The 68,879-nt window shown below is 55.0% G+C and overlaps 1 protein-coding gene across 6 annotated transcripts; it reads left to right on the top strand.

The window, feature by feature from the left end:
- The first annotated feature begins 10,736 nt into the window (after window positions 1–10,736).
- On the top strand, window positions 10,737–62,803 carry IGSF9B (immunoglobulin superfamily member 9B). Of its 6 annotated transcripts, XR_010135616.1 has the most exons (21): window positions 10,737–11,069; window positions 21,357–21,554; window positions 23,327–23,473; window positions 28,717–28,868; window positions 29,185–29,302; window positions 30,484–30,625; window positions 30,916–31,061; window positions 33,686–33,828; window positions 34,099–34,239; window positions 34,325–34,441; window positions 34,731–34,881; window positions 36,084–36,207; window positions 38,730–38,905; window positions 39,870–40,096; window positions 40,932–41,016; window positions 43,083–43,244; window positions 43,591–43,636; window positions 44,412–46,067; window positions 46,701–46,782; window positions 47,497–47,542; window positions 53,828–53,850. XR_010135616.1 is itself a non-coding variant. In XM_063711493.1 (20 exons), exons 1-19 carry the CDS (start codon window positions 11,006–11,008, stop codon window positions 47,540–47,542), a joined length of 4,041 nt encoding a protein of 1,346 aa, XP_063567563.1. In that variant the 5' UTR covers window positions 10,738–11,005; the 3' UTR covers window positions 53,457–53,943. The 6 variants fall into 6 exon arrangements, 5 of the variants coding, with proteins under 5 accessions (XP_063567561.1, XP_063567563.1, XP_063567562.1 ...); XM_063711493.1 differs by lacking the exon at window positions 46,701–46,782 and having other exon boundaries at window positions 10,738–11,069; window positions 53,457–53,943; XM_063711492.1 differs by lacking the exon at window positions 46,701–46,782 and having other exon boundaries at window positions 10,738–11,069; window positions 53,828–53,939.
- The last annotated feature ends 6,076 nt before the right edge of the window (window positions 62,804–68,879 follow it).

Genomic DNA, 68,879 nt, shown 5'->3' with positions numbered 1-68,879 from the left:
TGACACACGGGTAGCGCCCTGCATTGGAGCACAGCGCTCACATGTGCATGCAGACACTGAGCCAGGTGCACACGGAACACGAGCACACACACCCGGGCCCCTGGCTGACCCCGCAGAAGAGGCTCGTTGCTCCCCTCCACTTTCCTGTCCCTGATCTTCCGCCTCCTGTGTCCTCCCAGGGGCAGGATCTTGTCCTTTGTTTCTTCTCTCTTGGGAGTGGCTTTCTTCGGCCTGGTGGACTTGGTAGATCATTCCGGGGCTCGGTCTCAGCACAGTAAGGAGGGTTAGGCACTCGCCGGCGTGGCCGCATTTCCGCGCGGAAACCGGATTTGTCCTCCTGCCAGTCTTGGTTCCGCGAGGGTCCCGCCGGCGCCACCTGCTGGCGGTCGTTCCCCAGCGCCTGCAGCCCGGGCGGGTGGGAGCCGGGTGCCCCAGAGGCCAGGCCTGCGTGAAGCATCGGCAGCCTGGACGCTGGGCCCGGAGCAGGGGTGGAGAAGGTGGATATCAGGCGGACAAGTCTCCTTGGGACCTGATTTAGGCAAGACCAGAAGGGTGTTCTGGGGACGTCTATGCCAGGAGTTCTGATGTGGGAGAGCATGAGGCCCACCTGCACATGAACACATGTGTTCACGTGTCCTACCTGCACACAGCCCACGTTAGCCTCGTGATGCGTGAGGATGTGGCACACACTTGCACATACGAGCAGCTCCAGAGGGAGCAGATGGTGTAGATAACATATGTGTGGTTATCTGAAGAGATCCCGCGTGTGAGTGTGTGCGCAGGAGGGCCCACATTGGTGTGTGGACCTCTGTACGTGTGATTTTGCATACGTGTGTGTGTTCCTACAATGGCTGTGTGTGCAGCATGTTGCTTGTGTGTGTGTTTGTGGAAACACGTGGGTTTTAGTTATGTTAACACACCATATGGTAAAAGCCTGGGCATTTCTGATTATGCCAAACCCTTCAACCTAGACACAGGTCTCTGAAAAATTGTCAACATTTTCTTCTACACTGCCAACTCATGATCCCCCCAAGGGCACTGCCTGTCCTTCAGCTGATACTCAGCCTCCTCCCCTTCTCTTCCTTCATACCCTTCCCTAAATGCCCATAATTCACGTTAGAGTCAGACTCGGTGGAATTCCGTGTACGAGATTTCCCAGCTACCATCATCTCAGGGCTGAGGGCGGCTGAACCAGCCACTGACCCCTTGTTCTCTGCCAAGAGCAGCCCGTTGGCCTGGATGATGAATGGTGAACCATCCACCCTGGCCCCCCTCAGTCCCTGCTTTTTCACAGGGCTCATGCCTCAAAGAACCTCCACAAAGGGACGGCAGCCCAGGGCAAAGAAAGGCCCCTTCTCCCCACAGCAAATGCTCTTTTCAAACCAGCCTCCCTCTTGTTGGAATGTTGCAGAGGCTGCTCGGTGCCCCTCAATTAACCTTGGGAAGCTGCCAGGAGAGCAGCCCTCGCAGAGCCAGCCCCTCTGTCCCCTTCTCCCCATATTCCCTCTTCCATCAGCTCATTGTCCCGGATTCCCCATGAGACTCTCTTTTCAGTGCCTCCACTGGCCTCCTCCCACATGCGCCCCCGCCCCCGCCACTGCCCCAGGCTCCCCTGGCAGCTGTGCTCACCACCAAGACCCAGGCTCCGCTTTTCCAAGTTGCTTTCCTAGAAAGGGAGTGGGGAGGGAGTCCAGCTTCTGAGCCCTCCCCAGTCAGGGCTCTGGATCAACTCTCCTTTACCAAACAGGTCCCATTATTATGTTTATTCCTCTCACCCTGCCCCCAGGAACACACCCTTCTCATTCATACACACCCAAATATCCTTGACAGCTGGGCCTCCCCGGGTTGGGCAATCCTCTCTATCCTCTATCTCATGTTTTCCCCTTGTCTTTAACCACCTAGAACAGAAACTGGGCTGCAGACAAGGTCAGAGGTTAAGCACCACCCTCTAATTCTAGCCAGGGCCATTGCAACCACATTCCACAGGGTAGATGGAGGTCCAGCTGCGCTCTCCTCACTGGGCTTCTGGTAGACCTCCTGTGCACAGCACCTCTTGAGCACTTGCTGTGGACTGGCTGCCATACTAACCTCTTAGCTCACTAATTCTTCTGAGCAACGCTGTTGTCTCTTAGCTGTACGTTCTGTGAGGGCAAGAACCATGTTTGTGTTACTTGTCTTGCACCTAGTAAAGTGCTCAGCTCCCAGTAGGTGCTTGGCACATGTTGGTTTGTTCAGACAGCTGATTGAATGGTGGGACATTTGCAAAAATACGAGGCTTGGGGAGGTCCCGCAACTTGCTTAAGGATGCACTGGTGGTGAGGAGAGGCAGGGACAGGACCCAGGTCTTCTGACTCGGAGTCCAGGAATCTCTCCTCTGTGCCATATTTGCCTTGTGTCCAAGTACCATGGAAACTTGTTGCTGTGGTACCCCCTGCCATGGACGTGTTTTCCAAGAATAAATCCGGATCTGTCTCTAGGCTGTCCATACCACTCTGAAGCCCAGCAAGGGGAGGGACAGAAAGGAGGAGAGGAGAGAAACAGAGAAGGGAGGGGTTAGGACAGAAGGCTGTGAAAGAGGCCGGGCAGAGGGGTAGCAGCGGAGGGAGGCAGGCTGATGTTTCCATCTGACCTCCGGCCCCTGTCTGGTCCCCAGCCCCTCTCTTCCTGTCCCCTGCACCTGCATGGCTCCCGGGAAGGTGGGGGCAGTGAGATAAAGCTGCATTGGGCATCTCCAGTAATACCACACAAGGCCCTTTTGTGTGGGTGTTGAGAGCTCAGTGTGGAGAGGTCTGGGAATGAGAGGTCTGGGGGTCGAATGGGTACAAGAATAGACCCCCTAGAGCCCTCCAGCTGTGGCTCCAGGGCCCAGTCTCCTCCCCCACCCCCAGCCTATCCATCTGCAGGCCCAAAGCAGAAGCGCAGGCCCCCCACACCCCTGCGAGGGCCTCTTTCCTCTCCCCAGCCCCCACTTCTGTGCCCTCGGCTTCAGTTTTGTTTTGGCCAAGAGAGGTGCTTTCTCCTTCTCAGCCTTTCCTTCCACCCAGACCTGTTTCTCACCGCCTCCCTCCAAATTAACCTACAACTCTCCCCATTTGCCTATGCCTCCTTTCCACCTTTCTGAGTGGACCTATTTCCTCATTCTCCCCCAACACAGTTCTGTTCTAAACATGGAAGCCTGTTCCTTGTGCCACACACTGACCAGCCGGGCCACCTCCTTGCCACTTCTGCACGTTTGGTTGCCACGCATTTTTAGGGAATACCCACTTGGGGCTAGGTGCTGCACAGGCCAGCCCCTTGACCTCAGCAAGTTTCAGAGCAGCAGCTTTCCTGGCTGGCAGTCTCTTATTCTTCCATCCCGTCTCTCCCTCTCCTTTCTTGAAGACTGAGTTCAGACCTCACTTCCTTCACTCAGCCCTCACCATCTGCACCATCTCCATTTTTTTTCTTTCTTTTCTTTTTTTTCTTTGAGATGGAGTTTCCATCTTGTTGCCCAGGCTGGAGTACAATGGTACAATCTCGGCTAACTGCCACCTCCACCTCCCGGGTTCAAGTGATTCTCCTGCCTCAACTTCCTGAGTAGCTGGGATTACAGGCACCTGCCACCATGCCAGGCTAATTTTTTGTATTTTTTGTAGAGATGGGGTTGGCCAGGGTGGTCTCGAACTCCTGACCTCAGGTGATCCACCTGCCTCGGCCTCCCGAAGTGCTGGGATTACAGGCATGAGCCACTGCGCCATTGTCCTGTTCTATTGCAATTCAAGTCTGGGCCATCATCACTCTTGAGATGGTGTAGACAGAGTTAATAAGTGCCGTTCACATGGTCAGCCTTGTTTTTCCATCCAGGTGCCAAGGTCCTGAGCAGCTGAGACTGTGGCTGGTCACTCTGGTGTTCTCCATAGGGCCTAGCACAGTGCTGACTGCAGGCTGGTGTCCAGGTGCTACTCATTCATTGTGGAATCCCTTCTGCAGGCGCTTCTTGAGCGTAGGCCCTGGGCCTGTCTGTTTCTGGCATTCTAGCATGGCTTGCTCCTTGGCTGACTCCTCACAGCTTCTTGAGCCACTGCTCGAGTCCACCTTTTGGCAGTTTCAAGGTTGCCATTTGCCTGAGTCCAGGACTACATGTGCCTCTGTGGAAGCTTCTGTGCTGTACTAGAATCTGGCTATTCAAGCCTTGGGGAGAAAGCCAGGTCTCATTTTCTTCCTGTATCATATCACAGGGTCATGACATTGAGCTGCTGGAGAGTCTGTGACAAAGAAACTGCCCATCAGAGTCTTCAGATCCTTCTCTCCTGGGCCTTAGTTCCCACTACCTTCTACAGTCCCTTTTCCAGATGGAGGAAGCAGAACTCAGACAGAGAATGACCCACCCCTTCGGGCTGCTGGGGCCAGAGCTGGATGGTGCAGCAGAGCCCTGATTCTAGCTGTCTTCCAGACTTCTGGATGCCAAGAGTTTGAGTGAGGTTCGCTGCTGCTCGTCTGTCACTGCGCCTTGCAGCTGGGGCCTGTGGCCGTGGGCAGACAAGGGCATACTCAGGTGGGCCAGGGTAGCCCCAGGAGGCCTGAGAACAACATTTTTAATGATGCAGCCATTGGCAAGGTGAGGAGTTGCTGAACAGTGCGGGTGAAACGTTCCTGGGGGGCAGTTCACAAGCAGGGCTATCTATATAGGGCTCCTGAGTTCTATGGGACAAATTTCATGCAGAGTAATGAACTTCCTTTCTGTAGTCCTACCTTAAGTCACACAACAATGAAATATGTCTTCTCTGAGATTGTTCGGAGCTGGCCTGGAACACCAAGAAGAAAGAGGAGAGGGATTAGTAAGGCTGAGGGTGCTGTCCACCTAGTTTTCAAATAAACTTATCCTAAATTATAGGTCTACTTTCTACCTTGGGCAAGGACTCCTCCCTTCTCAGCCAGGCAAGAAATGAATACAGTTCAGCTGAAATTCTAGTTTCTTTATCATTAACTTCTGCTACATTGCCACAAACAAATCTTTAAGAACTTGGACTTCAGGCTCAGCATGAGAGAATTCTGCTCTGTAGAGATGCGTGTTTATACCTGTGCACACACAAATGACCAGGACAGGTTCTGAGAGAGTGTCATCTGCTGCCCACTTGCATATGTGGGCAGCAGTTGGCATACATGTTACCTCTGCCATATGCGCAGGATGGTGAGAGCACAGGGAAGCAACATTAGGCTGCATCCTGCAATGGATGAGATTTGGGTAGACCCTCTTCCTGGGCTGTGGACTCATCTGGATGAAATATAAAATGATCCTATGGTGGTCGGAACAGATATCTTAAGCTAGGAAGGGCTGGATCAGTCTCTGGGTCAGTTACCACCACCTAACCAAGCTGTGGCCTTCAGAGGAGATTGCACCTCAATAGAACTCTGGACATTGTAGCAATTTTTTTAAATGGGGTCTTGTTCTATCACTTGGCCTGGAGTACAGTAGTGCAATCATAGCTCACTACAGCCCAGAACTCCTGGGCTCAAGGGATCCTCACACCTCAGCCTCCCAAGTAGCTGGGACGACAGGGGCATGCCACCGTGCTGCTAATTTTTAAATTTTTTTTTTTTTTTGTAGAGGTGGGGTCTTGCTTTGTTACCCAGGCTGGTCTCGATTTCCCGACTTCAAGCAGTCCTCTTGCCTCAGCCACCCAAAGTGCTGGGATTATAGGGGTGAGTCACCGTGCCAACCTGGTAAATTTGACTCATAATGAAGTTTGCGTTTGAATAAGACAAAGCATTCAGGAATTTATATTTGGAGAGGGCAAGATGGATGGTTAGAATATCTACTTGGGTCCAGAAAAACAACTTAAGACCAGAGGCCACCCACCCAAGAGACAAGCGGGGAGCCAGGAGAGACGAACGCCTCATGAGGTACTTGCAACGTTGTGGGAGGATTTTGAGCCTAGATGAAAAGTTCTTATGGTGAGAGGGCTTGAGACCCTTGCAAAGCTTTTCTCCACTTCTGCGTCAGATCTTAAGATTATATATTTATATTTCAGAAATGCAATTTTATTTATTTTCTTCTCTCCTCCAAGTTCTTTTAAAATCTGACTGGTCTCTGGTGTATTAAGAGAAAGCAAGGTGAAAGGATTTGCTTCACAAACAGGGTAGTCTTCTGTAAGGATCAAGGGCACATCCCTGACACCTGGGACTGGTAGTGGTAGCTTGAATCAAAGGGAGAAAACTCTGAGATCGGATACTATATGCCAAGCCCTTTTGTGTTGGTCAATTTTAGATGTCGACTAGGGTAAGGGCTGCCCAGATACCGCATAAAACTTTCTTTCTGGGTGTGTCTGTAAGGGTGCTTCTGGAAGAGGTTGGCAACAGAATTGGGAGGCTGAGTGAGGATGGTCTGTCCTCACTAGTGCGGGCAGCCAGCATCCTACCCTCCATCAAGGCCCCATATAGAGCAACAAAGGCTGAGGGTGGGCAAGTTGCTCTCTTCTGGAGCTGGGGTAGCTTCTCCTGTCCCTTGGACATCAGAACTCTAGGTTCTCAGGTCTTTGGACACAGACTGAATTACACCACCAGCTCCTCTGGTTCTCCAGCATTCAGATGGCGTATCATTGGACTTCTCAGCCTCCAGAATTGCATGTGCCAATTTCTATAATACATCCCATTATATCTCTATATGTATATTGATATCAATATTGATGTCTATATCAATCCTATTAGTTCTATTTTTTCTGGAGAACTGTAATATATACCTTTCTTTCTAGATATTTCTTCTAGCAGTCATTTTTTTTCCTTCAATTTTGAAGGCTGTTTTCATTGCAAATTGTATCATCCAGAAATGGCTGCAACAATCTCTCCCATCCCATAAGTTCTTCTTAAAATGTGACAGGGGCCGGGTGCGGTGGCTCACGCCTGTAATCCTAGCACTTTGGGAGGCCGAGGTGGGTGGATCAGGAGGTCAGGAGTTCGAGACCAGCCTAGCCAATATGGTGAAACCCTGTCTCTACTAAAAATACAAAAATTAGCTGGGTGTGCTGGCATGTGCCTGTAGGCCCAGCTACTTGGGAGGCTGAGGCAGAAGAATCACTTGAACCTGGGAGGCGGAGGCTGCAGTGAGCTGAGATCGCGCCATTGCACTCCAGCCTGGGTGACAGAGTAAGACTCCGTCTAAAAAAAAAAAAAAATGTGACAGGGACACTGTTCTATTGAGAGGTGGGGAACTGTGTCCTCTCCCTTTGAACTGGGGCAGGTTTTTAACCCTGATGGAAGTGATGCTATGTGTCTTCCAAGGCTGGGATATAAAGGGTGATATGCCTTTCACCTGGTTCTACTGGGACGCCAGCTTTTGGAACCTAGCCACCATGCTTTGAGGAAGCCCAGGCAGCCTGCAGAGAGGCCCACTTGAGGAAGAATCACAGCCCTTTGCTGGCAGCCCAGGCTAACAGCCAGCGTCGACCTGCTAGCCACGTGAGTAAGCCATCCTGCAAGGAGAAAGGGCCACACCCCGGTGGAGCTGATGCCACATGACGTAGAGAACTGTCCTCACCAGCCGGTGTCCAAACTGCGGATTCATGAGCAAATGAATGAGCCTTCTTGCTTTAAGCCGTGATATTTTGGGCTGGGTTTTTACACTGCAAGACAACTGATACAGTTCCCTATTTATGTAAACACTAAACACGCTCTTTGGTGTTTGTGTTGAGTAAGTTGCTTTTATTTAGAACTGCCTCTCCTTTTCACAAGCAGCTGTCCCAACAATTGTTCTACCCTAGATTCTGCAATGAGGTCTGGAACCACTGAGGAAGGTGAGAAGTGACAGGCAAGTGAACTATTGTTTTTGAGTCCTCCTTGTTCAATGACTATGAGGAGGGAATGAGGATAGTTTCCTCTTCTCCTACACTTGAAGCTCCTGTCAGCCCCCTTTCTCACATGTCCTCCAAAGGCCTCTGGGGATGTGCAGGTAGGTGGCTACATGTGATTTTTTTTCATAGACACACTGATAAGACTATTGTTTTGTATTTCCAAAAAGTCAGTTCCTCTTAAAAGAAGATGACAGACACTCCCATATCTGATATACATAGCATCCCTGGATATATTACTGCATTTATTAGTGACATCGATGACATTCAGGTACACCTAGGAGCTGCGCAGGGAAGTGGCTCATGTTCCTCCCTCATGTCCCTTTTGGACATCTGGGGTCCATGCTCCCCTTGAACACTCAACTGGATGTGTCTGTGCTAGGAAGGGGCAGCCATCCTTTCTGGGTCCAAAGCTCAGCCATAGGCCAAGAGGAAAAGATTTGATCAGACTCACTCCTCACTGTAAGCTGGTACAGTATATCTCTCTTTAGCTGATCTGAAACCCAGTTGAGACATGTCTAATGATGATGATGATGATGATGACGAACTTTTCCCTTTGTATCTTAATTTTCTTCCCCTTCCTCTCTGCCTTCATCCCTTGTTCCACTCTGTTTCCAGTAGAATTATCCAGAAGAAATTTGTTCTCCTCTTTAGATAGATCCTTTGAACCCCTTCCCAACCCAACTCATGTTCTAAAGCTTGTTACGTGTTTTTTTCTTTCCAATTTGACAGACACTTTTGTTGTTGTTTGTTTTTTAACAGGGTCTCATTCTGTCACCCAGGCTGGAGTGCAGTGGCATGATCACTGAGCCTAGAATTCCTGGGATCTGGCAATACTCCTGCTTCAGCCTCCCGAGTAGCTGAGACTACTGGCATGAGCCTCCACACCCGCCATCCATTCTGATAGACAGCTCTACTTTTCTAGCAGGAGCCACAACCCTGAGTAGGACAAATGCATGGCCAGACAAAGCAGTCAAGATGGGTGGTGAGAGTGGCTCCATCTTTTTCCTTGCCCTGCAGGCCCCTAGGAGAGGGTTTCTCTGAGACTTGATGTTTCTCACTCCATACCTAACAATGGTGAGGAACTGGGGCCAGCCTTTGTGGATCCAGCACTTTTCTCTAGGCCACAGTTAGCTGCTTAGAGGTTGTGGGAGGAGAAGGATCCTGTTATGACCAATTCCGCAAATGGATTCCAATATGTCTTTATAGTCCCGGGGCCCTGGGAAAGTGTGTGTGTGTGTATGTGTGTGTGTGTGTTGGGGGTGGAGTTATTCTGGGTCATGCCACCTGGAAATCACTGCATCAATGAGACCTGGAGCAGCTCCCTTCATTGTCCCCAGAAAGGCATCTTTGCCCAAGAAGAGAACCAAAATCATGGCTCAGGGAGAGATGGCCCCAAGTTATGCATCTTGAGTGTGTTTGCACGGGTGGAGGGGTGGGTAGGGTAGAAGGTTATTCAACAGTCCTGGTTCTCCAGATCTATCCAGGCCCTCGACCTTTAACCATGTGCTCACTGACTGCTCTGTTGGGGGCCTCTTTCCGCCTCCCGGCTGGCGGTGAGCTAAGAGGCTTCCGGTGTCAGGGAATGCTCCACCTCCGGTGTTCAAGGCCACTTTCTGTGCATGTGTGTGCACCTGTGTGCACGCTTTCCCAGATGCAAGTCTCCTTGTTGTTTTGGGAACTTCGTGTCCTGGAGCCAGGGCTTTGTGGCTAATGAGTGCTTTGAGATGATGAAATTCCTGAGCTCTCGCTCGCTGACCCTCTGCCTTCCTTCCTGGGCCAACAGCCCATCCCAGGGATCGGTGTGATTCTTACCACTGCCTTCACTCCCTGAAAGAACAAACATCTTCACTGCAGCCTCTGAGCGCTGGTGTGAGGTGATTGTTTGTAGTAGATGTTTCCATGACACTCATTTATTTCTTCTGCAAATACAATTGTATTGGGGGAGGGGAGGGGACGGAGACAGGCTAGGGTAGGGAGACTGGAACATACGAAGACCTTCCAGTTTCCTATTTACATTCCTCTGTAGGATGAGAAGCCCCTTCCCTTTCCCTGGGTCTCCTCCAACCCAGACTCCTAAAGCTTCCCCCAAACCCATTTTGGTTTCATGCGGCCGAGACGGGGCTGGGCTCCGAGTAAGGTGGGGAGGGGAGGAACCCTGTGCGTGAGGAAGCAGCCTTTACCAGGAGAAGTGGGAAAAAGACCCAACTTTGATTGCTTGGAGTCGGGATTCAGTAATGATGAGCAGCAGTGACCAGCACTGGGGGTGGAGTGTGTGTGCACGAGTGTTCCTGAGGGGTCTGTGGCACTTCGCAGCTGAGCCAATGACTCACTCTAAATCTTAGCGACTTTGAGAGGTCATTTTAGTCATCCCCCGGTCTGCATCACGTTTGGAGGGGGTGGTGCGCTGCTCTGGGGACGTGTCTGGGTGCGGAGGGAGTGGGGGTGGGGAGGCGGCGCGTGACCTCTTTGAAAAGATCTCCGGCGAAGGACGTTCCCTGGCTCTCCCGGGCCGCCGGCTCCCGGGTTTCCCCATCATAGAATCAGCATGGTCCTCTCGGGAACTGCTTTTTGCCGGATGGAAACCGGATGTTGGGTTCCATGAGTGGGCGGGGGCTCCACTTCCCTCAGACCTGTGCGGGGTAACTGAGACCCGCCAGGGTCCCGTTAGAAGCTACCATTTCCTTCCCCAGAAACTTGCCACGCAGTGTGAGCCGAGAGAGCAGCGAGCACAGACGCTATACCGCCTTCTCCCCGGCAATGCGCATGATTCTGCGGCTCTGGGCTCGCCACACTTCAACGCACCTTGAAATGGGCTCGCCTCCTCGCGCCGCGACGGGCGGAAGGCTCAGCCAATCGGACCCCGGGCTTGCGGGCGGCGCCCAATGGGCGGGCGGCGGGGGCGGTTCCGGAGGCCCGGCCCGGCTAGGCTTCACCGTGGACCTGGCTGCGCTCCGCCCGGGCGAGTAGTGCAGGTGCCGCTGCGCCGGGGCCGGGGAGGCGCGCGCCGAGCCGAGCGGAGCCTAGGAGGGATGGAGAGCTGGCCGCCCGGGCTGCAGGAGCACCGGCGCGGGGCGTAGGCGGCGCGAGGCGGGCGCGAGGCGGGCGCTCGGGCGCGAGGCGCGTGCGGGCGCGGGAGCACTTTGCGATAGGATGAGGCTCCGGGCTGGCGCGGTAGTACTATGATTTGGTATGTGGCCACTTTCATAGCAAGTGTGATCGGCACCCGAGGGCTTGCGGCTCAAGGTGAGTTGAAGTGCGGCGTCCCTCCCCTGCCCCTCCCGGCGCCCTCGGCCCCTCGCGCCCGGCCCCTCGGTTTCCCGGTTCCTCGGCCCCCGGGTTCCCCGGCTCCCCAGCGCGCCTTCCCGCGGGCGAGGCTTGGGCTCCGACTTGGGCCAGGCGCGCCCGGGAGCACTGCCGGGGAGGGCCTGGGGGCCGTGGGCTGGAGGGGCGGGCGGGAAGGGGCCAGAGCCCACGGGCTGCCGGGCGCTCGGGGAAAGGACGCAGTGGAACCTAGGTCGACTTCGCCCACCACGGGCCCCACGGTGCACACCGGCGCGCCGAGCCCGTCGCCTTCTGCCCGGCGGCCGCCTCCCAGAGCTGCGGGAAACTCTGGCTGCGGGAGTTTGCGGTCTCCGGGCAGGCTGCAGCACGCTGGAGCCCCGCGCCGCGAGGAGCGCCTGCAGGGAGGCGCGACCCGGAGGATCCCTGGGACTCGCGGCACACGCGTCTAAGGCCCCGGCTTCGCGCGGCCCTGCGGGCGTCCATCGCTGCGCTGGCGCCCCTCCTGCCCACCCATCTTGGCAGCTGGAGGTCGGAGCCCCCTAGCTGGGGCCCCCGGTGAGAGGATTGATGAGGCCAGCTTCGAGGTGTGTCCGCTTTTGGCTGGACCCCGCCGGCCCCCGCGCCTCTCAGCCGCACCTGGGCCCCGGCCACGCAAAAGTTCCCCGGGAGCGCGCCGCAGCCGCGCGGGCCCCACGCCGCCCTCCCCAGGCTGCGAGGCAGAGCTGGCTGGGGGCGGCGGCGGGGGAGGGGGGGGGGCGGGGAAGGGGGGTCCCCACGCTGTGAATCCGAGCGGAGGGGGGATTTTCTCTTTCCGCTCTCCTGGGTCTGAGCTGGGGGAGACGCAAGGGGGGAGCCACCGAGTTGGGTGATGCGTGCGTGAGCGCGCGGGCTTTTGCTTTGGAGATGGGCAGAGCGACCTACAAGCCTCTGGGTGGCACCCCCGGCTCTCGGCCCTTGTATGGAAGTGGGAGCGGAGCCTGGAGGGTGCCAGGACTGTGAGCTCAGGGCTGTCAGCGCGCAGACACGACCCGGCTGCGGGCAAGTTCACCAAGCCGGAGGAGATGGCGGCGGGCGAGAACCCGCTGTGGGTGGGTATCAGCAGGCAGGACTCGCCGACAGAGAACCCTCTCCCAGCGGCATGGGGCACCGGGTGGGCTGGAGGCGCCTCTCGCGGGGTCCCCTCGTCACCCGTCTGTGCAGGGGGGTGTGCTTCAAGAAACTTTCCGGAATGGAATGAATATGTCGCCTCTGCTTCTGAGGAGGGGTGGTGGTGTCTGAAAACAGAACGAGCAGAGGGCGAAGGGAAGGGTGATTTTGTTAACTGACGTGTTGGTCCGGGCAGTTTTAAAACTCTTCATTTGTCAGGTGGGAACACTGAGGCAAGGGTGATGGCGGAAGCTTACGGAACGGGGGGTGGATGTGAGGTGGGTCGGGCTGCGCTTGACAGTCTGCCTGTAGCCTCATCCTCTCCCCCATTTCCTTGCCGTCTTCCAATGCCCGCATCCTCCTCCCCTCCCGTTTTTGGTATGTTCCTCCTATGGGACTGTCCCTGAAAGCACAAAAGGATGAGCTGGGATCTTTGAATAGAAAAGAGACGCTGAAGGAAGGCTCTGAAATAGCCTCCAAACCTAAGTCAGGGTGGGCAATGGACTTCTTTGCAAGTTTAAGCCCAGAATAAAGGAATATGAGTTTATACTGCAGCAACACATAGAATCGCAAGATAGAAGGAAGGGCTTCCCAAAATTGAAGGCTGCCCGGCATGAAGGTTATGCCCTCTTTCAGGGTGCAGAGGGGTCCTTCTGTCTGGAATGGCTGGACATGTACCCCTGTCTGGAAGCAGAGGGTGACCTTACTGCTCTTGGGGTCTTTTTTAGCCTCAGTTGCCCTGTGTGTAGTAGTTAAGGACCTAGGTCTAGAGCCATGTGGCTGTGATTCAAATTCTGGCTGTGCCACCTGCCGACCCTGTGACCTTGGGCAAATTCTCAACCTCTCTAAGTGTCACTTGCCTCAATAGAAAATGTGCTAATAGCATGTACTTTTAGGGCTTTTAGGTGGACATGAGTGTTATAAGGAAACAAAACAACTACCTGTTATATAGTACGTGCTCAGTAAACATTAACATTATTTTCTCAGTGTCCCTGGGATTCCAGGATCCCAGGCCCAATTTCTTTCCCTTGGGCCATTCAGGGCACTAGGAGCTGAGAATGTGTTGCGGGGAAGTTCAGAAGGCTGCCTGTGTCAGGAAGTAAGACCCCTTTCTGGGCTGACCTTGTCTGGGCAGAACCTCTTGTCCCTGGCATCCCAGGGCACGTGTGCAGGATGTGAGGGCCTCAGAGCTGCTCGGAAGTCCTTTGCAAGGTCTCCAAAGTGTTGTCAGTGGCCAGAGGTTTATGGAAGGACACAGCCTGGGAAGTGAGGGCTTACAGCACACTGCCTCTGGAGGGAGAGGGTGGACGCCTGCTCGTGTGAGCAGCACCAGCCAGTGTTCACATGCTGGTGAGGCTCCCTGTGAGAGCTCAGCTGTTCCCTGACTGGCAGAGGTGACTTCTGGGGCAGTCCCTCAGCAGGAGGGACTTTGAGATGCCACCTTTAGGATTTGGCCATAGCAGGGGCTGCTCTGGCAGAGGGGGAAAGGGATGATGTTGTGTTGGGACCCGACTCCATCAGCCCTCGGGTGCAGGACAGAGGTTGGAATGGGCTCCTCCTTTTGACTTTGAGTGTGTGTGCCTGGGAGGTCATTAAGGTCAGTGGACAGGTTGGGGAAGTGTGGAGAAGAGAGGGGCTGGAGTGGTACCCAGAACCTGGAAGACAGTGATTGGTGTGGACTCAGTGTCTCAGACGGCTGCTGAGCCAGCCCGGGGGAGTTCCTACTCTGTGGGAGGACCCTGGGCCGTGCTTAGCTGACTGTGGACCTTGGATAGGGGAGGAAAGTCCCAGACTTTACACCCACGGCTGCCTCCTGTGTCTGCCACAGATGCTGTGGTTACATTATCCCCGACTACAGTGTCCCCAAATACCGTGAGGTTCTGACTCAGATCCTGCTGGTAGTTGGGCCATTGCCCTCTACTTTCTCCCTGGCCTTGACCTATCCTTCTTCCTTTTGGTGATGAAGATGGGAGGGTGCAGGTTTGGACTCAGAGGTTGCCATCAAGACCCCGTGGTGAGCCTATCAGCTGAGAAGGACTTAGGAAGTGGTCAGTGGCTGGATGGATGTGTGTGTGCATCCTCAGCACACACACGCTAGGGACAGGAGTGTGTCTGGCAGCCTGTGCCCTGTGGGAAGCTGGGGAGACGGCGATGTGAGAAGCGCTTGGCTGAGGGGCAGTGGGAAATCAGCTTTCAGCCACGGGCCTGTGGCCCTGCATGTGCTGGTCTTGGAGTTGCAGGGTCCTAGATAGACCTTGAGTGGTTTCGTGTTTATAGCTCTGAGACAGAAGGCTGGGATCTGGTTACAGAGGAGCAGAGGCTGCCTCGCTGGAAGATTCTGAGCCCCAGCATCACTCTGGCCCTCACTCCAGCCTCCTGTGCCTTTGCCTTCTCCCCAGCCAGGGTGCTGGCTGTGTCTTCTTCTTTGGCCCTCTCCTCGTCAGCCCTGCTGGGTGCTTCAAGATATGGGGGTGGGAGATAAGCTCCAAAGAGGGCTGGGCCTGAGATTTAAGGTAGCTCTCTTCTCCACATCCTGTGGCCTTCTCAGGTTGGGGTGCAGGGTACTTAGGGAGTGGTCCCCTTCCACCTGCTTCCTAGAAGAGGTTAAGCAGCTTGTGTGAAGAGTGGATCTGAATGGTCAAAGAGCTGCAGCTGCTGAGAGCTTCTAGCTGTCCAGAAGTGTGTGTGTGTGCGCATACACACACGTTCCTATATGTGTACATATGTGTGTGCCCCTGCATGTGTGCATATATGTGCCCCTGTGTGTGTGTGCATGCTGTCATGTATGTGAATTGCGTATGTGTGCACACCTGTATGTGTGCATGCCCACAAGTGCTTGAGTGCCTGTGTGTTTGTGTGCACGTGCGTGGAGTGGCAGGGTGGGGAAGGTAGTGTGCAGACACGAGGTGGGGGCCACTCCTCTCCGTGCTGCAGCCCTGAGAGCAGAGACACCCTTGGAGCCAACTTCTTGCCTTCATAGCCCCTCCCACTATGCCACGGTGCCCTTGGTGCTGGAGTCTAGGCAGCACAGAGGTTACCAGAGTGGCGGGCCCCAGCCTAGGGCCTCTCTGTCTCCCTGAGGGTGTGGCTGTGGTCTCAGTTCCTCACTCCAGAGGACTCTGGGGTTGGATAGGCAGCTTATGCCCATTCCCCAAAAGGTGCTGCCCATGGGTGTGAGCCCAGTCTGCTGGAGGCAGCTGACCTATTTTTCTTGGGAATCTTCCTGCTTTTCTGTTCTCTCTTGCGTGAATAAGCAGGAGATGGGGCCTCCAAGAGGGCTCTGGAGAAAGAGTCCGAGTGCGCCAGGGCTGGGAGGAGTCTCAGCCGGCCTGACTGTCCTTTCTGAGAAGGTCCCGCTCAGCCTGGCTTTCTGTCCCCCGTGGCCCCTTGCCTCCCTTCTGGTCGTGTGTACCCCGAGACGGAGCAGGGGCCTGTGACTTGCACACAGGCACAGACTGTACGAGGTGAGTCACTGTCTTCATTTTCTGGCTTTGGAGTAGGAATGTTGATGTTGCCCGGGGAGTAAACATGGGACTTCGGCTTCCCACGGACTTACTGCCTCTATCTGGCATCTTACCACGGAGCCCAGCCTCCTGGGGGCCGAGCCCACGGTGCCCTCAGTTGGCCAGGCTGCCTGCCAGCTGCAGGGGTGCAAGCACCTGGGCCCTGTGAGTGCCGGGCAGGCCTCTGCCCAGGTGGGGAGAGGAGCAGTGGGGGTGTGGCTTTGCCTCTGCTGAGGAGCCACTAAAGGAGTGGAGCAGAGATTGAATTACTGACTTCCTTCCTGCCGACTCTTGGAAATACAATCTAGCCGAGAGCAAATTAAGGTTGCTAATAGCATCCTGGCCTCACAGCTGCTGGGGGAGCCCAGCCGAGAAGGGTTAGGGCGGAGCGGGCCCCGCAGAAGGAAGGTGCCTGCCGAGCTTGCACCTCCCCAGTGCCTCTCCTTAAGGAGCGGCTGGGGCTCCCTGACCCCTGGCTTCCGAACCTGAGAGGTTTGGTGGCGAGTGGGGGCCGGGAGGGCTGTGAGGGCATGAAGGGGAGATCACTGAAGGGTGGAAATGCTCTGAGGTGCTGTCGGGTTGGGTGTGGGGGCTTTCCTGCAGGCAGAAGGGTGTCCAGAACAGCCTGTACCTGCCTGCCTTCCTGTAGGGAGAACAGGACACCGTCGGCGTTTTGGGCCAGGTCTCTCCCCCGCCGCCTTGTCCTTTCTGGGTGTTCGCTGTGCTTTGGGTCCCGCCTTCCTCCTGCCTTCCTCTGGGCGTGTGCCTCCCACTTTGTGAGAGCCCCGGGTCTGCCGGCTTCCTGGAATCTCCTGGAGCCTCCTGGCTTGTCAGGGAGGAGGGGTTGGGGGACTATTGGGGGCTGTGCCTTTTTTGGACTCAGCAGGGATTATTTTTAGGCTGGCAGATGGAGGTGGCGGTGGCTGTCGCTGGTATTATTAGACAACAGGCCTGTGGTTTGGAAGTCTGGTGCCCAGAGGAGGCGGAGGAGGAGGAGGAGGAGGCTGCAATAAGGACTTGTACTAATGAGCAACGGATGCTGGTGCTCACTCCGTTCCCCGCTTCCCCAGCCACCTTCCCCAGCCACCGGCCAGACCCAGCTAGGGGTCTCAGAGTCTCAGGCAGAAGGCCAGGCTCCTCAGAGCTGGTCAGAGCCCACCCGGCCGCCTTCTGAGACAGGCCCACCCTATGGTCCTAGGCTTCAGGGTCTGGGCTGGCAAAACCTGTCTCAAGTGTGGGGTGGGAGTTGCCAACCTCTGGCTCAGGCCCTAAGAAAGGGAAAAGTGAGGGACAGTGGGTGAAAGACCTTGAGCTCGGCCCCTGGGTTGGGCCAGGATGACCTCTGTCCCACCTGCTTTCTGAGAAGGACAGGGACACCATCCGTGCATCGGGCACAGCTGGAACCGAGTAACTTTGGGTGAGCGGCACAACTCCCCGTTTGCTCATTTTTCAATGGAGACAGCGGTGCGTGTGTCAGGAGCCCATTGTGGGCAGGGACTGAGATTCCCTGCGTTCCCAGCACAGAGCCTAGTGTGCAGCAGGCATTCACAGCACGCGAGGCTTGCATGCCAGCTGATGCTCGCCCGGCCCTGCTCCTCACACCTTGCCCTGCACACCGCCCTCCATATTTAGAGCAGTCCTGCTTTCAGGTACCCTCCTCCCCCAGCCCTTCCCTGGCGGAGGAGCTCCAGGTTGTGGGTGCGAGACATGGGCTGTGCCAGGCCCTGGATGCCTCATGGTTCTGCACAGGGGTCCAACAGCAGCCCTGGACTCAGCTACCCACTGGGTACCACCTGGCCCAAAGAGTGGGAGATTTGTACCCTGTGGGCTTCCCAAAGGGTCAGCCAGACCTCTGGGGGCTACCTTATCTTTCCTTGCCCTCCTACTTTCTCTTCCCCACAATAACTGCTCCAAAGGGAGCTGGGCACACCCCCAAGATACAGATTTACTAGGTTCTGGGCACCGCTATTTCTGGCCTTCTCTAAAGAGAGCGAGACCTATGGCACCGCATGGGTGCCCTTCACTGTTCCTACCCTTGACAATGCCCGTCTTTCCCCTTTGAGGGGGAGCCTGGCCCCTCTGGGCTGCTGTGATGGCAGAGGGGCTCAGCACACTCCACCCTCCCCTTCCTCTCTTCCTCCTGTTCCTCCCCTTCCTCCCCACTGCCTTCAGGAGCCAGCCCCTCCCCCTTCCAGTCTCCGATCTGCCCCCACCCAGGCTCTGGGGTGTTCTGACAGTCTGTGTCTGTGTCCAGCTGGCCTGAACTCACCCTCCCAGGGCTGGGCTCCACACCTGGCCCCTCCTCCGCTCTCCTGTTTCCACCTCTTTCGCTCCTGGATGTGGGTTTGGTTTCCCCCTGTATTTGGGTTTATCTGTCTATCCTCCATCTTCCCTCTTTACTGCCAGCCTGATTACTTTTTTTCACATTGAGCTTTTCTGGAGAGAGTGTGTTATTAGACATACTTTGGCTCAGAAACGATCAGGCTTAGGGAGAAGTGCTTGTGGGTGATGGAGTGAGAGAACATGCCGTGCGTGTGTGTGTGTGAAGGAGATGACAGAAAACCAGTAAATATTCTAGGATCCAGAAAAGCAAGAGGGCTTGGGGTGAGGGTGGAGGCCAGGACATGGGCGCCCACACCACTGCTTTATTCTGGGGAAGCTCCCTCTCATTTTGTCTTGCTTATCCTCGTTGTGATGTGTCCTCTCTGCAGCCGCCTCTCCCTGGTTGAAAGGGTCTTTGGGAAGAGATGCTGGGAGGGGACTGCCTGCCTTGGGTTGGGTGCTCAGTGCTTAGCCCAGGGGCTGGCTGGGGCTGGGGTGGAATCCCAGCGCCGGGGAAGGTTTGAAGAGCCTGCCTCATTGTTGTGCAGTGAAAATGAGGCCGGCTCGGTGCAAATGAGCAGCCTCATAGCGGGAACCCACGTCAAAGCCAACCCACCTCCTGGCGTTGCCCCCTAGAGCCCTCCACCTGGAAGCCAGCTCACCAGAGCAAACTTCACTGTTGGAGGTGCCTGCTGTCCCCCTAGGCCTCTGTTCCTCCTGCCTGCGCCCTAGGGCCAAAGTCCTGGGAAGGAACCACCTTCTGTTGCCCATTCTGCCCTCCTCCAGGTAACCTGGCACCTGGGAATAACTCCCTCCTCTTCCCCTAGGCTCCTGTAGTTTCTTATCTCCTCACAGGTCTGTGCTGTGGACACACAAACACACACACACACACACACACACACACACACAGCTTCTCTGCAAACTCATGGCACCCATTATTCACCCATTCCTCTTGGTCCAGCATCCGCCTTTGTGTTCCTGGCTGCTGGGAGGCAGGCTCTCCTGCTGAGGGCCCCTGGGGCTGTGGGGGAGGTGAGGCTGCAGCTGGGCACTCTCCCTGCTTTCCCTGAGGGGCTGGGTTGCAAACTTAGCCTGAAGCAAGGTTGGGGGTGGGGGAATTGGGAAACCTGCTGGGGCCTCAGGCAGGTGAGTGCAATGCTCTGCTCTGCTCCAAAAATACTCTTGTGATCTTAGCTCTTTCTCTAGAAAACAGTGATGTCACCGGGAGCCAATCAGCTTCTGGAAGGGCTTGCCTCCTCCCTCTTCCGCAACTTGCAGGGGAGGGGGAGGGGAAGAACAAGACACACAGAGATGACATACAGACGGACACGGAGGGCCACAGACACAGAGGTACATACATGCAGAGACGGAGCCCTTGCATACAGAGAAGCAGGCAGAACCCCTCCCCTTGCATGAGCCACCCGAAACACACACACACACACACACACACGCACACGCACACACACACGCACACACACACACGCTGGTAGAAACAGGGAGAGAGATAGGCGGGTAGACACAGTCGCCCACACAGAGCAAGAGCTAGAGAGAAAGAGACAGAAGGAGACACAGAAAGACATGGAGAAGGAGCAGGAGCCAGAGAGAGATGGACAGATAGACACACACGGCAGAGATGGAGCCAGCAAGACAGATAGGCAGACAGACAGACAGAAGGAGCCAGAGACAGACAGACACACAGAGGAGCCAGCAAGGCAGACAGACAAACAGAGATCCAGAGAAGGAGCCAGAGAGAGACAGACAGACAGACACACAGAGAAGCCAGTAAGACAGACAAATAGAGATCCAGAGATGCGAGAGAGAGAGAGAGAACAAACACAGAGGAGCCCAGCATGTGTGTGTGTGCACAGACACAGAGAGGTGGCCAGACACAGACATGAAGGGATAAGAGACAGCGAGGTGCACACAGGGGTCCGAGATGCAGAGAGAGTCAGACCCAGGCACCGGAATGGGGAATGGCAGGGGCTGGTGCTGCCCTCCTCTGGGCATCCTCCCCCGCGGGAGTCCCCAGCTGGCTCTCTGTCTTTAAGCTGCCGCTTCGGTACTGCAGCTGCTGTCCTAGGTGCTGCCCTGGAGAGTCGGGTGCCCGGCCTGGGACCAGAAGGGTCTGGGGCTGGGGAAAGCTGTGGTCAATTGGCAGTAGGGAGTAGTACCAGGGAATGAAGGGGGTGAGGCTTCCCCTCAGCCATCCTTTTCCCTGGGACGTTACTGGACAAGGTGACCTTGTGGCCTCCCTGGACCTGCCTGGCAGTGGAGCCTGGTGTGGGAGGAGGGCTGCACGCTTTCTTTGGGCCCAGGAGTGGTGCTGCGGCGCTTGGGGTGCGTGGCTCTTCCTCTCTGCAGCGTCCTCTAGCTTGCGGTGGGGTGGAGGCAGGGATGGTCCTCCCGCCTGCTGCCTTGCTCGCCTCCTCTGCTGCCAGCCAGGGTGGGTGTTCCCTATCCCACCGTCTGATTTCGTTTTCCTCTGCCCAACGTGGGGACAGCCCTGGGATCTCCCTCCTCCGTCGCCAGCATCCTGCTCTCCTAATGGTGATGTCTGGGGCTTGGGCCCCTCCCACTCCCCCCTCTGCAGCAGGGCTGGCAGAACTGTGCTGGGAGGAGGGGCTGGAGAGGCCGCCTCAGCCTGCGGGGTTTCCCTCTGGTGTTGCCACGAGCAGCCTCGGCTGAGCTTGTTAGGGATTTCCCTGCTCCTGCATGGAGTACCCTTGTTTTGTGCCGTGCACATCGGGCTGAGCTGGGGGTGGGGTGGAGGAGGAAGGCTGGCTCTGTCATTTCCCACCAGGCTGTAGTGGCAGGCGTCCTGGTGCAGAAAGAATGTTCCCTGTGCACGGGCAGCCACAACTGGGCAGCGCTGTGGGTCTCCAGAGGGGACCGGGCCCCTCACCTCCATGTCCTGGACTTCTTGTAATTGCTGGGGCAGGATGCCAGCAGGGGGTGGGGCCAGATGACGCCTGCGGCTCTTTGAGACTGGGGAGGGAAGAGCTGGTGTGTAGGGCTGAAGAGAATGGCTTCCCTCTTGTTTCCTCTCCCTTCCTTTCCCCCAAGTTGTGGATGCTTGGGGGCCCCAGGACAGAGGGAGGTATGAGCAGCGAGGGAGAGAGGGATGGAGGGTGCGCGTGGGACCCTCCTGGGAGGGCACGGTGGCCCATGGAGGGCAGCTGATGGGGGGTGGGGTGACCCTGTGACACGGACATGGGGCTGCTGGGGCAGGATCTCTCTGTCACCTCCTTTCTGTGTCCAACCTGGCTGTCCCCATCAGGCGCCCACGGCCTGCGAGAGGAGCCCGAGTTTGTGACGGCAAGAGCTGGGGAGAGCGTGGTCCTACGATGCGATGTGATCCACCCAGTGACGGGACAGCCCCCACCCTATGTCGTAGAGTGGTTCAAGTTCGGGGTCCCCATCCCCATCTTCATCAAGTTTGGCTACTACCCACCGCACGTGGACCCTGAGTATGCAGGTAAGGTCTGGGCACCCGGTTTCCTGCACCTTCCCCATCTGGAGTCGGCTCCCCTGTGGTTCGCCTCTGGCCCCTACCTTGTCCTGATCACTCTTTATCGCTGTTTCCCAGTCTCTGCCTGGTTCCTCCCATCCTTTGTCCTCTGGTGGGTTCTAATTAAGCGGTGGGAGGAGAGGGAAGTGGAGGTGATGCGGAGTAAAGCCTTCTAAACAGCAAAACAGCACCGCCCGGGGTGTGGAGAGGGCTGGGAGCTGCAGGGGAAGCTGCAGAAGCCTGGGTGGGAGAGTGGGATGGAGAGGACAGCAGGCTGAGTCAGGCAGCCCTGGGCCAGCACGGCTTTCCCTGCTTGGCTGCACCCACCCCTTTCCTCTTGGCTCTGAAGTCGGGGTGCCTTCCCATCCTGAGTGTATGGATGAATCTTTGGCCTCCCACCGTTTGCAGGTGCCTGGTCTCTGCCTCCTTGTCATGCTGTCCTCTCCTCCTGGCCCCGTCTGTGTCCTGCTTGGCAGTTACTCCTGCCAGCAAAGGCCTCGTGACTCACTGCCGCTGCCTGCCCCCCAGCCTGCGGGAGAGGAGGGCGTGGGTGTGTGTGTGCATGCGTGTGCGTGTCATTGAGCGAGCGTGTGTTGGGGCTGAAAGGAAGGGAGGAAGCAGGCAGGGCACTGCCTTCACTTTCATCTTTGCTGGTGGCTTCTGAGGTCTGCCCTGCCTTTCTCAGAATGCTTCCGTCTCTGTCCCTCTTTTGCTCCTGTGCCTATGTCTCATGCTCTCTTTTTGGCCAGGGTTGGCTTTGAGAGTCTAGTTTTTAGGCAGATTGCCAGCGTCAGAACAAGGAGGAGAGCAGAGGTGCTGTGATATTGGCTGGGGTGAGGGTTAGGGTTAGGGTTAGGGTTAGGGGTGAGCTAAGAGCAGGTGAGGTGGGGTGAGGGGTGAGCTAAGAGCGGGTGAGGGGGGCCGACCTCGAGGGCTGCTCCACCCTGCTGGCGTCATGGAAGAGGCTTCTGCACCTCTGGCCTCCTCATTGCCACATGTGAGACACAGATGGCATCCTACTGGGGCAGGGGATTAGAGCTGAGGAAGGGTGCCTCCAGGATGTTTGCTCTGATGGCCAACCCATTCCTTGTTCTCAGGCTTCTGGGCCCTGCTGCCCTCATCTCCTGGGGTCACTGGGCTTTGGTAGGATATATAGTCTCTCTGGCACTGACAGCAGGACCGGGAGGGGACCCTAGCATCCCGGTCCCCAGCCTGCCTTCCGTCTGCCCTAGAGAGGGAAGCTGGGTGAGCCAGTAGTCCTGGGAATGCTGCTGGGATAGGGATATTGCTCAGCCTGAATGGAGGTGCTCCCGGGTGCGCTGGGGACCCCCCACCCATCCTCTTCTGTTGGCACTTTTTCATTCTTTCTTTCCCTCTCTTTCATCTCTTCTCAACTCTGTATCCATCATGCCTTACTTTTGTCTCAGGAGACCTCCAAAAGAATGAGAGTATTCTAAGGAACTGAGGCTGCTCTCAATGCCAAGTGCATTGAGTTGCCTTGCAGGCTGGGGCAGGGCCAGCTAGGGCGGGAGAGTGGCTCTGTGGCCAAGGTGCTATGCCCTTTCCTTTGCCACCTGCTGCTGGAGGTGGGTGCCAGCTGTTATTCTGGAGCCCTGCCATAGGGAATGGTATGAAGATTATGATGAGTCCCCTGTCTAGCTGTGGCAGGGGGCAGGGGGCAGGGAGCTGCTGGCCTTCCCTGATGGCCTGTGGGGCTTTTGTCTGCTCTATTCCCCCAGGCAGGGCCAGTCTTCATGATAAGGCATCTCTGCGGCTGGAACAAGTTCGCTCTGAGGACCAGGGCTGGTACGAGTGCAAAGTGCTCATGCTGGACCAGCAGTATGACACCTTCCACAACGGCAGCTGGGTTCACCTCACCATCAACGGTGAGTGACGGCTCCTTCCAGGCTGGGTCCACCTCACCATCAACGGTGCCTGAGGGCTGTTTCCGGGGTGGGCCTGCCCCAGGGGAAGCCCTTCTCCCAACTGCATCCCACCCCTTGCCTCCCTCCTTCTTGCTGTGGTCCCACGAGACATCAGCTCGCTCCTGCAGTGTCCCTGCTGCTGTCTTCTCGAAGTCTGTGCAGGCAGTGCAGGTGCCCAGGAGCGGCAGCTCCCTGCATGCGTGGTGCTCTCAGAGTCCTTAGAGGGACGTGGGAAGCTGCTGCTTCAAACCAGGGGGGCTGAGGCTTTAAGGTGGCAAAATGGGTCACTGCTGGGATTATTTCCCAGCCTTGGAAGACCTGCTACCCCAATTCTGGTGGAATTCCTGGGGTCCTAGAGTTAGTCTTTCTTTTTAGATCTATATTCTGGTTCTCTTTAACTGTATTCATTTGATTAGTATGTACCAAGGGTGTAGTGTGTATCCAGCTCTGCAGCTGATGATGGATAAACACTGGCAAGCAGACCTGCACCCAGTCCCTGCCTGTGCGGGGTTTACCAGGTAGTAAAATGCAGGCATCCTGGAAAGAGTCACAGTTTTAATGGGCGTCAGTTATTACAGCTCAGGTTAAATGCCTTGTGCTGGATAAGATGCTTTTCAAGGGTCTGGGTAAGGGCAAGGAAGCCCCAAGAGCTTGCTGAGCTCTGGGAGTTGGGCTAGGCTGGGGGCCTGAGTCCCCGGCGGTGACAGCACTAGTGGCTGGGTCCTCGGGGTCTCCCTGGAGGGAGAGTCTCCTCTTTGTGTCCGTGGGAGGAGGTACTCTGGAGGAGCTAGAAGGCTGGAACCATGGAGAAAAGATGAAGGAGAAGTGGTCCCTGTTGTGGGAGGGGAGCGGGTTTTAAAAAACATTTCGTTTTGTTTTTTGGCCAAAAAATTAACAATGTGTCCTTCATTATTCCATTGATGACAAAATTTGTATTTAGCCACCGTTGTGTTGCAGATACTGTGCTAGTCGTTGAGGCTTCAACAGCGTGGGTGCTTGGCTGTGCCACATACAGCTTATGGTCCTTGAGACCGTAGATGCTGTGATTAGAATAGAGAAATTCATGTTCCTGGCTTGGAAGATTCTCTCAGTATTGATCTGCCCTGAAGGATGGCTCTGTCTGCCCTGCCTAGGGGGGCTTGGCCAGACCTGTGTTCCTTTTGGGTCTGAGAACTTATCCGGGGGACCTGGAAGAACACAGTATGTTATGTTTTAGCAAGATCACTGGCTTTGAGAAAAGAAACCTTAAGGCTGGTGTGAGTCCAGCCTGCCTAGCCCAGCCCTCCCTGTGGGAGGTGGCTGGCTCCTGTCAATCAGTCCCAAGAGACTGATGGAAGCATATTTGAAATCTTGGGGGGATTGTTCTGACCACCTGGTAAGCTTTTGAGTCACCGCCTTTTGGTGCCAGCTGTTGCGTGAGCAGGGAGTAGGAGCCCAAGCAAAGTGTAATTAGGAGGGCAAATCTGCCGCTAAAACCTCGCCTCGATGAACACCAGGCTGAGGGTCCCTGCATTGCTTCCCTTCTCGACTGTGCTCTCTTCTAAATGGGAGGGTGAAACCATCGTGGGGCACTGCCTCCGTTCTTTTGGGTCATCCTGATTGGCAGTGTTCATGTCAGGAATCTGAGACACCAGGCATTCAGTGGACGTGCCTATGACTGGAAAGTAGAATCTCACTTCAGTTTTATGTTCTAGAGCGTATCTGTGTTAGTTTGCACGAGTGGGAGTTGGTTCTTTGGGAATTCCTAATTGCTTTGAGTGGGATAAGCATGGAGCAAGACCTTTAAAAGATGAGGTTCATTTCATAAACCCACTGTGTACTAGCCGTGTGGCTCTGGGCAAGGTTACTTGCCTGTCGGACTTGGTTCCTCAGTTACAAAAAGCAGGGACTATGATTTGCAGGGTTGCTGTGAGGACTAGGTGAAATGCTGTATCTTGCACAGTGTCTGGAGTGTTAATTACATGTGAGTAATTATGTGTGAGATGCTGGCCATCCTCCTTCTCGAGAGGAAAAAAACAAAGTCAGATGAAAATCTAGTAGCAGGGATATCAGGCCGGAAGGTGTAGAGGACTTTGGTAGTTTTGTACATCTACCAACAATTATCCATTCGAAACATAGTTTTGGATGTCCACTCTGTGGCAGGCTCTGGGAATACAGCAGGAGGCATGACCCTGTCCTGGGTCTTAAGGAGACTTCAAGAGACTGTCACATCCAGAGATTACTGCAGTATGGCTTTGGGAGCACAAAGGAGGGAGAGCTTTTCTGAAGAAATGGCCTCTCTTCAGAGGCCTGGCTAGGGAGGGGAGTTCGTCATGTGCAGGTGGGAAGTGGGGTAGCGTCCTCCAGGCAGAGTGGACAAGCGTGCTTGGAAGCCCAGAGCGAGGAGAGCGGTGCATTCAGGGAACACGGGTAGGCTGTTCATAGGGAAATGCTGGGTGGGAAAGCTGGGGACGGTGCACCATCTGCTCCAGGCTTGAGAACCAGGGCTGGTGATAAAAGATGCTTTTCCATAATCAAGGCACCTACCTGCGCATGGGCAGAACAGAACCAACCTTCCGAAGTGAGAGATCTCCATTCTCCTCTTCTGCCGTTCTCTTCTTTCCAAGTTCGAGGCTCCTTCCAGCATAAATATTTCCGTTATTGAAGGAAGGAATCCAAGCACCAGCATTCCGTTGCTTTCAAACTAGAATGTTTAATGTCAGGCGTTTTCTGACGGGGATCACCTTTGGAAAATGAAAGGCCAGTGAACAATTAGAATTACAAATTGTCTCATTTTCCTTCTGTGTTTTCTTTGAAGACCAGTTGGGTGGAAACAGACCCAGTTATTTCTTTATCACATATAAAATACCCCAAAAGCCTGAGCCAAGCCTTCCTTTAGGTTGGTGAATTACATGGAGGAGAGGGCAGCCTATTTCTAACCTGCACTATTAATTACAGGGCACTTGTAAAAAAGAATTAAGCCTGGAAATGCAGCTGGCAAGCTGACATCTAATTCCGTAAATAATTGAGAGTCAAACCATTATTTTCCTGAAAACTAGAAATTGTTCAACGTACTTTCCTGATTAGCACCTAAATAATAAAGTAATTATGTAATTAGTAAGTAATTTGTCACTTCAGGATGTAAATTTAATTTATTATCTTTTCTTTTAAGCTTGGCACCAGAGGTAATAGAGGCAGTATCTGTGTTAACTGTATTTCAAGGGGCAGGCCGGGCAGGCAGGGGCTGTGTCGGAGACGAGCATACACTCTCAGTGAGAAGAGGTCTGCAAGTTAGGGTCCCAGGACCCCTTTACAAGGGCTTCGAATAACTTCTTGCCATTATTTTTAGTATATGCTTAGACACTGGATAAGAATTGATTTTTTTCGAGGACGTGCGAGGTGTGTGTTTTTGCGTGTGATGACGCGTGCGAGGACGTGCGAGGTGTGTGTTTTTGCGTGTGATGACGTGTGCTCCTGCATTCATTCAGTGGTCACCCTCTGTGTGCCCCTGCTGCGCTCGCACCGAGCTGCAGGCTTTGGAGATGACAGATGAAAGTGGTCTAGCTATGGTCTTGCTCTTAAGAAGTGTTTTGCGTTTGCATTGGTATTGGCCTTGTAGGTCTGTGTATGTGTGAACACCACTCATTTGTTTGTTTCATTCTTTCGTTCATTCGACAAATGTTTGCTGAGCCCTTGGCTACTACATCCAGGAACTATGCTAAAAGCTGGGCATGTGGTGACCTACACAAAAGGAGGCTGCTCTTAAGGAGCCACCATCCTAATAAAGGGGACAGATAAGAAACAGGTAAACACAGAGAGAGAGAGACAGAGACTTGTAAGTGACATGTGCTTTGAAGAAAATGCAACAGCGCCAGGGAGTAGAGAATGCTGGAAGTGCCATCTGAGATGGGATGGGCTGCCCAGGTAAGGCAGCATTTTAGCAGAGACTTGCATGACCCAAAGGGGTGAGATCCAGGTATGTAGTTCTAAGCAGGTAGAGCCGCACATGCAGAGGGCCTGAGGTCAGAAGTTCTTGGCGCATTTGAGGAAGACAAAGACAGCCAGTGTGGTTAGAGTGCGCTGTGGTTAGAGAGGAGGCTGGTGCCACAGGCAGGACCAGATCCTATAGCGCTCTGACTAGTTCTCGGGGCTGTGTGGGGAGGAGGGACCCTCCCAAAGCTTCCCGTGAATGCCTCAGCAGCTCCTGAAGAGATGACAGTGATGGCGGTGGTACTGGCAACTTGTGCATTTTACAAGCTCCTTTTTACGTGTTTATTCCTCACATCACTTCTGGAGGGTAGGGGAGTTAGGTATTTAGGTAAGACCCAGAGAGGGGCTGAGTAACTTGTCAAGCCTACCAGAAGCGGCAGGCTAGTGCTTGAACGTGGGTTCTGAGCTTCAGGTACCTTGAGATGAGCTCAGCTTAACCTGAGCCAGCCTAGTGCTGTGGGCCTCAGGGCTGGAGTTCAGAACTGGGGGCCTCCTCGCCATTTCAGAAGACTCTGGAACTGATAGTCCAAGCGGTTAAGATTGACCGGATTGCTTCTACAAGCAGCTCAGGCAAATGGGACTGAGTCTGTTAAAAGCCGATTATCCAAACAGGATGGAGTTTTAATCAAATCTCCAATGCAGGGGGGAAGATGACCTGACATAATCAGAGGAAAATGAAGAAGGGAGTGGCCTTCGGGTGGGCTGTCCACCTTCATCCATGGAAGCCAGAGAGGGAGGAAGCTGGACGATTTTCTCAGCAGAGTCTGGGACAATGAGGTTCCGCCTTGGCCTGCATCTGTTTTAGGTCTTGGTAGGGCTCAGATGGCAAGTGTCCTGGAAATGCGGGGGCCTGGCTGAGCTGGGGTTCAAGAAGTAGGAGCTCCTGCGTGTCATGGATCATCATAAACGGAAAGACTGAAGGATGGTAGCAAAGCCTGAGGAGCTGGGAGCAGGCAGTGTTTGTAAGGGCCACCCTAGAGTAGATGCTCAGTTAACATCGGTGACCGGGGAATAAGCTACAGTACAGAATTTGGACCCAGCCAGACTGAGTTTGGATGGAGGTCTCCCTGCCAGTGATGTTGGTAGGCAGAAAGATTTTCCCATCCCCACCTTCCTTCCTTTGTCCTTGCGTTCCGCAGAGGTGCAGCGAGGGTGATGTGTGGGGCAGGTACTGTTGTTGCAGGGCAACGACATGGCTGATAACGTGTCCTTCACCTTTGTGGTCTCCTTTGCAGCCCCTCCCACCTTTACAGAAACACCCCCCCAGTACATCGAGGCCAAGGAGGGTGGTAGCATCACCATGACCTGCACAGCTTTTGGGAACCCCAAGCCCATTGTCACCTGGCTCAAGGAGGGGACGCTCCTCGGTGCTAGTGGGAAATACCAGGTGAGTGTGGTTCTAGGTTGGGGCTGCTGCAGTCTCTTCCCCCGTTTCCCCAGGGCAGCCTCCTACTGCAGCCGACCCCTGATGCTACATGCACAAGCACAGAGGAGGCTGGAAAGCCGTAGCCTGGCTCAGCTGCAGGCATCTCTGTGTCACTGGCGGCAGATCGGCACGGGGGCACCTGCCCTTCGTGTCCCCCAGTTGCATCAGTCCCTGTGGTCATCTCCATGTTAGTGTCTCCGACTGCATCTCCGTGTTTGAGGGTAGCAGCAGTGGGTGTGAGCGTGGGTGCTGAGCTCCATCTGTTTTGGGCTCCCAGGTGAGTGACGGCAGCCTGACAGTGACATCGGTCAGTCGGGAGGACAGAGGTGCCTACACCTGTCGAGCGTACAGCATTCAGGGGGAGGCTGTCCACACGACCCACCTGCTTGTCCAAGGTAGGAACCATTTCCTCAGCCTCTTTAACCCTGGGCTCCCGCGGAGACGTCCAGCCCGGCTGAGCTACGGAGGGCATTTTCCCAGGGCTCACCTGGGGCTAGTGGAGGTGCAGGCGGCCATGAGGACCTGTGCGGGGCTCCTGTGTGCTGCCTCTGCCCTGGTCAGAGCTCCCACACTGGCTGCCTGGGAGAGGGCCAGGCCCACAGGCCGTGGCCAGGCACCACATGGCGTGGCAGAGAGGCCCCTGCTGTGTGGGTTTCTGGTTTCTCCTTCTGTTCAGATAGCATCTCTACCATGTCTCCACCTCCCTGGGAGAGGAGACCTCCCTCGGGTCATCTATCCATTAGTGACGGCATCAATAAATAAAGATAGAAACTCAATCCAAGCCCCAGACATTTAAATAACACAGTGGGCATTTGGCAGAGCTGGGATCTGTGTAGTCAGCACACGGAGATGCCAGTCTGCCCTGCCTAGAGCCCCAGAGTCCCCAGAGAGGGGCCAAGAACTGTGCAGGATGGGGCAGCGTCCCAGTCGGGGGGTCTCCACCCTGTGCTGAACTCGGCCCCCGGCTTAGCCTCCCCAGCCCTGCTTACTGGAGGAACTCGGGAGTTGGGGGGATTGGTGGCAGCTGCATGCTCCTCCTGCCTCTTGAGTGCCGAGCAGCAGTCAGGGCCAGAGGCCCCTCAGCAGCCTGGATGGAAGCTGTTACCTCTCAGGGGAGACTTGGCTGCAGCTGCCCCCTTTGTCTGCGCAGCCAGCACCAGGACTGCTGGACTTTCACCCTCTGCTTACTCCTCGGCCCTTGCACCCCCAGCTGCCCTCTTGGTTTCTGGCTGGGGAGCAGCACACGGCACTGAGTCCTTGAGACTGGACTATTCCTCGCTCTAGATTTGAAAAGAGTTGCCTTTCTCCCTGCTGCATGTCTGGCTTGGGCTCTGCTGGGAGAAGGCAGGCAGGAAGAGGGTGTGTGTGGCGGCTGGTCTGGGGAGCCTGGTGTGGGGGCAGGGGTGGTGGACAGGATGCCTGAGCACAGACAGCATCTGGAAGTGTCTCCATGACAGCCGCCCCCATCGCAGTGTTCAGGGCACCCCTTCCTGAGGCACTGAGGGCTCCCAGGAGGCCTGGGTGCTGCTGCCGTCCCTGATCAGGTGAGGTGGGGTTTGTTCCCTGCTCTCCCCAGGGCCCCCTTTCATCGTCTCCCCTCCTGAGAACATCACCGTCAACATCTCCCAGGATGCTCTGCTCACCTGCCGGGCAGAGGCGTATCCGGGCAACCTCACCTACACCTGGTACTGGCAGGACGAGAACGTCTACTTTCAGAAGTGAGCACCCTGCTCTGACTTTTCAATGAGGCTGCCACCCCAGCCCTCACGGGCAGGGCCCCTGAGCAGAAATTGCACGGGCAGGCTGCCCGTGGCTCCTGGAGCTGGGGGAGGTGGGCGGTCTGGTCCGTGTGTCTCACATGCCAAGGCCAGGGTCTGCATGGAGGGGCCCTGGGGATGCCAGGGGCACGGGCTCTCCATGCCACATCTGGGGCAGTGACGGTGACTGTGTGTCTGTGGCAAGACCCCCTTCTGCTCGCCCAACCCCCTGTCCCCATGCCGCTTTGCAGCGACCTGAAGCTGAGGGTGCGCATCCTAATCGATGGGACCCTGATCATCTTCCGGGTGAAGCCGGAGGACTCGGGGAAGTACACCTGTGTGCCCAGCAACAGCCTGGGGCGCTCCCCCTCCGCCTCGGCGTACCTGACGGTGCAGTGTGAGTAGGGGTGTGGGGGAGCCTGGGTGGTGGGGCTCCCAGAAGGTTTTGGTGTTAGCCAGACTGTAGGCTGGAGGGTAGCAAAGACCAAGCATCATTTGGGGGCATGTAGGTGGAGGAACGAATAAGAGAAGAAGGAGGGACGGCTGGAGAGGAGGCCGAGGCCCTGGACAGTCGGGGTGGACCAGCTCCTACTTCGCTGGCCAGGCATCGCTGTTCAGCCAGTGCATCTCATCAGCTCAGTGCAGGCTGCACTCAGGAAGACACCTTTGAGCAGTTCCTTCTGAACGGTGGTCCTCGGGCTGAAGGCTGGCCTGCACCTCTGTGCCCAGAACCAGTTGCTCTCTGGTGCTCTTTTCTCAGGTGTCTTATGGAGCATAGCCCAGGCCCATGCAGGGTTAGGTTTCTCCCGGCCTCACTCCCTGCCTTTCCACACCGCGTCTGTGTTGGGGGTGATGTGCTCCAGCTCCTGCGCCCGCTCCCTCTGGCATCTGCGGCCTCTCCCCTTGGGTGGCTAGAGATCCAGATGAATGAGCTGCTCCTCACCCAGACGTTCGAGGGCTTTTGTGCAAGCACCACCAGTCAGCTTGCTGATCTTTAATAATGAGCAGCCAGTTACTTGCCCGCCCCCTGGCAAGCTGAGCCCTGAGACAGAGAAGGATGAGTAATGAGGAGTAATATCTTCCTTTTGATTTGTGGATGGCCCTGTCACTCAGGCAACAAAGGCTGGCATTGTTGCTGTAGACAACAGACTCTCCCTCATTTGCCGGCTGGTGTGGGTGGATTGCTCACACCCAGCGACAGGGAGTGGCAGGGGTGAGAAGTGGAACAGTCTGGAGACAAGACCGGCATCAGTGTACAAGCTGAGGACAAGTGGAGGACGGCTGGTGGCCCTGGAGGTGGAGCTGGTCCGACTGCTGCCCAGAGCTGGATGTGGACATTCCACCATTGGTCGCGGTGGTGGAGCACGCTGCGCCTGCTGAGCACCATCAGACCCCTAACCTCGCAGTCGCACTCTTTCCTCTCTATGGAGTGCATCGCCTCTCTGCTTCTGCCGTCAGCCACTTAAAGGACTTTTGGTGTGCTGTATTCCCAGGCCCAAGCTTTAGAGAGCCGTGAGGCCCAGGACAACAGATCTCGCTCCCCAGACCTGCAGCGGGAGAAAGCGAGGCGAGAAGTTATTCATACGTGACTTAGGATGTGCCCAAGCTGTGCTGGGGTGGGGAAGAACTGCAGGAAGGAGAGACCCGTCCACCATAAAGGTGCGCCCCGTCCCTCTGTGCTGGACGCAGGCTGTGCCACCTGGCACGGAGGTGGCCATGGTGGGGCAGGAGGAGCCAACAGGAGGTGGCCTTTGGAAGACGAGCTGGCCAGGACGAAAGCCCCTCCTCGAAGCCATAGGCCATCTGTCTTTCTGGAGACATGTTTTGGTTTTCCCTGTCTCTCTCCGGCGCCAGCGTCACCACCCACTCCCCCTTGTCCTTTTTTACCTCCTTCCTGTCTTCAAAGAAAATCCAGGGGGTTGAGATTTACAGGTGGGTGAGACAAGGATTTTTATTTCTGCTAAAAAGCAGTGTTCAGAGTATTTCCCATTCATAAACGCTTTGAAAACCTTGGAGGAAAAAAAAAAAAAAACTCTACCATACAAAAGTAGGAAGCTATGTCTAAATATATAACTCGGCCTGGTATTTATGTAACGCTGTTCTCTGAAGAGCTCAAAATGCTTAAAAGATACCAGCTCATTCATCCTCACTGCCTTCCTAGTTCTGGATCCTTCTTCTCCATAGCCCTCAGGGGAGATAGGGGAGTACTGAGAGGAGGTGACTCAGCCTGCATCACAAGAGGTGTGGGGTTCTTGTTGCTCCTCCGAGAGCCAGGGTCCTGCTGTGTCATCAAAGTTGGAGTGCAGTGGTGCCATCATGGCTTACTGCAGACTCAAACTCTTGGGCTCAAGTGATCCTCCCACTTCAACTTCCAGAGTAGCTGGGACTACAGGTGTGTGCCACCATGCCCAGATCATTCAAAAAATTTTTTGGTAGAGTTGGAGTCTCGCTAAATTGCCCAGGCTGGACTTAAACTCCTAGCCTCAAGCAGTCCTCCCACCCCAGCCTCCCAAAGTGTTGAGATTATAGGTGTGAGCCACTGCACCTGGCCTGATTCTGCATTTCAGCTGCAGAATCAGATGGGGAAATGAATCCAAGGAAGGCTGGACAACCAGCAGAATGGGGAGGAAAAATACCCCCTTGGTGGTTAAGCCTATGATAGTGTTCTTCTTTTGGCTTCGGATGTAGAGGCAGGGATAGCTGGTTGCTCAGGAGACTTTGGGATAAGGAGCTGTTGGGGAAGGGTGTGGGCAAATGCTGGCTTTGAGGCTCGGGGTCTAGGAACAGAGAGAAATGGACACTGAGAGACCTCGTTCAACCGGTGAGGTCCATGGTAGAAGCATGACAGGGGCACTGGGGATTGGAGCAGGCTTGGACGTGCCTTTGAGTGCCTCCAGCCATTCAGAACAGAAGTTCTGAGCACCTGGCCTGGTGCATGGGCTGCCTCCGGCCTGGATTCTCACCGGGCTTCCCTGTGTGTGTGTGTCTGTCTGCTCTCCCACCTGCGCTTCCTCTGTGCAGACCCAGCCCGTGTCCTCAACATGCCCCCTGTAATTTACGTGCCCGTGGGGATCCATGGCTACATCCGCTGCCCTGTGGACGCAGAACCACCAGCCACCGTGGTCAAGTGGAACAAGGACGGCCGCCCCCTGCAGGTCGAGAAGGTGCTAGAGAGATGCATGTTGAGGGTTGGAGTGAGGGCTCCCCCCAGGTATTGTGATGCCACCTCTGGGCTCTGGATTTCTGCCAGGACTCCCGGCCCCTTCCAAAAGCCCTGGGCAAACAGCTGCTTCCGTAGGGGTCTGCGGGTGCCGCCCGCCCCAGGCTGGAGCTGTTGGACCATCCCGCGTGCTGCCTGGCCCAGCTGGGACCCAGCCTGGGATGGAGCGCAGTCTCTGACCAGCGTTCCCTGCCCTGTCGTCTGTGTTTGGCAGAACCTGGGTTGGACCCTGATGGAGGATGGCTCCATTCGAATTGAGGAGGCCACAGAGGAGGCTCTTGGCACTTACACCTGTGTGCCTTACAACACCCTGGGGACCATGGGCCAGTCTACCCCCGCGAGGCTTGTCCTGAAGGTGAGGTCCCGGGGCTGTGACGGCCTCCATGAGCTGGGCACCTGGATCCCCGGCCTCACGAGGGTGCCTGTGCTTTCCTCCCCAGGACCCCCCCTATTTCACGGTGCTACCAGGCTGGGAGTACAGGCAGGAGGCCGGCCGGGAGCTGCTTATCCCCTGCGCTGCCGCAGGGGACCCCTTTCCTGTCATCACGTGGAGAAAGGTACCTGTGCCCTGGAGTTTCTGGGGCTGCGGGGGGTGTGAGGGCCCAGGGAGCCCCGGGGCTGCGGGGGGGGGGGGGTGTGAGGACCCAGCGAGCAGTTCTATTCTGGACCTGCCCTGACCAGGCTAGATGCCAAGCAGTGAGCTGACCCTGAAGAGAAGCAGGCACTCGGGAGGAGGAGCAGCATGGGCGGGCCGGGGTCTCAGGCGCGTCCTCGCCGTCTGCTTCGGGCTTCTCTCCTCACCCCTACTTCTGTTCCCACCCTCTTCCCTGCCCCTTGTTCACCAAGGTAGGGAAGCCCAGCAGAAGCAAGCACAGTGCCCTGCCCAGTGGGAGCCTGCAGTTCCGTGCCCTGAGTAAGGAGGACCACGGGGAGTGGGAATGTGTCGCCACCAATGTGGTCACGAGCATCACTGCCAGCACCCACCTCACCGTCATCGGTACGTGGCCGGCAAGGCTGGGCTGGGCGGCGGGGCCAGAGCAGGCTGGCTGGGGGTGGGGTGCTGGACGCTGGGAGCGTCCCCTGGTGGCCGCTGCACTCTGCGGGCGTCCTTCCTCAGTCAGTCCAGCCCTGAACTCCGAGTCCAGCACCTGCAGCCTTTGCCCCTGTGGGCTCTGTCAGGGAAGGGCAGCGTGGCTCCTGTCCTCGGGGAGGTCTTTTTGGGGACAGGCATGATGTCCACAGCAGCCCACCTGAGGGAAAGAGGCGGCTGTGTGGCTGGCAGGGACTGCAGAGCCTTGAGTTTAAGGGCCTTAGGGAAAGCTGGAGGGCTGGAATGAGGGAGACGGGGAAGGTGCAGCATCTCAGATGAGGGCAGAGCTGAGACCCGCAGGCCAGGCCTGGCGTGCGGAGGCTGGGCAGGAGGAGGTTTCTGGTGTTCTGTGTCTGGGCGTTCCCGTTTCTGATTGCCCGAGGTGCGTGTCCCAGGACCTTCGCCTGGACCCTCTCAGCCTGTCCTTCTGGGTCCTGACGGCTATAATCACAGTCACAGCCAATGCTTTTTGAGCCTTTACCACCAGTTTTAGGTTCTATTCCAAGTGGTCTGCACAGCTCGTCCTTCACAACTCGGGAGGTGCGAGCTGGGGTTTCTCTAGTGTATGTTCTTCGAAGCAAGAGGTTGGCGTGGCCCGAATGCTTTCTCCGGCGTCACATCACTAAGAAGTAGTGGGTCTGGGAATTGAAGCCAGGATGAGGCTCCTGACTGCCGTGCTGTGCTGCCCGCATGCCGGCATTGGGGTGGGACGGAGTTGTCTTATGAGGCCAGAGAACCTTACAGGAGGGGCTCTGTGGCCGTGCCTGCCACCTTAGGAGAGAGTGTTTCTGTGCTCACCAGAGAAGCACAGGATTTGGGCCAGGACGAGGAGGGCTCTGGTTTCTGTTGGACCCATTCCTGATGCTATGTGTTCTCCTAGTTGGACTAGACCGCACAGTGGGACAGGCTTCCTGCTCCAACCCCACTAACAAGCAGGGTCAGGGGAGTCGGCACCTGAGAGCATCCCCGTCGCCCCCATCCCTTCACTTGCAGTATTGTGCTCCGCTGCCATGCGCTTCAGCCTCTCAGGTTCCCCACAGCCAGACGGTGGGCACCCAGCCACGTGGCTGAGTTCTTTTCAGTCTGAGAGGTCTCCACTTGATCTCCAGGCACCAGCCCCCATGCCCCGGGCAGTGTCCGGGTCCAGGTCTCCATGACAACTGCCAACGTGTCCTGGGAACCAGGCTATGATGGAGGCTACGAGCAGACATTCTCAGTTTGGTACGGACCTCTGTGAGTCACCCCGGCATGCTTTGCTCTCTGCTTCTCCCCTCCCCCGTGTACCTGCAGGCCACCCTGGGTGGGGGGAGGTAGGAGGAGGCTGCAGTTTCTGGCCCGCCAGCCCTGCACAGAGTGAGGTGGGTTGGGACAGTGACGAGGTCCTTGTGGGTGATGATGGGAGGGGTCTGGAGGGACTCTGGGCATGGCTGTGTCCCTGTGGCCTGAGGGGTCTGGGCCTCTCTGTACCCTCTCCCTGCTCACGTGCTGCCTCGTTTTGCGTCCTGCTTCATCCTCTGGATTCCTTTGGAGCCTGGAAGAGACTTCTGCCCTTCAAGGGCTTTGTGAAATTGCCCAGCCTTAAGTGTAGAGTCTAGTTTTTAGACTACTTTTTTGTGTATTTTTGTATTTGTAATTTTTGTGGGTACATGGTACATATGTTTGTAGGTATGGGGTACATGAGATATTTTGATACAGGCATGCCGTGTGTAATAATCGCATCAGGGTAAAGGGGTATCCACCCCTCAAACATTTGTCCTTTGTGTTCCAACAATCCAGTTATAGTGATTTAAGAATGTATGATATATTATTGTTGCTTGTAATCCCGTTGTGCTGGCAACAATACCAGGTCTTACTGGTTCTTTCTCACTATGATTTGTACGTGTTCACCCTCCCCACCTCCTGTAGTCTAGTTTTTACTCTGTCTCTTCCCCAGTGGCCACAGAAACTTCCCAGCCTTGGGGTCAGCCCCTGCATTTTCTCTCTAGGACCATGTGTTTCTCGATTGTTTTCATTCCTCTGTTGTCACTTTAGCCAGATGCAGTCATTTGAGAACTTTGCGCAAATCTTAGGGTAGATACAGATCTCAAAAATGTGCCAAGCGGGGTGAGGGCAGGAGGCACAGGAAGGGAGGAGAAGGAAGCCTAGCTAACTCCTCCCATCCCCCCAGGGCTGCCCCTCCCTACACTCCTGTTTGAGTCAAGAGTGGCAGCCACCTGCCCTGCCCCAGGGGTGACAACCTTGAGCTGGGAGGGCGAGCCCCTCAGTGCCTTCTTTTAGACCTGTCTTGCCTGCATGTGTCTCTCCAGCCAGGCTCAACTCGAGCCTGGGGAGGAGGAAAAGGCAGGCGCCGGGGGCAGCTCAGGGGGTTCAGGGAGACCCCTTTATCCGCTTCTCAGCAGTGAGGGAAGTTGAGAGGGGAACCCGCTCTGTCTCCCATCACGGTGGTTCGGTGGCTGCTTCCCAGGCGGAGTGTCCTGGGTGTCTTGATTCTGATTGGAGAACTGCACCTAGATGATGGGAGTTGAAGCAACTCACCTCCCATCCCCTTATTCTGTTCCTCCCGCAGCAGTGTGGGGGCCCTAACCAGCCTGCCCGGTGGCTGCTGCGAGACTGGTGCTGCTCAGCGCCTAGGTGGCCAGGGTGGGACATTTGGTGTGGTCAAGCTGTCTTTGGAGATGCCTGGATGGGAGGTCTGGGCATACGATGGGGGGCTCAGGCGTAGATTGGGGCTCCCCTGCTGCTTGCGGCGCTGCTCCACACTGCTGCTCACCTGCACTGCTTTTCCACACATGGCTCCTGGCTGCTTCGTTGCCTGGGGCAGGGAAGGGCGGGGCCGAGGTTGGGGAGGTCTCCTTTCTTTCTGCCTGCCTCTAACTCTGTGTACTGACTCCGACGTTTGGCGCCGGCTTCTTTTTGTTCTGCTTTCCGCTGCCTCAGCTCACCCTCCTGGGTGTGCACGGTAGTGAGCCGGGAGCCCGGGAGTGGATCCTGGAGGGCACCCACCAGGTTACAGCTCAGGGCTGCGAGGAGAGAGCCAGTCCCACAGGACCATGTCTCCTCCCTGTGGTGACGTGGCAGCACTGCACCCATAGCCTGCCGGCTTTGCTGGGAGTTGGGAGCCTGTGGAACAAGGGAACACCCTCGGCCCTGTCTTCCTACTCTCCAAGCATAGCGTGACCTTCTTCCAACCCTTACAGCCTTAGGGATCCTGGCCCCACTGTGGGGAAACCCCTGGTCATTATGGTCTTATACCCTGGACATCTCAGGTGACTCCAGTCTGATTGGATGAATGAGCCCTGTGGTTACCCGAGGCCCTACTTCACCTGTCCCTGGGGGTGTGTGCAGCCAGGTCCTAGGCTCCTTCCCTCGTCCTGCCACTGTTGAGCCACTTATCCCCACACCCCAGGGTCTTACTCTCCCAAGGCAGAGCTTGTTCTTAGGGTTGTGACCAGGGTGGGATTCTCCCGCAATGCAGCTGGTAATCCATCTGACCAGTGTCCTGAGCATGACTTGCACCTAAAGGCCCCTTTGGTAGAAAAGGTGCCAGCTGTGGTTGGTGACCCGGCATCAGGAGGATTGGCACAGCCAAAGCTGGGCAGGTCATCCACTCTGGGCCATGTCCTTTTCTTGCCCTTGAACCTGGGAACGCCAGGCCCACCAGTGCCTTCTCCCTGAGCACCCTGCATGCACCCTCTTCTCTCCAGTGTGACCCACCCCGCCCCTCGTCCCCTATCCTGTCTCTCTCTTTTGGCCAGGATGAAGCGGGCACAGTTTGGGCCCCATGACTGGCTGTCCTTGCCAGTGCCGCCAGGACCCAGCTGGCTGCTGGTGGACACCCTGGAGCCTGAGACCGCGTACCAGTTCAGCGTCCTGGCCCAGAACAAGCTGGGAACCAGCGCCTTCAGTGAGGTGGTCACTGTGAACACTTTAGGTGAGGGCCCGGGGTGGGATGTTGGGAGCGGGGGTTGCAGAGGTGGTGGGGGCGGTGGCCCAGGCAGCTAGCAGTCGGTCTCCCGCGTGCCGATACCTTGCTGAGTGCTCCACAGAGCTGTGCCGTCTGATCTCCCCGTGAGGATTTGTTGTTGGTCTCTGTGGGGTTTGCTGGTCCCGTATCAGGGTGCTGTTGGCCGGATTCCTGTTGCTTTTTCAGGTGGAAGAAAGACACTTAGAATTTTCTCTTTCCTTGTCAGGCCACATGTTTGCCACTTCTGGGGCTTTCAGGGGAGATTGGGCATCCTCCCTCCTTGGCAGCGCCTGCCGGTTCTTGCCTTTGGCCCCAGCCTCACTGGGCGGTAGGCATGTGGCTGCCTCCCGCTGCAGAGTCTTCCAGGCCACCTTCCTGGAGGCAGCCTCATACTCCTCCCTGCCTGGCCACAGTTGTGTTTGCTCTGCTCTGGAGCCAGAGAAAGGGCCACTGTGAACAGGCTTTCCCTAGGTGGTGTAGGTGGTGCGACTCCAGCCCCTTTCCCAGAATCCGCTCCTGAGCGGCCGCCAGGAGTGGTGGACAGCAGTCTGGGATGCTCACCCCCAGTCCTTGGCACCTCTGTGGGGCCTCGTGTTGACCCCCAAACCCCGGCCAAGAAGGGAACGGAAAGAGCGACTGCTGTGCTGTGAGAAAGAAGATATCCCTAGCTCCCTGGAAGAGCACAGGAGATACTTTGATGACATTTAATTATTCCGCCTTCCCCATAGTTCCCATTTCTCTTCCCTTTTGCAGTACACGATTCCCTCATGTGTGTTTAGACATATTCTGAAGGCAGAACCTGAAGCCCTGGGCCCCCGGGCCCTGACTCTGCTTCCCTCTGGGCCGTGACATGTGCACAGGAGCGCGGGAGTGCGGTGGCTGCCCTGGGCCTTGCTGATGCACTGTGGTTCTTCTCCTTGCCCCGCCGCAGCATTCCCTATTACAACTCCAGAACCCCTGGTGCTGGTCACCCCACCGAGGTGCCTCATAGCCAATCGGACTCAGCAGGGTGTGCTCCTGTCCTGGCTTCCGCCTGCCAACCACAGCTTTCCCATCGATCGCTATATCATGGAGTTCCGTGTCGCGGAGCACTGGGAGATGCTTGACGATGCCATCCCCGGCACCGAAGGAGAGTTCTTTGCCAAGGATCTGTCACAGGTGAGGGCTTTGCTCTTCCTTGCTGCTGCTTCCCAAATCCTGGAAGCGACAAGACTCCAGAGGCACTGGAAGCTTTGAGTGACTGACTTTGGGTGTGTGAGGCCAGCCACATACTGTACCTCCTCACCACTGGTCCTGGATTCTCCCAGACTCGCTACCAAGGCCTGGACTCCTCAGATCATGGCCCACAGGCTCGGGGCCAGCTCTGGGGCAGCGGGGACCTGTGTTCTACTGAGGGTCCCAGCACCGCCACAAGCTGGGCAGGGCAGGCTGAGAGGCCAGCAGGCGTAATCAGAGCACTGACCCCAGCCCTTGCTGAGCCTAACCTGGGGTGGGCAGAGAAATTCCAAGAAGAATTCTCTTCTAGGTGTGTCCAGGGAAGAACCCCTCCTCCAGTAATTTAGAGCCCCTGGAGGAAAGTGCATTATCCGTTTTTCCAGTAGCCCCGTTAAACTTGGAATATCTAGCTGGGGACAGGAAGCAGCTGGTTTCCTAAGACACAATCTCATCTATCTTTCTGTCTTCCTTCCTGGACACTTACTTATTAATAGTGGTTGCTAGAGTCGGCTCCCAGTGGCCCTGGAGAGCCTGTTGCACATATCTCTTCCCAACACTTTTGGTGACCTCACGTTCGTAGCTTGAAGTCAGCTGTTATAAGAGTGTTTACACCACAGCAATTGGCCAGTGCCACCATCACTTAGCATTAGACACTTAGCAGTCCTCCCGTGCTTTGGGCGCCCTGCCCTTTGCAAGACTGTGTGCAGGATGAGTGTTTGTGGGGACAGTGGTCATCTCAGGTCCCTCGGCTGACTGGGTATTGTCCCTGGGGCTGTAGGACACGTGGTACGAGTTCCGGGTTCTGGCCGTCATGCAGGATCTGATCAGCGAGCCCAGCAACATTGCCGGCGTCTCCAGCACAGGTATTTTGGGTTGAGGGTGCTCTTGCAACTATAGGGACATAAGCCCCAGAGCTGCATGGGGGTCGTTTTGTGAAATGGCTACTCCACGAGGAGAGGCTGGATTGGAAACTAAGGAGGTGCCTGGTTGCAGCTGCGCGAGTCGTAGCCTTTCTTAAGCCCACCAGACCCATATTTCCATGATGCATGCCATTTCGTGACGCTCAGAAGCTGAGTTTCTGACACTTGTATAAGACACTCAACTCATCTTCTCATTATAGTAGTCAAAACGGACTGGATTGAAGTGCTATTTGCTGTACATTTTCAGTTTCCTCTTGTGGGGGAGGGGCTGTGAATCGGAGGAAACAACAGGTCAACCATGTTTATCAAATGCTTGTGATAGACTTCTTTATAATTATGTGGGTTTTATTTGGAAAATTGCTGTTTGGTGTTTTCCTCCCTTCCTTCCTCTCTCTAGATTTTTAAGGCTAAATAAAGCCAATTCCCTAGCATTTTCTCCATTTATCTTTCTTTCTCTTGGCCCTGGTCCCACTTCTACACATCTTCTCTCCAGCTATAGTTCCTGAGACATAGCAGGTTCCTCCGCCAGTGAAGCGGTGTCCTTGGTATGGGAAAAGGCTCTTGCTTATAAGCAAGTGATGGCATCATTTCCTTGGGCACTGCTCACCCAGAGACCCCTGGGACCAGGTGACAGCAACCTCGTCTGAGGAGCTCATGCAGCGGGACTTGTAGAGTTGGGAAGTGCTGGTGTGAGCACACTGCAGAGAGCATGAGAGCAGGGGCAGGTGTGGAGTGCGGTTTCTGCTTTATACATTAGGCACCAATGGGCTTTTAAAAAAAAAGGTTGTGTCCTACAGGTAGCAGAACCCACAGTCCTTCTTGACTTCTCCTTGGGGAATAGACTCAGAGTTGGAGGAACAGGGTAAGAGCTTGCATCCAAGGCTGGAGCTGAAGAAGGGGTGTTGTGTGGGCCCACCCCTGACCATTGTGTGCTCAGTAGCTCTATGCCAGCTCCTGGCAGGAAATGTGCCTCGTCAGACACTTCCACACAGGGGAAGGAGGATGCAGCAGCCTCAGCATTCCCTGTATTAGGTCCCCCATTTCCAAAGGCTGTAGCTTTCATTTTCCCCTCAGACAATCAGCATTATCTGGATTATTTTTATCCATTATTATTATCGATGCAGCAATGAATTCTGGCCAAATACATTACAATCTATCGATTCTGCCTTTGCTGAACCTAAGCAGTGGCACTTACCGACATAACTTTCCTATGAGCATAAGATGGTAGGCTGGGGTCTAGTCTTTGGCTCGGTCATAACGAGCTCTGTAGACTTGGGCAGGAAAGGAGGACGTACAGCTCCCTATGGTGAAACGAGAGATTTGGCTCCATCTCTGCTGTCCCTGCCAGCTCTAGGGTACTTCCGTACCTGAGATGACCACGGTGCGAATCTTCAGGACGTTGCATCCCTGTGCTAGAAGGGGAGAGGATCTGAATTTTGTAGTAATAATCCCTCTTCCTGCAGTAGTATTTTATCCTCAAGTTGCCTTCACACCTTTTGTAGAGACACCGTGGTGTGAGGCAGGAAATCCCAGACTGGGAGCAGGCAGCTGCATTCTGGTTTGGGCACTGATGGCAATATCCACATAAGCAGGTCTCTCCAACTCAGCGGATCAGAGCTCTTTCATTCAGAGAATGAGAACAGTATGGGTGCTCTGTGTAGCTCATGGGGTTAACATGAGAAGAGCTGATAACGTGCATGAAGGGGCTTTGCAGAAGGCAAAACCCTAGATAAGTATAGATTACTCTTGAAGTCATTATCCCCATGGGGACAGGCATAGATGTTTTCTTCTTTACACCCTCTGGAGAGATTGACTTCTGTAGACTCTCTTCTCTTCTTCCTCTTCGTGACGCCATCCAAACCTCTTCAGTGCTAGAGTTCAGCTTGGAGCCTGAGCCTTGATACTGTCTGTTCTACAAAGGCAGGGTGAGACACTTGGGGACTGAAGGTCGGAGCAGGTGAGGTCCCGGGGAAGGATGGGCTCATGAGTGCTCCCCACCCTCCCTGCAGACATCTTCCCGCAGCCGGACCTGACCGAGGAGGGGCTGGCGCGGCCTGTGCTGGCGGGAATCGTAGCTACCATCTGCTTCTTGGCAGCTGCCATCCTGTTCAGCACCTTGGCTGCCTGCTTTGTCAACAAGCAGCGCAAGCGTAAGCTCAAGCGCAAAAAAGGTGGGTGTCTGTCCCCTTCCCTTGCTCTCCCTGGCCCGGTTTCAAATGCTCCCCATCAAGAGAGATGGACCATTTTTAGCATGGCCCCCCTTGGAAACAGGGACATTGAGATCTTGTGGATAGAGCTGCCAGTGAGACTTGATTTGAAAGTGGGGGTAAGAAGCAGGGGTGGTGGGGAGAGGCTGCTGGGGCCCAAGCTAGCATGAAGGCAGGGGCCAAAGATGCCCACTGTGAGCACCTCCTTCCCTGTGCAGTGGTGCTCCAGCCCCGTCAGCCCCTGCGGATGAGCGTGCTGCGTGGTTGCTGGCTTGGCCTCAGCAGCCTCTCCCCTTCTCTTTCCTTCCAGACCCTCCACTCTCCATCACCCACTGCAGGAAGAGCCTGGAGTCTCCGTAAGTGTCTCTGATCCTGGGAGAATTGTGCTGTTCGTGGCAGGGGGCGCGTAGGTAGACCGCTCGCCTTACCCAGCCGCATCTGTGTTTCTAAGCCATTTCTTCTTGATTGACCTGTGTGTTAATTGTACTTGCCCAGCCCCATCTCAGTGTTTCTAAGCCATTTCTTCTTGATTGACCTGTGTGTTAATTGTAAGTTGTCCACACTGGTAGAGGGAGTGGCAGTGCAGATGATCCAAATTAGCCAGTAATCAGTTTCTCTTCAGCCTTGGAATGTATTTCTTTAGTGTTTTCCCACCCTAGCAGATTTGCCTCCTTAATATGTGTTGCTTAAGTTGATATTAAAGTGAGCTTGCTTGTCTTGAAAAGAGGGGAATGAAGCTGGAGGTGTGCTTAGAGCACAACAGAGAGGGGGCAGACCAGCACAAAAGTGAAGAGGGGGGTGTTCACTGGAAAGATGGATGATGGGGGGGCCGGGTGCGGCGGCTCACACCTGTAATCCTGGCGCTTTGGGAGGCTGAGGCAGGAGGATTGCTTGAGGCCAGGAGTTCAAGACCAGTCTGGGCAACATAGCAAGATCCCGTCTTTAAAAAAAAAGGAGGATGCACGTCCAGACGGTGGAGAGTTGGCCAAAGCATTTCACACCACGATACGCAGCCAGTTTTCTTGAGCATGAGGAACCTGGGTGCTGGGTGGTTGCCGAGAGAGGGAAAGGAAGTCCTGGCCAGCACACTGCCTCACCTCATCCCCTCCTGGCTGTTGCTCCTCCTTGCAGCTTGTCCTCTGGCAAGGTGAGCCCCGAGAGCATCCGCACGCTCCGGGCACCGTCAGAATCCTCCGACGACCAGGGCCAGCCCGCGGCCAAGAGGATGCTGAGCCCCACCCGCGAGAAGGAGCTGTCGCTGTACAAGAAGACCAAGCGGGCCATCAGCAGCAAGAAGTATAGCGTGGCCAAGGCAGAGGCCGAGGCAGAGGCCACCACGCCCATTGAGCTCATCAGCAGAGGCCCTGACGGCCGCTTCGTGATGGACCCTGCCGAGATGGAGCCCTCGCTGAAGAGCAGGCGCATCGAGGGCTTCCCCTTCGCCGAGGAGACGGACATGTACCCCGAGTTCCGCCAGTCGGACGAGGAGAACGAGGACCCACTGGTGCCCACATCTGTGGCCGCCCTGAAGTCCCAGCTCACCCCTCTGTCATCCAGCCAGGAGTCCTACCTGCCACCACCAGCATACAGCCCTCGGTTCCAGCCCCGCGGGCTGGAGGGCCCCGGTGGCCTGGAAGGTCGGCTTCAGGCCACAGGCCAGGCCCGGCCCCCTGCCCCCCGGCCCTTCCAACATGGCCAGTATTATGGGTACCTCAGCAGCAGCAGCCCTGGGGAGGTGGAGCCGCCCCCTTTCTACGTGCCAGAAGTGGGCAGCCCCCTGAGCTCCGTCATGTCGTCCCCGCCCCTGCCCACCGAGGGGCCCTTTGGCCACCCCACCATCCCCGAGGAGAATGGAGAGAATGCATCCAACAGCACGCTGCCCTTGACTCAGACACCTACAGGAGGGCGCTCTCCTGAGCCCTGGGGCCGGCCAGAATTCCCCTTCGGGGGGCTGGAGACCCCAGCAATGATGTTCCCCCACCAGCTGCCACCCTGTGATGTGCCCGAGAGTCTGCAGCCCAAGGCCGGCCTCCCCCGAGGACTGCCCCCCACCTCCCTGCAGGTGCCCGCGGCCTACCCGGGCATCCTGTCTCTGGAGGCACCGAAGGGTTGGGCAGGCAAGTCGCCCGGCAGGGGCCCTGTCCCAGCGCCCTCCGCCGCCAAGTGGCAGGACAGACCTATGCAACCTCTGGTAAGCCAAGGGCAGCTGCGACATACAAGCCAAGGCATGGGCATACCTGTTCTGCCTTACCCCGAGCCGGCCGAGCCGGGGGCGCACGGCGGCCCCAGCACATTTGGCCTGGACACCCGGTGGTACGAGCCCCAGCCCCAGCCCCGGCCTAGCCCCCGGCAGGCCAGGCGCGCCGAGCCCAGTTTACATCAAGTGGTGCTACAGCCCTCCCGGCTCTCACCTCTGACCCAAAGCCCCCTCAGCTCCCGCACCGGCTCCCCCGAGCTCGCCGCCCGTGCCCGGCCGCGCCCGGGCCTCCTGCAGCAGGCAGAGATGTCAGAGATCACCCTGCAGCCGCCGGCCGCGGTCAGCTTTTCTCGCAAGTCTACGCCGTCCACGGGCTCCCCCTCCCAGAGCAGCCGCAGCGGGAGTCCCAGCTACCGGCCCGCCGTGGGCTTCACCACGCTGGCCACGGGCTACCCTTCCCCTCCGCCCGGGCCCGCCCCTGCTGGGCCTGGGGACGGCCTGGACGTGTTTGGACAGACGCCCTCCCCGCGAAGGCCGGGGGAGGAGTTGCTCCGACCAGAGCCCCCGCCACCCACGTTACCTGCTTCAGGGTGAGTGCGCCGCCTCTTCCGCCACGCGCGCCGGGTCGACTTCCTTCCCCACCCGCCTGGCCCTGCCCTCCGCCCCGTCCATCCGCCCGGCGACGGGGCTTGTGCGGACACGCTGCACCGGCATCCCTCGGGAGAGGAGTTCTGGCCGCCGCGGCACTGGCGGGGTGCGGTCGCTGGGGTGGAGCGGGCCCGCCTGCCCGGGTGCCCTGCCGGGAGCATGAGGCGTCCTCTCCAGCAAGCCCCGGGCTCTCAGCGGGCGCACCGCACCAGCACCGGGGAGCGGCGGATCCCAGCGAGTGCCCCTACGGGGGTGGACCCCGTCCCTCGTGGAGTTGACGGCTCTCCGAGTCCCTGTGGTCCTGGCATCGGGCAGTGGTCCCGGGGTTGCCCACACACCTCGTGTCTGGCCTCCTTTTCTTCCCCGGCCCCTCCTCGTTGCTAAGCAGGACCCCGGAGCCTGACTTCTCCAGACCACCAGGCCGGGGGCCTCCCGTTCCCAAACTCCTGGCCCTTAGCAGCCCTAGTGAGCGCCGCACTCCAGCCCCCTCCTCAGCCTCTCCTGGAGGCCCAGAGAAAAGTGTCAGGCCTTGTGACCATGTGCGGGACCCCCACCCCCACCTGTGTACCTCGCAGGAAGCTGCAGAGAGACAGACAAGCTCCCGCGACCAGCCCGCCCGAGACAGCACTCTCTAAACCGTAGCAGCTGGTATTCCAGGTACCAGCGCCTGGACACCTGTCTGTGCCTCTTCTTCTCTCATCCTTCTCTCCTGCCGTCCCCCCTCCTCCTCCCCCTGCACCTCCTTCCTTCTCCAATCAGTCTTTCTCCTCTCTTCCTTCCTCACCATCGACTTGCTCGGAAGAGCCGGCCACGCCTCTGTAGTGCCCCCGGATACCCCGTCCCCCCGCCCTCTTCTCTCTCTCTTTCTCTCTCTGGCTCCGTCCTTTGGTCTCTCTTCTTGATGTAGCCGCCTGTGGAGGGAGCAGAGAGTTCCAGAGGAGGCTGGCCTGGTGGAAGGCAGGATGGGAGGTGGTCGAGGAGGAGGCAGCCCAGCGCCCTCCCCCTGCCCCGTCCCCCACCCTCCCTGGTACCTGGAAGTACAAGGTCACCTCCCACCCCCAGCCCCACCGCGGGCTGCTCCGGGGCCGATGAACGGGGTGCGGGGCTTAGGGCGCAGGGAGGTGGAGGAGCCGCAGCCGCCGCCTGTGCGCGGGAGGTGCCGCGGCCGCCCTGTCTCTGTGCTTTGTGCGCGCTCAGCTCATCTGCTTCCTTCCATCGTGTCTGGGTCTCCGTCTCTCTCCTCCTCCCACCCCCACGCTCCGGCCTCGCCTGTCCGGTGCTCGCTGTGCCCCTCCCTGCTTCCCTCTGGGTGTGCGTGGGCGGTGCCCCCCGGCCGGTGTTGATAACTGCTTTGTTTCTGATTGATCTCAGCTATCTGGGCAGTGTTGTCGAGACAAGCCTCTCCTCAGCTCAATAGGTAAGGGAGCTCCTCGGCTGGGCGGGCGGGGGCGGGCAGGCGGACGGGGCTTCGGCCGGGCCATTGCTTCCTGGACAGGGGATCCAAACCATGTCCCCTCACCGCCCCGTGGGGTGGCCGCTGCCGCTCCTCGATCCCCACGGCTTCTGGGTTCCCCACATCGAGCCACGCTCGGCACCGCCTAGCTGCAGCTTCTGCCCCCCACTCCCCGTCCCCATGTCCGGCCCTCTAGAGCCCCCTGCGGCTCTCCTCACTCCGATGCCTCGCCAGCCTGCTGCCAGTACACCCAGGGCCTCCCACAGAAGCCCTGGGGCCCTGCATGCACCCCGAAGGGGCCCAGAACGCCCGAGATCTGCTTTGCATCTCTGCACCCTTGGGGACCTCTCTGGGGCCCCTCTGGTATCCCGGAAGAGCTCCCCGCACCCTATTCTCCCAGCAGCCCCAGGCATAGCATCCCTTCTCCTGGGGTGGCTGGCCCCTCACCAGCTTCTTGAGATCTTCGTGGTATTAGGCTGTCTCGAGGAGCACAAGGTTGGGATGAGCCCCACTTCTTCCTTGACAGTGGGGTCCTCTGCAGGGTCAGGTCCCTGCAGTCCTGTGGGGCTTTGTAGCGAAATGTCATCACTCCCCTGTGCTCCTTGCCTTCTGCAGCCTGACCTTGGGAGTCACAGGACTGAAATGTGACCTAACCCTTGGGTCCACATTGCTTTCAAGATCCCTGTTGTAGCCTTGTCGACCTCCCTGGGTCATGCTGTAGGGAAGGGTCTTAGGAGGACCTTCCCAAGGGGAGGGGGCAGGCTTCCCCTGGGCAGACAGGCATTGAGCTGGCAAGAAGTGAAACCCCCAGGGACCAGCACTGTGTCCCTCCCCCTGCCCCCGCAGTCAGCCTCTCCTTGAGTGTCCTTCCAGGTGGAAGCTAAAGGAACTTGGGCATTCAGGGAGCCTTTGAGTCCCTCACAGAAACTCAGGGCCACCCGAAGCTCGCTCCCTCTCACGGTAGCTTGACAAGGTGCTGCCTCTCGCCGCGGACCCTCTGCCCTGTGCCTGGGCACACACAGGCATCCGGCACCTGCATGGGAGACGGCGAGCCTCCTGTCCAGGTGCTTCTGGCTTTCCAGGCAAGAAGGAGACAGACAGGTGCCTTCCCCACCTAGAAATGTCAAGGGAGGTTCACTTTCCTAACCAGGGCTATAATTCTCATTCAGCCCTAAGAGTGGCCTCCATAAAGAGGACTGCCCTGACATTTCTTTACCATCTGTAGCTATAAAATTGTCAGCAGCCCAGAGGCCCTGGAATTGTGGGTGAGGCTGTCTGGCATAGGGTGAGTGTGAGGGCTGTCAGGCAGCGTTTATGAGCTCACCTGCTCCCGGGCCCTCCTGCGGCCAGAGACCCACTGGTCTTCCACCTTCCTCAGCTCCCTCCCTGTCCCAGCTGTGACTCCTCCACAGCCCCCGGAGGTGTGGGAGCCCTAGACTAGCTCTCACCCCAGCTCCTGGAAATTCCTAGACTCTGTTCTCATGTGTTATTCCTCATCCCTTCACTCAACTCCATTGACCCTCCCCTTTCCCAGTGTCCCCACTGTGCCAGATCCAAGAGAAGCCCACTCTCCTTTCACTGCTGTGGCAAACCCAGAAACCAGGGGTAGCGATGAGGGACCATCGTTTCTCTCCCGGGCCTGGCCAGCATCCCCAGCCTGGGAGAAGGAGACCCTCCCCATCCTGAGTCAGCCCCTCGGTGCTGGCCTCTCCTGCCTGCTGGGAGCCTCCCCGGTACGGCTGCTGGGCCCTGGGGAGATGCAGGCTCTGTTCAGATGCTGTCTCCATGCTGCGCCTTTTGCATGTGTGCCCTCTTGGTCTTGCTTGGAGAAGTTGTGACAGCTCTTGTCCACGTGCGTTCTCACTGTTTCTTTTCCCTTCAGTTCCTCTCCTGTTCCTTTGGTCCATATGTAGTTGTTGCCCCTGCCTCTCCTCTTTTCTCTCTCCCTTTTTTTCTCCTCTTCCCAACTCCCTTCTCAGCACGGGGAGTTGTGTTGCGTGGACCTGTCCTTTCTGTGGACTATTGGGAGGCTGAGCCAATTCTTAGCTCCCTTCTGAGCCTAGTGATGCCCTATCCTCACCTCTGCTTCCACTCCCTTTCCCGTTCAGGCTGACTGTCACCGCAGGGAGGCAGGTGGGTCTGGAGCATGGAGTGGCCCCTGTCCTGGGTCAGCTGTAGGAAGGGGCCCCTTTGGAAACAAGCCTCTGCCAGGTTCTGAGGCAGAGCACTGGTCTGAGCCCGGCCCCACACAAGGGTTCCATCTTGTGGTCAGCGGGGTGGGCTCAGACCTGCAGACTCCTCAGACTCCTGCAGTGGACCCACCCTTTCCCTTGCTGTGGCCCGTCTGTGAGTGGCTTTCCCCTGCCTCCATCAGTGTATAATCAGGCAGTGGTGTTTGCTCTCAGGTGATTAGAAGAGGAGAAAAATGCACATCAAGCCACTGCTTCAGCCTGTTGGCCAGGGAACACTGAACAGGGTCAAAATGGTCAGCTCCTGGGCGCTGAGCTAAGGAAATATGCAGGGGGTTTGACTTTCCCTGTCCTGAGGCTTGCCTCCACTTTGACCTGGCTGCATCTTTCCCCGGCTCTTCTGGGTAAGCTGAGAGCTAAGCAAATAAGACCTCCTGGGCTACCTGGTCATGATTTGGGTTTTGTACGGATTTTTTGAAAAGAGAGAAAAAGAGTGTTGGCTGGGTGCGGTGGCTCGTGCCTGTTATTCTAGCACTTTGGGAAGCCAAGGAGGGCAGATCTCCTGAGTCCAGGAGTTCAAGGCCAGCCTGGGCAACATAGTGAAACCCCATCTCTACAAAAAATACAAAAAATAGCTGGGCATGGTGGCACATGCCTATAGTCCCAGCTCCTTGGGGGGCTGAGGTGGGAAGATCATCTGAGCTGGGGAGGTCGAGGCAGCAGTGAGCCGAGATTGTGCCACTTCACTTCACTCCAGCCTGGGCGACAGAGACCCTGTCTCCAAAAAAAAAAAAAAAAGAGAGAGAGAGAGAAGTAAGTTCCAGGCAATTGTTGGTAGTTCTGTACTGCAAAAAAACACCTCTGTGCCAAGGCTTTGAGGCCCTCATCTTACAGTAATCCCCTGAGTCCCTGGAAGAAGGGGAGCCCCAGGGTTCTTAGCATTCCTGCATGCTTTAGAACAGTATAGGCTGGTTGGGAAGAGAGCTGTGACCTGAAATTCTTGGAGAGCCCAGGACAGGCTTCTGGTGTGATGGCGTCATCTATGGATCAAACTTAGATTTACCTGACAGCTGAATTCCAGGGATAGGATGGAGTTGCTTCACTGAAGCTTCACTGAAGCTTCCCACTGAGACATTGGCACCAAGAGCTCCATGACCAAAGGGCCCCAGGTGGGGCTGGCATTGGCAACAAACATGGCCACCTTCCAATTCGATTGCACAGGGCTTTACATGCTGTTGGTAAAGTCTGTTAGGTCACATTCTATGCGTCTTTTCTGTACCATGTGCCAAAAATGGACTCATTTTGCCTGCCCCGCTTCCTCCCTCCTGTTCTGCCAGACACCAGCTTTTGTTTTTTCCTCCTGCATTGGGTGAGGGTCTTGGTGTGTCCAGAGCCTTCTTTTGTCCTGTGGCTATGCTTCGGTGCTGAGCCCAGAGCTAAACAGGTGGACAGCAGGTGTCCCGGAAGGGCTGGAGCTTGGCTGTTTCTTAAGGGAAAATCGGCTGCTTCTGGTCACTGGATCATTACTGTTTGGGAATTTTTGCTTGAAGATACAACTTAAGCAGGCTCCTCTCCAGCCCTGGTCTGTCTTACTGGGGCTGTTCCACCAAAGCACAGAACGTCAATGCTAGCCTCAAGTACGTTGCAAGGCAGATCTATTTCTCAGGTGTGGCGGGGATGCCATGCTTTTCTTCTTTGTAGCTGCTATACCTGTGTTGATTGGGAAGACGCTGGAAGGGCAGTTGAGAGGTGAGCCTAATGTTAAGAGTCTTGGCTCTGTCCCACGATGACTGGATTATTCAACAGGTTGCTTACCTCTCTAAACTTCAGTGTCTCCGTCTGAAAAATGGGGGCATTGTAGTATCTACCTCTTAGGTTTGCTGTAGAGATTACAGGCAATTATTGTACAGCAGTGCCTGCTGTGGTAAGTGGTAAATCAATGCTAGATGATAAAAATGACAACAGTGCTAAGATGTTGATTCTAACCATCATATCACCCCTGGAAGTTTCACCTGGCTTGAAGAATCCCTAACAGTTTTCAGGGCACCCTGTACCGGTTTCTCTCGTGCCCCAGCGGTCGCCCTGGATGACGTTGGAGAGCACTGTTCTTGCTGGTCATGTGCCTCCCTGACCACACGTTGCTCACCCTGTGTGGTCCTCCTGAAGAGGCCGGCCAGGAGACAGAGATCGACTGAACAGGTGGATTCACATTAACTTTCCTTCTAGGCAGCATGAAGAAGCCTCAGTTGAGGATGAGAAGGGGTGAGGATGTGCCATCCACAATGGGAAAGTGTGCTCCCTCCTGCCTGGGCACCTGCACCCTTTGTCTGCCTTCCCGCTTCCTTCCCAGCTGCTGCTGCGCTATAGGATCTCTCTGGGTAGACTGGCATGTTTGGCCACTTCTTCACGAGAGGGCTGTGTGTGCCTGTGTGTGCACCTAAGGGACCCTGTGTAGCCTTCTTAGCTCTGCTGTCAGGGGCTATGGAAAGTCAAGAGGTTGACCCTGACCTGAACTTTGAGGGAGCCTTTTGAAACTTTATGGACTAAAGGACTAGAGAATGATGACATCCCCCAGGAAGATGGAGGTCACTGCATTGCCAGTGCATGCAGGAAACCCCAGAGACAGAGGCTTATCTGCAATTAGTGTGTAAGTCTCCTCTTCCCGCCTCGCTGCCAAGATATTTGATGTTGGGGAGAAGAGGCTGCAGGCTTCCTATCCCTCTTAACATTTTTTTTTTTTTAACCTCAGACTGCTTGCTGACCTTTGGGGTCTTCTTTTGCCCTCACAGCATTGTCTGTCCTATACCTCTTTTAATCAGGACTTTCCAAAAACTGTTTGCGATGGAGATAGGGGAGGGAGTTGGGGGGTCAGGAGAAGAAGAGCGAGGCACACCCATCCTCCGTGGCCCCAGATCATCCCTGCTTCTCTGATCATGTGCTAATGCCAGCGCTGGTGGGAAGACAGAGTGACCTGTCTCTTTCTCTTTCCCCTTCATTCCTCAGGCTCCGAGTTGGGTTACTTTGAGAAGAAATGGCATTGAGAACATGTCTTCTAGGTTTTCCTCTTTTATGACTCTTGAAAGATTGTCTCCAATATGCACCGAGTGTCACAGACTGCCCCTCCTCTCAGCTCTCTTGGCTGTCTTGTGTACCTGGGCTGCTGCATGGCTGTGGCCAGACTGTGGACCCTGTCCTAACCGTGCACTTGATCCACCAGGCAGGTGACAATCAGGATGCAGGAAGAGAGGCCAGTACACATGGTCTTCTGTTCCAACAGCCTCGTTTCTCTGTTGAATCCTAAAATATAGAGGTTCACCACGTTCTTGTTACAGACAGCAAGGGCTCTGGGAGGCTACCAGATTTGGTTGTTCTGCCGTCATCTCCTGCCACTTTCTCCTGTTCTCTTACATGGCCGAGGAGAGCTGAGCCTAGTCTGCAGGGTTGAGGAGACACTGCCCTGAAAATGTTGGTATATGACAAGTATTTGTTGCTGTTAGCTGCTGCTGTTCTGTGGGAATCTTGCAGCTGCAGGAGAAGAAGCTGGCAAGGCTGGGTTTTGTGCAGCCTGTCTTACTGGGGGTCGGGTTTCTCACTTAGCACCCCCTTTTCTGGAGATGGAAGACGATTCACTGGGATATAGGAGCTGCTTGCCCCCTGCTCTAATATGCCCTTTTACTTTCCATTCAAAGGTCTTGATTGTGGTGATTTCCCAGACGTTGAGCCTACTTCTGTCTCTGACACTAAATGCATCCCAGCTTGAGTTACACAGGAAGGTGCTTACTATTAAAGTCTCTCTCTCTCCCTTTGCTAGGGTCTTCTGATTGCTCTGCAGGTTGGTTTCCATCCGAGGTGGGCCATGCTCCTGGAGCTTCCTACTGGGTTTTCTTCTTTCCAGGAGCAATAGAAAGGCGGGTGTCATGGAGCCATCGTGGGCACCTTGGGCTGTGTAGGCCTGAACTCTGTCCTCCTATGGGTCAGCTACTTGGCTTTCTTCCAGCCCCTCTTCCAAAGCCTCACACATCCGGGAGCTGAATTGTGGCTCTCTGGTTGTCCTTTCCAGAACACTTTCACCTGCACCCGGGAACGCTGCTGCACCTGAGAGGCTGGAGGCTCTGAAATACCAACGGATAAAGAAGCCCAAAAAGTCATCCAAGGGCTCTTCGAAGTCAAAGAAACGATCCGGTAAATGATGGGCAGCGGCCCGCCCCGCTCCTCCCACCTTGCCTTGCCGTTGTCAGGAGGGTTATTGGGCTGCCGTTGTCAGGAGGGTTATTGGGCTGCCGTTGTCAGGAGGGTTATTGGGCTTAGGGCCCCAACCTTGGGCTTTCTTTAGAATTGAATCCACAAGCTTCTCTTGTCCTTTGTTTCTTTTTTTAACACTATTTTTCAAGCAATACACAAACATAATTTTCATATACAAAATGAGAAGGATAAGGGGACTCTATCTGATTGCCCTCCCAATTTGTTTCCACTTACCTAGAGAACTGTTGTTTTCAGCATGTGTGCTTTCGGAAACTTTTCTGTGCCTACAGCTTCAGAAAATGTATCCTATTGTTTTGGTGTGTTTTCAAACAACACAAATAGTACAGATATATTTTTCCACTCTGCATTTCACCTTGCACATAACTCTATCTCCTTCCTTACTTCCCCTCTATCATTTCAGGCCTTCTAGTGAACACAGGCATGACGGGACCCCATGTGGAGCTCAGGGTACATTGCAGCCTGGGCCCAGCCTCTGCAGGTTGGCTACACCCTTCTCAGTGAGATGGAGTGAAGCCTCCTTACCCCACAGAGAGGGCGCCTCTATCGAAGTATGTCCGATGTGTATCTAGCAGGGATACGTAGCTTCTGAGTGCAAAACGAATTTAGCCCTCTTTAAGACTAGAAAATTCTTTAATATTTGTAAAAAACCCTCTTTTCATGAATGATTTTAGGAGTGTTGTAGCAGGCTGTCAAGGAAGAATGCTAAACAGTTGCTTTGGAGAGCTTTGATAACTGTTGTAGAGTAACTCTCTTTATAGACAGGATTATGGGAGAGTGTTATACAGAAATTCAAAGCCCCACGAATCTCTGGGAGACAGTGATCACTTATGCTCAGTTAGCCTTTGGCTGGTACTAGTATCCTTTCAGTTTACAGACGGAAATACTGAGGCAGAGAAAAAGAAAATGATGTTTTTAGGGCTTGGGTTAGAAACTGGAGCTCAAAGCTGCATTTTCAACCAATTTAAGCCCATTCTTAACCCATTTAAGACCCATCAATATATATTTTTTATAGATGTATAACTTATATATTTCTTTATTGCAAAAAAAGTCACATCAGAGACCTGCATTCTCTCTTGTTCTGATGGCGGTGGTCCTGTTACCAGTTCTGTAGTGGCATCTTCCAAATGTCTGTCTTTAGCCCGGGTCCCTTCCCTGAGGTCATGGCTCATATTTCCAGTTGCCAGCTGAACATGCATTTGGGTGTTTCATATGCCTTTACGATGTCTAAAGCAGAGTTATTGATCAGCCTCTCCAGGTCTGCTTCTCCTCAGCTCTTCCTCAGTTTAATCACTAGCACTGGTACCCACTGGGGTGTCAGGCCCCTTAATTCCCAGATTCTTCCCTTGCCTTCACATCTTATGTCGAGCCCACTAGGTAATGCCTGTTAGCTCAGCCTTTGCAACATATCCTGAATCTGGCCACTTTCTGTTGTCTCTATTGCTAACTCTGTGTTCTGAGTCACTGTCTGTCCCACCTTGACTACTGCAGTACCTCGTGGCTGGTGTTCCAGCCCTATCCTTGTACCTTGCACTGTGGACTCCACACACAGCCAGCACAGCGAACTGCAGGACACATAGCAGCATCCTTTCAGTCACGAACTCACATGTGCAGGCGTGTGTGCACATACACAAACACATACACACTTGTGATTAAAACCTTCCCATCATAACCAGATTCCCATTGTAACCAGAACAGATTTCAAGCTCCTAGATGCCCTGCCTGTCTTTGTTGCCTCACTCTTTTCCAACTGAGATGACCTCCCTTCTGTATCAGGGACACACCACATTTACCCTTAGCTTGGGGCTTGCACACATGCCATTTCTTCTGTTGGGAATAATTTTTCTTCAGATCTGTGGAAGGCTCATAATTTAAGATGCAATTCAAGTGTTAACCCTTTAAGGAGCAGAGTAGTGCCTCAGTTGACCCTATTTTATCTTTGTAGTATTTTCAGTAACTGCAAATTTTATTTCTGTATTTTTAAAGTCTTGACAGTTTGTCTCTTCCTCTGCACCCTCACATAGATGCATAGTTTTTGAAGCCAGCAAAGGCATTCTTGATTAATCTCCAGAAGGGCCATGAGGCAGAGGAGAGGCCCGGGCAGTCCAGGAAGGGTCAAGGCCTGACCGTTGCACGCGATTAACATCTTGTATAAAGTCGGTCATTGCTTGGGGCAGATGAGAAAGATGTCCTGAGTCCCAACCTGTTCCTTCCTGATCCCCAGTCCCTAGAATGATGCCTAGTACTCAAGAGGCACTAAAAGAAATATTTGTAGACTGATTGAAAAAGAAATGAATGAGAAAGAAAATCCTCTCCATTCCACTTTCTTAACTCTTATTCAAGTGAAAGGAGCAGGGTCAGGTTGCTGGTTGTCTTGGCGGAAAGGAAGGTGGTTTCTCTGCAGCAATTTGGTCTGGTCTCTCTAGACTCAGGTGATTCCTTTGTTTCAACATTAGAAACCCGGAACAAATGCAGGTGGAAAAGGTGAGCAGGCTGCGTGCTTCGTTTTCATCCGCTTGCTTCTCTTTTGCGTCCCTCTTCCTTTCTCCCTAGACGGTTCTGCCTCCCAGACTCAGCAGCTTCCCAGCTCTCAGGTTCTGTGGCCCGATGAAGCTGTCTGCCTCCGAAAGAAGAAGAGACATTCTCGTCCTGACCCCTTTGCCCGGCTCTCAGACTTGTGCCACCGCCAGCTTCCGGAAGACCAGACAGCGATTCTCAACAGTGTGGACCACGATGACCCAGGCCATGCCACTTTGCTGTGACTCCACCCCACTCTAGGTGTCCCCGGGGCGAGGTTGCTGGGCTCAGGCAGGGAGGGCCACTGTGTGGGGGTGTGTCCTCCTCCGCCTGCCAAGGGCGGCCCAGACCTTTGTCCTGCATGCCCCCTCTTTTGCCAGAGCGGGTGTCTCCCTCCAGATCCTGGCCGCCTGTCTTCAGGACGGAGGGTGGGCACACCTTCCACCTGTGGGCCGAGGTCAGGAAGTGGATTGGAGACTGGGCGACACCTGTCTCCTCCCCTCCGCCCCCTGCTTCACTAGGTTGATTTTTCTCATCTCTTCCAGTGTCTTTGGGAGTGAAGAGGAAAGCAATGGCTTTTACTGCTCTCTGCTTCTGTTTCAGTTTTTCAAGTCCTGGAAGAAGGTTGGACTTAATGTCCATCTTCCACACCCCACATATATATAGATATAGATACAGATGCATATGTCTGTAGTGTGTGGGTTTCTCTATGTGTGTATATATATATATATATATATGTACATTGAGGCAAAGTGCTGTTGCTCTCTGTGGTCAGTGGAGGCAGGAGGAGGGCAGTGGCCAGTTGGGGTTTGCGAGCAGGGCTGGCTGCACGTTGGCCAGGTGCCTGACATCTGTCTTGGGGGATTCTTTCTCCCAAAACAGGATCCATGTCTCTCAGCTGAATTCTCCGTGTGTCTCCTACCTTCTCCCACCCAGAGCAGAAATGGGGCCTTGCCGTGGTTACCGGCTGCCTTCTATGGGGGTTCAGCAATGAGTTACTGCAGAACTAAATTCAAGCCTTTATTTCTTGGTTTCTGGGTGAAGAAGGGGTGGCCAGGCACCTAGACCTGCATCTTTCTTCCTGCCAGCGTGGCTCACGCTGCAGAAGTAGAGGCTACTCAGCCGCAGGGCTAAAGCAAGCCCCTGGTGCACAAATCCAGCTCATCCGTCGGCACCCTTCCGCCCAGCCAGGCCGTGAGCTCTGTGGTCAAAGGCTCCCCCGCTGCGGAGCCACCTGTGTTAGCGCCAAGCTGCCGGCTCTATTTATACCGTCTCCGGCTCAGCACTCTCTGCAGCGCTGTTCCACAGCGGCTGATTGGATCCTCCTTTCCTTTTGTGGGAGCTAATTCTCCAGATTGATTAATTACCACTTGTGTGGAGCTGCCTGTGGCTTTCCTGTACTCACCACGTGCTGCCTGCTGACTCTTCTCTGCCCTGGGGCCTTCCTCCTCCCGTGGACCTGAGCTCTAGGGGGATGGGCTCAGGTGAAGCTAGGGCGCCTCCGGCTGCTGGGGCCTGGGACGCTCTGGATCCCGTCCTCTTTGCCCAGTTCTGTTCTGTGGCTGAGGCGTAGGAATGAAGGCCGGAGGGGTGGTGAGTAGGGTCTGGGCACTGACTCTTCCTCTGCCAAAGTCTCGTCCTGGTTCAAACTCTTAGCATCCAGAAGCTTCCGGAGATCATCTTCCCACTAAGATGTCTCTCTGCCGGTAAGATATGGTGCTGCCCAAGGACAGGGCAGAAGGCCCCGAGGGCGGGGTGGAGGGCAGATCTGCCCCTCCCCCACTCTTGTGTGGGAGCCCCCCTTCTGGCTTGGCTTAGAATGAAGGTTCCTTGAAGTATTTCCTTCTTGGTGCTGCTGCCTTGGTGGGTTTGGGGGCACCCACCTCTCCCGAGTTCCCTGCTTGGACGTGAGCCACGGCAGCACTGGACGGCTTCTGCTGGTCTCATGCAGCTGCCATGGGCTTGGCCCAGTGACCTCGCAGGATGAGGCCTTGGATGGCTGCTGTCTCTTCTTGGCATTTCCATCTTAGGAGATGGACGTCTTCTCTGCCACACCGGCCCTGGTCCTTCCTTTCACCCAGGGAGCTGAGGACCAGCTCCACCCTTGAGGTTTACCGTGCTAGTAACACCCCCACAGTTCCTTTCTGAACACATCTGAGGGGGTCGTGGTGAGAGGCACACAGGGGCTTCTGAGACTGGGCCGTGCACCCTTGGGGTGGAACCTGGGCCTTCCGGTCGATGTGCTTCTCTGGGGCATTGGAATCCACTTGACCACTGAGCACCAGCTCTGCGAGATGGAAGAGCACACAACTCTTTGTGTTCTTTTTTCCAGGTAGCACACCCTCTGCCCCCGTGCCGTGATGTGCTGCTCACTTGGGCGTCTCTCCTGGGGGATGACGGGAGCCGGCCTACCTGAGGTGTTGGGGTGGGAGGTGGGGATTTACCGCAAGCTGACGTGCAGCCTTTGTGCACTGGCAGTGTGGGGTTTTTCCCCCCAGAGGAGCTCAGGGGGCTCAGCCAGGCCCTGGGATGCACTGGGAAGTGGGCATCAGGCTATCAGCCTTCAGGATGAATTTGGCCTAGTTTTCTGAGCACCATCCTGGGAATTCCAGCCCTCAGGTTAGAAGAGAAGAGGAGATGATGAGGTAGAAGGCTTTGCTTCTTTCGGATGTCATGTGGGGCTGAGATGCTCAGGCTGTGGTTGTGCCTTCCAGGGCACCCCCGTGCTAACCAAGGTGCTGACTCCTCCTCCACTTCCTCTGGCAGTGCCTGTGACCTTAGCACATAGACCCAATGCGGGGAGCCGTGCTTTTCGCTGCTCACTGAGTGGCCGCTGTGCTGTGGCTTCCCTGGCTAGGGCAAGGACGTCAGGTCTACCCATCTCTCAGTGGCCTGCCTCTCATTCAGCTCCCATGAGGGCTTCCTCCTGTGACAGTGTTCTCGGAGGCCAGCAGCCCTCCTGCACCCCGTGGACGGCGATGGAAATTGGTGGAACGCAGTCCCCTGTCTCTGTGGGATAGAGGGTGAAGATGTCACAGGCACAAGTTTAGGTGCTGGGTGTGGGCATGTGTGACAGCGTGGTTGTGAGCATGTGCGTGATGGGGGTGTAACCACCTCTAGGGACCAATGTCCTTCATAGTCCGCCTTTGAACAATGGCAGTGACTACTGATCAGCTTCTTAGGACTTCTGCGCTCACTCTGTGGGAGATCACGCCTTCCAAACTTCTCCTTTTATGGTCTGGCGGCCTTGCAGTAGACACGGCTCAGATGTCTGTCTGCCTCTTCAGCATCGTGGCTGAGAACTGTGGCTATTGTAGTGTCAGGTGACCCACAGACCAGGAAGAGGGTGAAACGGTTCTTAGTGGGGCCTGGACAACTGCATTTGCGTGGGGAGAGAAGATGTATGACGAGGCCGAGAGGCGAAGCCTGTCTCTATTTGCTGGTGGGCTGCCGTGGGCGCCCTGGTGCTGAGCGGGGTCCTGTGCTGGATTGTTGGGGTGGCTCTGGGCCCAGCATCTGGGAGTGGCCCTGCCTGCTGCCAGTCTGCCTCTAAGCAGCTTCCCTCGAGAGACTGGGGGTAGGACAGGCCTTTTGAGATTCTACTTTCTTAACAGGAAGGATGCCTTTTTCCCAGCAGGCTGGCGGGGTCTGTGCCCTCCTTTAAGGTGGCCTAGTCCCACAACCATGTGCTTGGGGGAAGACTGAAGCCGGGTGGATTGAGCCAAGTATTTCTTGTTATTTTTCCATGTTCTCTGTCTTTATTTTTGATTTGTGATCTAAAATATTTGGGGTTGAACTGATTTAATTTATTTCTCTGCCCTTTTGGTGCCGAGGAAACTGGGGTAAGGTTCAAGTGTGAAATTTTCTGATTTTATTTGGGGTGGGGGACAAGGTTGACAAAACAGTAGCTTCTGGGGAGAAACAGATTTCACGGAGCCTCCAGCATCTTTGGCACTGCCCACGATCTGAGTCTCCAGGGCTGAAGACTGCGTGGCTGGAATCTGTTTCTTCCCATTTTGTTAGCAAAAGCCTTTTCCAGGCTTGGGGGTGGGGTGGGGGAAGAATTGTACATAAAGTACATTTTATTAATATGTAGAGAAACCTAGGAAAAGAAAAGCTAATGGTTAATCTTGGGCTTGCTTTGCTTGCATGTAAAGGAGCTTTGGGGGCACTGCAGGGATGGTTGGGGAGCTGCAGGAAGGGGCAGAGGATGGAGCCGAGCAGGTCATGGAAGGCCCTGTGAGTCCAGCCTCTGCGGCACTCTAGGAGCTGTGCACATTCCCACTGGGGCTTCTAACCCAGCCCTGCCTGGGTATCTTCTTCAGATAAAGTGGATCTAGTAGGTGGTGTGTAGAGCCCCATGTGGCTGTGTGTGTTGCTTTATGGAGAGGGCCAAAGAGGTGTCTTATTGGCCAGATCTAGATTGACTAGGGTAATGGATGGGGCAGTGGTGTTTCAGGAGGGGGAGTTGGAGAAATGGAGGGTGGAGGGGAGGCATGTGTGCTTTGTCAGGTGTTGGTGAGGCTGGAAGGGGCACAGAGGGTGAGGTCAGGCATGGGTTAGGATGGTGAGACCACCCTAGGGGGCACCAAGCCTCAGCATCTCTTTGAGTCATGTGATAACTTAGTTACTTGTAAGGGTGCAGGGTACACACTGGGGGATCATCCCAAGATGATGAAGAATGATTGCCTGGTGGGCATCTGGCTGGGGAGTGGTGGCCGTGCAGGGCGTGTGGGAGGGGGATCTGGGCATCGAGGACAGATTGTGGGGTGGGGTCCTGCATGTGAACGCAGACTGGATCTTGGGAGAGGTCTTGCTTCTTAGCTAGATCTTCCTTGCTTCTTCTAGAATTAGCCTCTAACACTAAGTGCCCAAACCAAACATGGACATCTTCTTTATATTGTATTTAAACTTCATTTGTTTTCGGGGGCTCCTCAGGCCCAAAGCTGAGAAACTTGTCTTGAGATGCCCATCCTATCACCAGCTCTTCATCAGTGGAGAAGGAAGTGCCATTCTCGTTTTCCTAAGCTGCAGTGGTGGGTTGCCTCTCCGTCCACAATCTGAAAATGTTCATGGGCCTTGGTGATGGTGATGGTGATGGTGATAGAGAGGAGGAACTGGAGCCTGACGTGCCTTCATCTCCCTTTCCTCTTGAGGTAGAGAGGCTTCCTTCAAGCCATGAAGTTGCACAGTGGCTTCGTGAGGCCTTCTCTTTACTTTCTCTTCTTTTGATAGGCTAAAGTCAGTAGTCTGTGGTGGAGGTGGGAGGGCAGAAGCGTTTCACCTGAAACTCTCGGCTTGACCAGCCGTTCTTCTCTCTTTAATGTCTCCAGCTCTGCTTTCTTTTAGATTAAGAGGCAGAATTAAAAATCTCCTCTTTAGAAGAAGTCGGTAAACCAAGGATCAAATCTCAGATTGGACTTTCGCACTCTTACCAGCTTGCTGTTTGGCTAGGGGTACCCATCACCACCCTTCCCTCTGGCTGCGAGTGAATCCACACTGGTCCGGAGCCTTATTTCTGTCTGTACTCTCAAAACCTTCTTTCAGGAGCAAGTATAATAACCCCACCAGATGTTCTGTGTGTTAGGTTGCCAAGAAGGTGGAAGTTTTTTTCAACCTCATTTTAAGCTGTTAGAAAAACACTCAGTAGATTAAATTTTGTCCAAAGACACCACCATCCCCTGAGGGATCCCATGTAGGATAAGGACAAACGAAGCATCCATACAGGGGTCATTAATGGCTGCTCACATCTTAGAGAAGGAAGAGTCCGGATATCATGGTTACCATATACTCTGGTGGAACAGTGGCCAGTCATTAAAGTCACATGGGTGTTGTCTTCTGCGGCGTAGAGGACAGTAGTAGTAGTTAGGGTTTCGGACGAGAGCTGGTGAAAAGCTGCCGGCTTTGGAGCCCTGGGTGGGAGAGCTAGATTGGACAGTTTTAGTCCCGTGGCTCAAATGCTCAGCTCCTGTCCCTGGTCCTTGGTTGTCACCGTTCCCATCACTCTAGATGGGGACGTGAATGGCTGCCTGGGCCTGCCTTTCTTTCGGGTCTTGAAGAAGTGTGCTGCTCCAATCCTACCTCTCCGTGGTACTGGATTTCCTGGATTTATTTTGGGAACTAGGGCAGGTTCTCCCTCGCCACCCCGTATACACACCAGTTAGCTTCCCTTCCCTTTTCCTTTCCCCACTTCTGTATGGCTCCAGGGATCGTGAACATGTGCGTGGTTTACGATGGGGAGGTGGTGGGAGGGGCAGGGAATCCCGGAGGGCAGGGGGTTGGGCTGGGGAGGGGACTTGCATTTTCGGCCTTAGAAATGCCGCGGGCATGCACGTGTGGGGTTTTCACATAAGCCATGGGAGGGACGAGTGCCCAGCCCTCCTCACGCTGGTGGTAGAACCTAGGGCTTTGGCCTCCTTTTGGCACAGGGGTCTATGAAGCTCTATTTCTGGTGGAGGGATGGGCCTCCTCACGGTCATCTTGCAGTTCTTGAAAGGGTAGTTGTCAGCCACTCTATCAATGAGGATTTATATGGCCTCGCATGAACAACGAGAGGTGTGCCATGGCCGACGGTGTCCTGGCAGGGCTGGAGAAAGGGGATTGTCTCCTGTGTCCCTCTGCAGGCACCAGGTTGTCCTCCTGGTCTCTAACCCCCAGCCAGCTGTCTAGTCCAGTGTTTCTTTTCTGGATTCAGGAAGTAAGTGGGGGGTGTGTGTGTGTGTGTGGTGTATGTGTGTGGTGTGCATGTCTGTGTCTGGTGTGTGTGTTGTGTGTGGTGTGTATATCTGTGTGTGGTGTGTGTGTGGTGTGCACGTGTGTGGTGTGGTTTGTGTGGTATGTGTGTTTGGTGTGGTTTGTGTATTGTGTGTGGTATGTGTTGTGCGTATTGTGTGGTGTGTGTGTGTGGTGTGTCTGTTGTGTGTGGTTGTGTGTGTGGGGTGTGTGTGTTATGGTATGTGTGTATCTGTGGTGTGCGTGTATGTGTGATATGTCTGGTATGCGTGTGTGTGGTGTGTGTTGAGTGTGGTTTGGTGTGTGTGTTATGTTGCGTGTGGTGTGTGCGTGGTGTGGTGTGTCTGGTGTGTGTGGTGTGTGTGTTTGGTGCATGTGTGGTGTGTCTGGTGTGTGTGTTTGGTGCGGTACATGTACTGTGTGTGGTGTGTGTGTGCTATGTGTTGTATGTATTGTGTGTGGTGTGTTATTGTGTGTGGTATGTGTGTGTTGTGGGTGTGGTGTGTGGTATGGTGTGTGTATGTCTGGTGTGCGTGTGTGTGTGTGTGATGTGTGTGATGTGTCTGGTGTGTGTGTGTGTGATGTGACTGGTGTGCGTGTGTGTGATGCGGTGTGTGTGTGTTGTGTGATTTGGTGTGTGTGTTGTATTGTGTGTGTGTGTTGTGTGTGTGTGTGGTGCGTGTGTGGTGTGTGTGTGGTGTGGTGTGTCTGTTGTGTGTGGTGTGTGTGAGAGAGATTTGTACAGACATGCTGATTTGCCTGCGTAGCGTCAGGCCCAGGAGACCCTCCTTCATTTGGCTCTTTTGCTAGACAACTTCTGTTTGGGTAGGAGGGTCAAATTAGTAATGCACCATCTTTAATGTATTTTTTATGGAGACTACATAAAATTATATAAATCTACAGAATTGGTTCTATTTTAAGGAGCGAGGGGAATGTATGTGGGAGGCAAGGATCAGATGCAATCGTGGAGACTGGGAGCTTCGGGCGAGTGGCACCCGTGGGGCGTGGGGAGTCGGGAGGGCAAGAGATGAGTGCCAGGCAAGATGGGCAGGGGCCCGTGCCCTCTGCACACATATATAAATATAAAGAAAACCTAGATAAAGTCTATATATCTCTATATCTATATGAAGTCATAGTTTGCTTTATTTTTGTACCTGTGCTTAGAGATGTTTTGAGCAGTGCTACCTTCCCAGGCAGTCTGGAATACTAGCTCATGCCTTGACGCCACCTCCTTCCCTGCTCTTCCTTTGATATTCTCTCTGTTCAGAGTTGCTTGGGTCTTTCTGATGGAAATGTGTATGTATGAAAAGTTTGTAAAATAACAAAACAAATAACCCACCTGCAGGAAGGACAAGTGAGCTGAAGGTTGTGTGGAGCTGCAGGACCTGATAGCCCTAAAGAACCAGGACCCATGCGTCTCTTGCCACTTGGGAGGGATGTTGACTTGAACTTCTTTGCAGAGGTGCTTAACAGGGCAAGGCTGAGGAGATGAAAACTGTGACTCCATCCCCATGTGGCTGTGGAAAGGTACCCAGTTCCTCAGAGAAAACCTGGCTTCACAGCATTAGAAAGGGGGTGGTTGAGACTACCTAGGGACCTACGGTGACGCCTGTCTTGGTTTGTAGCCCTGTAGCTCAGACAGCTCCTAGAGGGCATGGCAATGGAAGAGTTTGTGAGGCTGGCTGCATGGGCTTGGTCTTGGAGAACACATGGCCTGTTTAGTGTTGCTGCAGATTCTTAGAGCCAGTGTGAATGTGGTATGTAGTATAAATATGTCATCTATGTTTTCTTCAGTTATTTTTAATTGGAAAATAAAGTGCCATTGCAAATAGGATGGTCCAATCCTGGGACACTGAGTGGAGGATCAGGAGTGAGAGATTAACTTTGGGCCAGACTGGGAGAATGGGTCTTAGTGGAACCTTCCTTCTGGCCCCCAGCCGGGGACTTACAAAACTGAACAATGTATTGGCAGAACTGGACCCACAACGGGAGATTCTGGGGAGCAGGAGTTCGCTTGTATCTGAGCAGGAAGCAGTGTGCCCTGAAGAATACCTCTCTGAGCAAATTCCAGACCTCACACATATGCAAGGGCTCTGCCTTGCAGCCTCAGCAAGCGTCTCCTGGTGCTAGCTCCTTCCTGACTTGCCCGGAGCTCAGAGTGATGTATTTGAAGCCGGTGCTGGGCCAGATGGTGCAGGCAGTGAGGAGAGACTCAGGACTGCAACCTTTCGGCTCCTTATTCCTGAGTATCACTCAGAAAAGGGCAGTACTAACCCCTTTCCTAACCAAGACGTGGCACTCCCTAAGAGCTCTTGTCTACAGAGTTCTGTCCTTAGAGGAAAGCAGATGCCTTCAGCGTGAGAAGGGCTTGGTTGACAGTTTTGGGGTATTATGGGAAGAGTAGGTTGGGGTAAAGCTTGAGTCTAATTCTTGATCCTTACATGGATGTATGAGGCCCTGCCATTCAGTCAGGCACTGTCCTTGGGTCCTCAAATTAACTGATGAGAACACTCCCCAGTTTCTGAGGACACTGCTGGGAAATGGGCTCTGTCCACGCAGCTGGAAGGACCCAGTGCTGGCGCCACTGGCAGTGTGTCCATCCTTGCCTTGAATGATCTTTCTTGCAGGCTCCTGCAGCTGAGTGTTTCTTGTAAGATTTTTCAGGGGGATTGGGCAAGAAGAAGAACTGCAAATTCTGTTCCCTTCCCACCTTGAAGCCTTCCCAGGCCACCACAGTCTCTGCACAAGGGAGGCTTCCATTACCGTTCTGTTGGCTCCTAGACCCACCATCCCCTCTCTTTCTGTGGACTCTGCCCGACTTCTGGGCCACATGCAACCAGCAGAGTAAACTGCTCCAGCACCACGGGCATGTCCTAGGGCTTGCCCTCCCACCAGGGCCAGCCCAAGATTATGTCCTCAGCAGCATCAAGGTCTGGGAGAGCCACTGGCCTACATATCACCATTCTATTCCTCAGCCTCCACCTGGACTCTTCATTTTGGGGAGGGAAAGGGAAGATGGGGCCATAGCCCCTACCTTGAAATTGTACAGAGTGGAGGGGATGTTAGTGCCTACCTGTGACCTTTCTGCTCCACTGCTCAGCAAGATGAGGTAAGGGTGGGTGTCAGAGGGGACCTCCAGCTTCTCTGAAGAGCCAGCCCTTAAGGCACTTGGAGCAAAGGGCATTGAGATCAGCTCTATGTGGAGTAAGGAGGAGGCCTGGGAACCGCTTGTGGCATCAGTTGGGGCGACAGGTGGATGAGTGTGCTCTGATGGAGCTTTTACGGCCCACAGCCACTGCCAGGAGCCTGAGCTCTTCCCCATGCTTGGGACATGTTCCTTGGTCCCCACAGCAGAATGGACATTGAATTTTGGTGCTTTTCCCTTTTGGTAGAAGGTGGAGGTATCTGAGGAGTTGTTTCTGTCTTGCTACCTCTGTCTGCTTTATAGAGCAAGAGTCGAGAATAGGAAGATCTGTTGAGAATCTCTCTCCCATGGATCAGTGTGGGCCCTGTCCCTCTTCCCCACTGTCACCAACCAACAGCTTGGGGAAAAGGCTCTGTCTCGGATTTTTGCTGCGCGCTTCCACTCCTCTTGGCGGTAGATGTTCATGTTGACCCACTTTGGGCAGTCTGAAAGTAGGAGGTAGGGGAAGAGGCAAGCCCGCACAGCACACTTCCTGTCCATAGGGGGTTGACTGTGGCATTGGAGGGTGGGGTCTCAGAGTCCAGGGACTGGGAGGAAGGTACTTGATGGGATAGTCTTGATTCTGGAACTTTAGACTGAGGTGTTAGAAAGGGGAATTGTTGGCTAGGGGAGAACAGCAGTTTAACGCTCCACTTGCTAAGTTGTATGTGTCAGTGTCAAAAGGTCTTGACCTCCCATTCAGATTTAATTTCCTAACTGCCATTTGTGGGGCTGGGGATAGAGGGCCCGGAAGGGGGCGCTGTCACCAGTTGCTGTTGCTTTTCTGCAGTCACTGACAGGAAGGAACCACATCCTGCTTCATGTCAGCGACTCCTGCCCTTTGGTCTTCAGTTTTTTTCTCTTCCCCAGGAGGGACTTTGATCATGCAGGAAAGAATTCTCCCATCGCACTCCTGGGGAGAAGTTTTAGATGAGCTTCTTTCCTCCATTTCACCTGGTGGTCTGCGGACACACAGAGGGTGGGGGTGAGCAGGCAGTGTGGGTGGGGAGGGGCTCCTGATGCTGCCTCCCCTGGACCCCTTACAAACTCTGTACCTCTCAGTGCGCGGCAGCCTCTTGCTGTAGTTCTTTTCTGGATATGACTGTCAGTTTCGTCATGAGATTTCTTGCTCTCATTTCGAACTCTTTCTTTCTTCCACTTTCTTTGGGGGTGACCCCCGATCCATGCCAGGTCTTCCTGTGAAGACCGTTCCAACCTCGTTTCCATTTCTTGAATGTTGAGTATTACAACATCACTGCGCTAGGGTGCTTCATGGTGCTGTTCTCGAAGAGGCCAGTTGGGCTGAATCTCCTTCCTCCCACTGGCTCCTGATATCTTGCTGTATTTTGTCTTCTTTCTGATTTTTCCCTAGGGGTTTGGGGTGGGTGACTTAGGGGTGGCTTTTGTGCTCTCCCTCTCTCTCTCTTTCTTTTCTGTATGTATGTATGGACTGGTTAAAGTGAGTTTGGGCAGCTGACTTTATGGTATGGGTTGGCTGACTTTTGTTCAACATTAAAGACAAACCAACAAATTGTACAGCTGCACACAGAACACCTTTGAGTGTGAACTTGAATGGCAACTAGAGGCTTACTTTTTGAACTTCAGGTATGTAACTCAAAAGTAAATAAAAACACTATTTTTTCAGTCAGCTTTTTTTTTCTTCTAAAAGATGACTTAGAAATCAAACTATAAGAACATGAAATCGGTGCTGTACCAAAGCCTTATATGAACATATTCTACACTCTGTATAACCTGTCTGTGAGGAGCTCCCTGCTCTATCACCCTCTTCTCAAAAGCCTGGGAATGCCAGCGCGTGCCAAGCCTGGGGCTGGGTCTTGGGGACCTGTGGGCCAAGGGCACCCTGGGAAGCAAAAGATGACGGTGAGGATGGGACACCCTTCTGCTGCCTGAGCAGACTGCAAGGAAACCAGTTGTGTGTGTGTGTGTGCACGCGCACGTGTGTGTGCGCACCTGCATATATATGTGTGCATACCTGTGCGTGTGTGTGTGTGTGCGTGTGTGTGCGCACGCAAGAGAGAGTGAGAGCGAGAGAGAGCTCACAGGTGTGCAGTGTCATAGTGAATGTACTAAGTACGAGCTTGAAGGGAGACCCAGGTTGGCTCTGAGAGTGGGGCGGTGTGGGAATGAAGGGGGGATGCTCTCTCCCCTGTTTTCTGCCTCCTTCCCTTCTCCGTCGGGGAAGGGAGGTGTATTGGAAACAGCTACACTCTCAATCAGGTGCTTTTTTTCCCTCAAAATCTCCAAACTCAAAGCATTTATAAGGGGCCCTTCCAATGGGCAGGCACCCCCAGCCACCAAATCACAGACTTCCAAGAGTGGGAGGAACTTTCTCCTCCCCAACCCTCCCTTGGTTTCCTGGGGAAGAGGGTTCTTCCTGCAGGGCCCCTGGGCATCCTGC

This window comes from Pongo abelii, chromosome 9 (assembly GCF_028885655.2).
Source record: "Pongo abelii isolate AG06213 chromosome 9, NHGRI_mPonAbe1-v2.0_pri, whole genome shotgun sequence".
Classification (NCBI taxonomy): Eukaryota; Metazoa; Chordata; class Mammalia; order Primates; family Hominidae; genus Pongo; species Pongo abelii.
Note: the sequence above shows the minus strand (reverse complement) of the source record. Positions and strands in the feature narration are given on the sequence as shown.

Bases quoted from the DNA above. Each gene is read 5' to 3' on its own strand.
- IGSF9B (XM_054525456.2), top strand. From the start codon at position 11,006: ATGATTTGGTATGTGGCCACTTTCATAGCAAGTGTGATCGGCACCCGA. The intron at 21,555-23,326 runs GTAAGGTCTGGG...CTATTCCCCCAG, and splicing joins CGTGGACCCTGAGTATGCAG to GCAGGGCCAGTCTTCATGAT. The intron at 31,062-33,685 runs GTGAGTAGGGGT...TCCTCTGTGCAG, and splicing joins GGCGTACCTGACGGTGCAGT to ACCCAGCCCGTGTCCTCAAC.